This window comes from Triturus cristatus, chromosome 3_1 (assembly GCF_964204655.1).
Source record: "Triturus cristatus chromosome 3_1, aTriCri1.1, whole genome shotgun sequence".
NCBI classification, from domain to species: domain Eukaryota; kingdom Metazoa; phylum Chordata; class Amphibia; order Caudata; family Salamandridae; genus Triturus; species Triturus cristatus.
Genome location: NC_140583.1, coordinates 1,020,981,612 through 1,021,053,700, shown reverse-complemented (window position 1 = coordinate 1,021,053,700; position 72,089 = coordinate 1,020,981,612). Strand labels below are relative to the sequence as shown.

At 44.9% G+C, this 72,089-nt stretch overlaps 1 long non-coding RNA gene across 1 annotated transcript; it reads left to right on the top strand.

Annotated features, from left to right (window-relative positions):
- Positions 1–28,642: 28,642 nt before the first annotated feature.
- On the top strand, positions 28,643–58,057 carry LOC146861434 (uncharacterized). Its single transcript, XR_014979262.1, has 3 exons — positions 28,643–28,751; positions 55,173–55,298; positions 55,866–58,057. It is a non-coding gene; the product is annotated as an uncharacterized LOC146861434 (long non-coding RNA).
- Positions 58,058–72,089: the final 14,032 nt, after the last annotated feature.

The window sequence follows — 72,089 nt, the reverse complement described above, 5'->3', positions numbered from 1 at the left end:
AGGTCTCGGGCTGCATGAAGCACACACACATAGCATCACTGAGACTCACTTGGACTTTGGGTGCACATGATCACATGGCAATCCTAACGAAGGTCTCAGGCTGCACAACGCACACGCACACAGCGTCGCTGAGACCTACTTGGACTCCCGATGCCCACTATCATGAGGCACTTCTTACGAAGATCTCAGGCTGCATGAAGCACACGCACACAGCGTTGCTGAGACCCACTTGGAAACTTTTATGTTCCTGAGTTTCCACAACAGGGAGCCAGCTCTCCTCGGGGCCTTGGAGACACGTTACTTCGGGACACAGCACACAGCAAAGTCCTTTCAAGCAAGGGGACACAGCACACAGCAAAGTCTCTCCTTAGTTAAATCAGCAAACTGCAGGCCAGCCCCAGAACATACAGCAAGGGTCAACCCTTCTCTTCAGTCTCTTCAGCTGTTCTTCCTTGGTAGAGGTTCCTCTTGACCACTAAGTAGTTTCAATCATTTTCAGTCTTGATCAGTCCAACATTCAGGGGTTTCAGCCCTCATAGTTATACCCCTAATTGTCTTTGAAGTCTTTCTCTTCAGGGGGGCACTGACCCCTGTCCAAACCAGTTCTGGGTGTCTCCCTGCCAGTGACACCTTCTTCCTTTGATAGTGGGGTCTGGGTCCTCAATCACTCAGCAGGAGTTGGAGCCATTGTTTTATGGCAGCAGCCCAGGCATCTTCAACCTCCAGGGGCAACTTCTCTCCCCTACACTCCAGATGCAGGTCAGCCGTGGCTGTCTCACCTACTCCTCCCCTGGGTCAAGACATTCCCCAGATCCTATCACATTCAAATCCAGACAGTCAACCCACAACCAGGCAGAGACACTCAGAATTGTTAGAACAAAAAAACGGCCTCTTCTAAAAGCGTGGTTTTTAAACTCCCAGGGCCAACTAAGCCACCCCTGGAAACCCTCCAGGCTCAACTCAGTGCTCCAGTTAGCCCACAGTGTCTGACTCCTGTCCTCACCCCCGGGCAACCCTGGTTCACCGGTACATAACCCAGCCAAGGGCACTGACAGCCTTCAGTGTCCAGAACCAGGTTTCTGTCCACCCCAAGCCCTCCGTCTAGGGTGGATTCCCTGAGGGGTGTTGATAGACCCGAGTGCACCACACCCATTATCCGCTCCCTCTCTCACTAGCTCAGGGATGGTCTCCTGAGCTTGGTCCTGCTCCTGCAGCGGAGTGTAGATACCCTGAAGCTGGATAGGGGATGGGGGTGAGCTCTTTTGCCCCTGCTCCCTTTTTGGACATTCCACATCCCCATTGAGGAGGGGTACCCCCACATCCTGAATGGGAGGAACACATGTGTCAGCTGCCCCACCTCGTTCTCCCTCCACTCAGGAAAACCCCCCTCAGTTGATGATGTTCTGGTGCTGCCCTGGCTCCTCTCTGGGTGCTCCCACCAGGAATACACCACACCGTGGTACTGAGTAGGATGCATCCTTAACCTCGGTCCACCACTACCTTCCCTCCTCCTTTGAGAAGAGATAGGGGACCCCCCAACTCCATAGGGCATTACCCACACTCATCTGTACCTCCACCACCCTTGGTAAGGGACCACCAGAGCCTCTCACATGAGATTCCTTCCCGAGTGCCTGCCCAGCCACCACGCTGGACCCAGATGACATGACATGTGAAACCGGTCCTGGGATGCTTGTTTCTGGTCCAGGGAGGACCTGGCTTGGCAGTTCGGGGTGGACTGTTCCCATGAGGCACAGGGTCAAGACTGATTTGCATATGGCCAGGTCTAAACTGGGGTGGTATGGTGAGCAAAAGAATGATGGATTTAACCCAGATCACTGGGGTGAATGTTTAGATTTGTTCTGCATTCCGTCCATCAATTATGTGTCTTTTGCTCCCAGATGACATGCGGCCACTACCTGGGCCAGACCTAGTGTTGGACTTAATGCATCCTCCCCAGTCTTCCAAGTCCCTGCTTCTCAGCCAGTATGAAAGGGGTGTAGTTGAATTATGGAGTGCTCTGTGATGTAATGGAATGCTTGAGTATCTGAAAGGTTGAGAGTGTTATTTGAAGATATGGTTTGAGCAGCACAAAGACTGCTCCTGGTGGGAATATCTGCAATACTTGACTTTACTTAAAAGCTTACCTATCTACTTACTTACCTGTAACTAAAGATCTAATAGACCTTCTTCTTCTGCAACCTACACTACAGCTACTGGACTTCCTATTACGACACTGGCAGCGATTTAGAAGAGAAAATATGTGTGAGGAAATCTACTGAAGAAATGATGAAAATGGCAACTCAAGCTTTAAGAAAACAGAAATGCCCCACCAGTGTCCTGTATACCGGACAACCCACATAGTCTGGTGTTTCATGTCAACAGGCAGTACATTGTAAAGGAATAGGCAGTGTTTATGTTAAAGAAAAGGGCATCATTTAGTTGAAAGAAACTAGCATGTCCTGTTGACTGTGTACTTTTCAACCGGATTGCAGTGTTTGCGTTAAAGGAACCGGTAGCATTGTGAACCTACGGCATTTTGTTTGAATAACTGGCTGCACGATCACTGTGCTACCAACTGCGAAGGTAGCGTTTACAGCACTGTGTTGTACCTGCTGCTAAAAGTGGTGTGAAGTGGGCTGTCTTTTAGGGGTTTAACCCCTTTGGTCTTCCACATTTAGGTGGGCATGCTTTGTTGTGAATTGGTCACTCTGTTGGTGGTGTGTGTGAGTGACTTTTGGGAGTTTTGGACACTCTGTTACCACCTGTGAATGTGTTGCTGAGCTGATTTTTACGCATGAAGTCACGCTGGTATATCCTCTAGTCGTTGTTCTGAGAGTGTGTGTATCTCTTTGTTGGGGGTGTGTGTATGAGTTGGCTCTTAGGTTCTGAGCCTCTCTAGCCCACCACTATTTTCGTGGTTGTGGGTGACATTGGTGTGTTACCTTTGTGGGTAATGTTTGTTGGCTCTTAGGTTCTGAGCCTCTCTAGCCCACCACTATTTTCGTGGTTGTGGGTGACATTGTTGTGTTAACTTTGTGGGAAATGTTTTGTAATTTACCCCTTGTGGTTGTTGTGGGAGTGTGTGTATCTCTCACTGTTGGGGGATGTGTATGTGAGAAGGCTCTATGTTGTGGAGCCTCTCTGGCCTACCACTATTTTTGTGGTTGTGGGTTGGCTTAGGTTTGTCTCCCTTGTGGGCCTTGGGTGGAGTCGATTATGTTTTTGAGTTACTGGTGTCTACCACCTTTGTGTGGTTGGTTGGTGAAGTTCACTTCACCTGTAGCTTTGCGTTTTCGCTGAGCATTTTCTTTGTGCTTGTCCTCTCTTCCTTCCCTCCATTTAAGCTCGGGCATTTTTGTCCTGGTTGAGCATGTGTGTCCTTTGGTGTGTTTTCTTCTGCACTGTTGCGGTATGTTGCCCTTTGTGTTCACGTTCATTTTCGGCCTTGCCAGCTGGTATGTTTGTGACTCAGGGGTTGGTTGGTTGTGCCTGGTGTAGTAGTTTGCAGGTTTGTTTGGTTTTGTGTTGTAAGGTGGGAGTTTTGTGTGGAAAGGATGTGGATGTGTGTAAAGCTTGTCTTTCTGTCTATAGATTGATTTACCTGTCCTGTTTGTTCTTTTCTCCTTTTTAGGTACGTGGGTAGGCATTGTCGTTTTACTGTTGCTTTGCCTTATGTTGACATTCATGCATGTTGCTATTTTGTCCTGCAATTTTGGATGTTAACTTCTAAGCCCATTGTACTGTTTTCCTTGCTTTTCGTTCTCTTGGTTTGCCCTCAACCTTTCTCATGTCTTTGCTGTGGTACCGTTCCAGATTTTTGTGCATGTTTTTTTCTCTTTGATGTGCTTTTCACTTGGTTCATTGCATTGTGTTTTGTTTAATATGAGGAAGGGAGAAGTGTTGTACCTGCTGCTCAGCCAGTGTGAGTGTGGTGTGGGATGTTGGTGTGGATGATGCTGTGGAATGTTGGGTGAGTGAGGTTGGCAGTTGGAGGATGGGCTGAGCAGCAGGAGGGCTGCTCCTGGTGGGGCTCACTGTATCTTTATCTTGAACCTACTATCTTAATAAATACCATCTTAAGTTCACCATGGAACCGGAACCTGTCTTCATTACAACTCACTGCATCTAGAATGATGATTACAACACTGAAATACTGGCACTGGGAAGCGTATTGCATTGATAATGAAACAACACTGGTGAGCTGTGGGATGCTGTGGCCATGCTTTTACTTAAACTTTAGCATTTTTTCAGTGGTGCGGTGTGTGTGCACTGTGCCATTGAGTTTCTGCGTTATTTAAATGGCAGGCAAGGTTATCATGGATGCAGAGCTTTGCGCGGCAATCGAATGGGCCGCAAGGCTGTAACGGATGCAGAGCTCATGCCCACTTACTAAGAGATGATGCAGCATTTAAAAATGTCCGCGTGGGCAGCCATGCATCACTGAAGTGTTGTCACCTCTTCTGCCATTCCGAGTTTTCACTGCAAACGCTGTGATGCCCCCACAGGACGGAGCAACAAGCGCCACTTAGCAACAGGCCTTGCATGCCTTGGAATCATGGAATTGCAGGACATTGAAGTACTGCTAGGAGGCCAAAAACAAGACCGCTGATCAGTGCTAAGGCCAGTGTTATTCACGTATAACCTTATCTGAGAGGTTATCTGCTTGAGGCAATAGTGTTCTCCGCCCCTCATGCTTTTGAATGTGTCATTCTCCTTGCACACGTTGATTTTATGCATGTAAGCTATATGGTTACAAGCATGCCAGCAGTGGGGGGGGCTGCAATCTTGCCTCATGTAAGCGCTTTTGGAAACTGGTAAGTACGCGATTTTCCACAGCGGACCTGCATATTGGTGATCTGAGGATTGGCAGATGGTGTTGTGACCCCAGCACTGACTTTGCTGGTAAGGCCTCTGCAGAATGGATGGGGAAAAATATGGGGAGCAAAATGATCGAGGGGTACCGGTGTGACTGTATCAGGAGATAACGTGCACACAGTATCCGGCCAAATGCACGGAACACAGGAACGTCAACCATTACATCCCTTCTCAACTTGGATCTTTAAACTCAGTTCCAGAAAAAGTCAAATAGAAGACATGAAGCGCACAGGCATCAGTCTTTGGTATCTCAACACGCAAAATCCTTGGGTCGTAGGCTGTAGATATGTTGTTGACCTCGGATGGATAATTTCCCTGGCGACAGCAAGTTTGGCGGTGGCTCGGGAGGCTGGTCCCCTGAAGAAGTAATGTCCGGGTGTGGACCTTCTCCTCCACTCGGCATGAGGTAATCTGTCCAGGTTCAGTGGGTTCTGTAAGTCCGGTTCTAAGGGCACTGACGAGACCTCTTTGAACCAGGAAATGTTTCAAGATATTTCCATGCTCCCTTTTTGGGCTGTCACCATAGTGCCATTGCTGGTGACGACCATCTAGGGGCCCGGTTAATGGGCGGTGCGGAACTTTCCTCTAGGCTGGTGATGTTTGAGTAGGACTGTAGGCCCTGGCTGGAGTGATTGGGGTGCAGCATGGCGCCGGACTCTTCAGTGATTCTGCTGTTCTCGCCTCGCCTGGCCTGTTTCTCAGATGTCGGGGGTGGGGATGTCCACCCTGGACACATCAGAATCAGGTCTCTCCAAGGCACTCTGAACATAAGGGCCCAGGGACTCTGCAGTGTGGTGCAGTGTGGTGCAGTGTGGGGTGCTCCTGCACTCCATTAGGAACTTATGAAGGCGTCGCTCAGGCTCCACTTGTTCCACATTGGCTATGCGTTACATTTTGTTTAGTGTCCTCATGAACCGCTGGCTTTGGGGTATTGGGGAGTGACACAGCGGTGATGGATCCCTCACTGATTGAGAAAAGTGGCAAACCCAGTCCCTTGAAACGGTGGCCATTGTCGCTTCCGGTCTCGGAGGGAAAACCAAATGTGGCAAACACCTTTTCCAGGACGGGTGCTACATGAGTAAAAGCAGTCGACGTGATTGGCTCCACTATGGGATTCTTGCAGTATGCATCTACGAGGACGAGCGTGTGTTTCCCCCCCGGAAAGCTTCTAAAGTCTATGATCACCTTCGACCACGGGATGGTGCAGGGCTCTTCTGTGATGATAGGTGTTGGCCGCTGAGGTGCGCTGGTCATCTGGCAGACTGGGCAGTGGCATACTAAGGCCTCGTCCATTGTATCAAGCTCTGGGAACCAGACCTTCTCTCTCATTCTTGCCTTAATTTTGGTCGCTCGGTGGTGACCCCAATGGGCCAGTTGAGTTGCCCTTTGCTTCAGAGCTTGCAGTATTACTAGCCTCGTGCCTCGCAGGAGTATCTTGTCCGACATGGCGCTCAGTTCGCTCCGCACCCTCCACATTTTTGTCAGTTCTCCATGGTTCTCCGGTGCCCACGGGTTCGTTTGCTGGAGGTATGACTTCCATGACCCTTCTTTTTTTTTTAAATTCGTTTTATTGACATTTTCAATAACAAACTTAAAACATTGCTTCACACTGCTATGGACGCATCGCAGACAGTGACGACAAGCTCCCCTCCCAACAAGGCACAGGGTACGGAATGTAAAGGACATCAAGTCAGTATTACATGGCAATCTACTCTTCAACCAACCGGCAATCCGCCACATCTGCCCATCCAGGTATCCCGCCTCGACAGCCACCAGCCCGCCCCACGAGTAGCAGCAAATATTAACGTTCCCCTCCCATCCGAGGGGAGAGCAACGTGTTACAGCATTTGTAGCGGGGTTTTCTCCAGCCAGTGTACGAAGGGCTCCCAGATGTCCCTGGGCCTGGACCGCATCGGCATAAGCTCCCAGTACAGGGCTAACTGGGTTTGGCAGTAAACAACGCTTTGAACCCATACCTTAATGCTAGGTGACGTGCCCGCCCCCCAATGCATAGCAACCTGTCTCTTAGCCAATAATAATAGCATTGCTGGCAGTTTACGGTGTTTGGGCTCAATCATGTGCAAAATCCCCAGCAATGCAACCTGGGGTGTGCAGGGGATCAGTAGGCCCGTGATAGTACATATTATCTCCAGCACCCTTGTCCAGAACAACGCTATTGCAGTACATCCCCACGCCATGTGTATAAAGGTGGCCCCCGGTGCATGACAGCGCCAGCAATCATCGGTATCCCTTAGTCCCATGCGGTGCAACCGCCTTGGTGTGCGGTAAAGCATGTGTATGTACTTGAAGTGGATCAGGCGCAGCCTGTAGTTAGGGGATAGAAGCTCAAGCTGCCTACAGCACAGATCCCAGTGTATATCAGAAATTTCCGCTCCCAATTCCGCCGTCCACATGCCCCGCGCCGCCGGAAGCATCACGGGGTGGTTAGCCTGCATTCGCACATACAATCTGGAGACCAGCTTGCGGCCAGAATCCACAGACAACACATTCTCCAAAGCAAGCAGATCCGGCGGTGGCGTCGGGAAAGTGGGTAACAGCCTCCGGCTTGAATGGCGGAGCTGGTAATACAGAAGCGTGTCTAGTATCGTCGGTGCCTCCGATCCACACATCTGCTCCAGCGTTAGGAAGGTGTCACCCGGAAATAGATCGCCTCCAGTGTGGAGGCCCAGCTCCGCGGCCCGCCTCCCGGTTCGCATAGCCCGCAGCGACGGCCACATCGGGTTCCCGCGCAGGGGCACCGAGCGGGTATAAAGCATATCTAATCCGGCCCTGCATCTCAAACCATTCCAGGCCCACCTGAGCGCGTGTACCGGGTCGATTTCTGTGCACCTTCGGACGTGCGGCGCATATAGGGCAACAGTCAGCGGCAGCGGTGCCGCCCTGTCGGTCTCGATCGCCACGTGTGGTTGAAACGGTGTGGGGTGTGCCCAGTAGTGCAAGAACTGTGCCTGTGCGCAGTATGCATATAAGGAGAAGTCCGGCGCAGCCAGGCCACCCTGTCTCTGTGGGAGAGTGAGGGTCTCCCAGGACACCCTCGGCTGCTTACCCCCCCAGGCCAGCTCCACCATCAATGAGCGCAGTCGTCGCAGGAAGTGTGCGGTCAGGGGCAGCGGGATATTCACAAATAAGTAGAGGAGTTTAGGCAGGATCACCATTTTAGCCACAGCAATCCTGCCAGCCAGCGAAAGGGGCAAATGCTTCCAGCGACCAACCCTCTCCTCCACCCAGCCGGTCACCCGCCCATAGTTTTCTGTCCATATCTGCTGCATATCTGTGCTCACCCAGATCCCCAGGTATCGCACCGGCCCAGTCGCCCATTTCAGCGGGCAGTCCGGGGTAAAGCGGGGAGTCCCGGTGGTCAAGGGCAGAATGACTGATTTCTCCCAATTGATATTGACACCTGACAACCGTCCATAATCCAGTAGTTCTTGTGTCAAAGGGGAGAGGTTGACCTGAGGATCAGAAACATACAGTGTAACATCATCAGCATATAGCGATATGGTCAGAGCCCTTGAGGAGAAGCCAATGCCCCTGGCCGCATGATGTTGTCGAATGCGGGCAGCCAGAGGTTCAGTGGCGATGGCAAAAAGCAGAGGTGACAGGGGGCAGCCCTGTCTCGTGCCTCTCCGAATGGCAAAAGGCTCAGAGATCAACCCATTGACCCTCACCCTGGCAGTAATGTCTTTATAAAGTAGTCGTATGTAGCCGATAAAGGCCTCGCTTACCCCCATGCGCTGCAGCAGAGGGAACAGGAATCCCCATTCCAGGGAGTCAAACGCTTTGGTGGCGTCCAGTAGCACAGCCGCAGCCTTAACATGCGGGGCCAAATAGTGCAGTACTCCGAAGAGGGTGCGGAGGTTATGGGACGTTGAACGGCCCGGTATAAAGCCCGACTGATCCGGGCGGATCATCAGGGGTAACACCGGCTGCAGGCGAGTTGCAAGCATTTTCGCAAAGATCTTGGCGTCAGTGTTGATTAATGATAGTGGCCTATAAGAGTCGCACTGCTGGGCATCTTTATCTGGTTTCAGGAGGGTGATGATGACAGCCTCCCTCATGGAGTCCGGGAGCATACCCGTCTCAACCGCTCCATGACCCTTCTTAGACTGCGTGAAGAGTCCGAGTGTATATGGGGTCTTGCTCAGCAGCCTTCTTGATATCTTCAAGCCTCATCGCCTGGGGGCATGCTGCCACCAAGATCATTTGTATGTACTGTTCTGACCCTTTAAGGTCATCCGTCTTTTCCGTGGGGGGTGGGTGTCGGGATAGAAAGTCTGCGGGGTTCTTCGCCCCGGGTCAGTAAACTACCTCCATCTGGTAGGGCTGGAGATGTACTACCCATCGCTCGATTTGGGGAGGTAGATGAGTGGCTGACCCTTTGAAAAGGGGCACTAACGGCTGGTGGTCCATTACTAAGGTGAATGGCTGGCCTGTCAGGTACAAATGGAAGTGGTTGCAGGCCCATTTTATCACAAGCGCCTTTAGCTTGATTTGGGCATATCTTGCTTCAGTGTGGGTCAGAGCCTTTCTGGCAAATGACAAGGCTGCCCATCAGCCTGGCTCCTGTTCCTGGGTGAGCACTGCTCCCAGCCCTACCAGACTGGTGTCTACCAGTAGTTCTGTTTGCTTCTCTGGGTCAAAATGTGCAAGGGTGGCTTCTCCCTATAGGGCGTCTTTGATGCTCTTGAACGCCTCCTCTTCCCACTGTCCCCAGTTCCATTTAGCCTAAACCTTTGTGAGATCCCTCAGTGGCTCGGCGCGGGTTGTGAGATCAGGGTTGAACCTCCTGTAGTAGGTGGCCATACCAAGGAAACTCCTCACTTCGGTGGGCGTGGTCAGAGTTGGGCCGTTCCGGATGGCTTGCGATTTCTTCGGGTCCACCTGGATGCCCTCCTCATTGAATACGTATAAGAAGAATTCCAGTGATGGTTGGAAAAACAGGCACTTTTCTAGGTGTAGTGTTTCTCCATGGTCACTGAGGCGGAGCAGGGTGTTCTTCAGATGTTTGTGATGGTCAGACTTGAACTTGGTGAGATGGGAGTCTCTTGAGCTCCAGGGCTAGTGATTTTGCATGCCAATTCATGTGAGATCACGCTCACTGCGAACTTTAAGTGTTTTGCTGGATGTAGTCCTGTTCCTCGTGGTCGTGTTGGCTGCCTGGCATTTCTTTTTATGCCATGCTGGGTTTGCTGCCCAATTGTATGTTTTTTTTGTGTGCCATGCTGATCTTTCCATGCTTTATTTTATGCCTGGGTGTGTTTTATTTTTTGCATGTCTGATGGTGGTGTGTGGGTGTTATGACATGTGTATCATGCTGTCTGAGTGCTGTAATTTTCTGCCTGTGTGTTATATCATGCTTATGTGGAGGTCTTGAGTTCCTCCTAGCTTTGTTACATGGGTGGAGTTTGTTTTGTAGAATGCTGTTGTATTGTAAGGGTCGTGTACCCTGGTGTTATGATTGTAAGGGCGTGCACTCTTGTTTTATAATTTTGAGCTAAGTACTCTGGCATGGGGTCGTGTACCCTTGAGTCTTTTGCATGAGAACTTCGGTCCTGTCAGATGCGCCAGTTGTGTGTGCGTTGTGTGGTTGTATGGTTGTGTACCCTGTGCTTTTTTACCTGAGACCTTCAGTCTGATCAGGTGTCTAAGTTGTGTGCGTTGTGGGGTTGTGTACCATATGCGCTTTTACCAGGGACTTTCATTCCCATAAGATGTGCAAGTTGTGTGCATTATGGGGTTGTGAACCCTATGCTGTTTCACCTGAGACCTTCGGTCCCGTCAGGTGTGCAAGTTGTGTGCATTGTGGGGTTGTGTACCTTATGCTGTTTTACCTCAGACCTTCGTTCCCATCAGATGGGCAAAATGTGTGCTTGTGGGGTCATGAACACTGTGCTGTTTTACCTGAGACCTTGGGTCCGGTCAGGTGTGCAAGTTGTGTGTGCTGTGGGTTCGTGGACCCTAGGGTTAAGTGTAGGGGCTTATATTATATTTAGTGCGGATGTGGCGTTTTCATTTCCTGTGGTGTGCTGAAGGAGGGGAGTGAGGGTGTTGCATGTCAGTGGTGTCCTTTGTTCCCCAAAGCCTACACAGGATTATATTGTTGTGATGTTAATTGCAGGATTATATGGTATAGTGATTTTTAAGTGCTGTGATTTTTATTGTATCCAATGTCATAAGACTGTTTTATCTTTTAGCATGATACGTCCTATGTTATTTTCAATTGTAATTTGTATTGTATATATATATATATATATATATTCACTGAAAAAACCATAGGTTTCATGCACGTTATAGTTAGGAATTGGCATTTAAAAAACCTTTGAAATTCACTAAAAAAAACAAAGGTTTCAGGGGTGTTATAGTTAAGAATTGGCATTTAAAAAACCTTAGAAATTCACTGAAAAAACCATAGGTTTCAGGGGCGTTATAGTTAGCTGGACATTTCCCTCGTATAAAACCCTAGAAATTCCCCTGTTATAGTTAGTTTAGCTAACTATAACTCGCGCCCCCGCAATGCACTGCTGATGACGTCACATATAACATCACTCATGACATGGTCAGTGACAACACTGATGACATCTTAAATGACATCACTGATGACATCACTGATGCTATCATCCATTGTGTATGTGTTTCTGAACAGTTTTATTATGTTTATTATATATAGGGAAAGGCCTGTTGAAAAATAAGTGGGTGTACAAGTGTGTGAATGGATGATTTTCTAGGTGCGTAACTGACTCTATAAGTGAGTCATTAAATGTATCTTACTGCAGACTAGTGACTAAACTGTGTGAATGTCTGTATGTGTCTGTGTGTTGGTGTATAAGTGGCTGCATGTTTTTTTGAATAGCTATATCAGTGTCTATATGGGTTATTGATTGGTTGTCTGAGTATCTGTATGGCTGCCTGAGTGTTTGTGTGGGTAGGGTGTGTGTGACTCTGTGACTAGATGTGTGAGTGGGTGATTCAGTGGGTGCATGTTTTTAAGAATGTATCTGTGATGGACTGTATGGTTGGGTGAGTGTATGTATAGGTGTTAGTGATTGAATGTATATCTCAGTGGTACATGTGTGAGTAACTACATATGTGAAAGGCAGTATATATGTGCGTAAGAGTACATAAGTGGGTATATGTGAGAGTGTGTGATTGTGAGAGTGGCTGTGTGGATGAGTGTGTGCTTGTATCAGTGATTGTATAAGAGCGTAAGAATGTGGTACTATTTTTATGAGTAAGTGAACTTGTGTGTGTATAACTGCATAGGTGAGTAAATGGGAGTGTGATTAATTATTTCCATTGCTGACTAGGTGTGTGAGTATGTCTATGGATGATTGGCGGTGTCTGAGTGTCTATATAGGTATATAAATGCATATGATAGTCCTGTACTGAGTGACTGTAAGTATGAGTGACTCTACAGGTGAGTGAGTAGAGGTGTGTGTAGACCTAAGAGTCAATGAGTGTGTATGTAGTTATTGGTATTGGAGTATCTATGGTTTTGAGAATGGAAGTCTGAAATTTTTAGTCGGTGTCTCAAAGGCTATATTAGGGTGTGAGAAGATGCACATGGATGATGTCATCAGTGATGTCATCAGTGATGTCATTTGAGATGTCATGAGTGATGTCACTGACCATGTCATGAGTGATTTAATATGTGACGTCATCATCAGTGCATTGCGGGGGCGCGAGTTATAGTTAGCTGAACTAACTATAACAGGGGAATTTCTAGGGTTTTGTACGAGGGAAATGTCCAGCTAACTATAACGCCCCTGAAACCTATGGTTTTTTCAGTGAATTTCTAAGGTTTTTTAAGTGCCAATTCCTAACTATAATGCCCCTGAAACCTTTGGTTTTTTCAGTGAATTTCAAAGGTTTTTTAAATGCCAATTGCTAACTATAACGTGCATGAAACCTATGGTTTTTTCAGTGAATTTCAAAGGTTTTTTAAATGCTAATTCCTAGCTATATCAGGCCTGAAACATATGGTTTTTTTCAGTGAATTTCAAAGGTTTTTTAAATGCTAATTCCTATCTATAACTTATCTCTGAAGATATCATGTTTAATGATTTTGATTGGATTTCTATATTTTTCAAAATCAGTGTGTCATTTCATTAATTACATTTTTGTTAAAATACTTTTTCATCACCATTTTTAAATGTATTTTTTCAATTAATTCTTTTAAAAATTAAAAAATATTATTTGAACTTAATGGGTTTTTCAAACATATTTTTTTATATTTTTCAAAATATTTTTAACTATATGTGCAAAAATTTATTTTATATATATTTTTCAATGTTTTTGGATCCGCGCACCCTATGCGCACCGTTCTCGATCCCTCGCGATAGCATCCGCGCATGGTATGCGCCGGGTACGTGGTTAGTGCGCGATTTCAATGCGACCGGTACGCGACTCCTAGCCTATACGAGACACGTTCGATGAACGTAACGCGACGTTTACGTGCTTCCGCGATGCGTCATCTGCGTCTATGACGCGGTGGGTGCGCGGATCCCGCAAAGTATTTAACATTTAAAAAAACATATTTATGTATTGCATGTGAATATTAATTGAAGACAAACTCTAAACTAGTCTTAAAACTAATATATTTTGATATCTAATCCTATATTTCTTTTTAATTCAATTTCACGGATGCGCGCTGGGTGCGTGCTGCGTAAGCGCACGGTGCGCGGATCCCATGTGACCTGCAAAAAAAGAGATTTGATTGGTTCATTACACTTCCTGTTCTAACTACTGAAAGACCCCACCCATTTCAATCATTCTTCTTTGAGCTTCTTTGGAGAACCACCTCTTTGGAGAGAAGTACATTTTTTAGACTAAGTTTACACTTAGCTCTAATTTTTTTCAACCATAAATGGCTTCAGGGCAGCAGGCATCACCTGCATCAGCTCAAACCTCTGAGGATGAATTTTTGCCGGAGTTACCACGCAATGAACATTTCTCTTCAGTGGTATGGAAATTTGTTACTTTTCCCGAGGGGCAGAATAAAAACAATGCCACCTTGGTCACATGCTAGATTTGCAAAAGAGTCCTATTGAGAGGGGATCCTAACAAGAAATACTCTTGCGGCACGGCAAGTATGATGAAGCACATGAGGACCCTTCATCCAAACAATCTTGCAAAAGAAGAGTGCCGACGTATGAGAAACACTCCTGCTCCTGCGCCATCCACCTCATCGCAGCCGAGCACATCAAGAGTGCATCCGTCAGACCAAACCTTGGACATCCGTCCTCAATTTCAACTTTTAAAAGGGCTCTGCACTAAGTGCAATAAGACTTTGTGCTATGGCGAGCAGTCGATCGATCTGATCTGCCGCCGCCAAGAAAGTCATATTTGCTAGTTTTTTTAAATTTTTATTATTGTTCCCTGAAGTTCATTCTTTGGTTTCTCCTATTTTTTTTTTGTTTTTTTTCAGACAAACCAAAAAAATCACAAGATTGTTCAGAAAACCCCCCAAAAATATAAAAGAAGAAAGAAGAAAAAAAAAGTTCTTGTAAGAACTAACTTTCCTGGTTTAAGAAAAGAGCTAAATTTCTTTGTTACTGTGTGAAAGTTTACATGAATGTATGTGTATACGTAATTGACTGAATGAATGCATTAGTAGCGTATGGTGAATGTATAAGTGCAGAACTATAAGGAAGTACTGCAGCATCACACAGTAACCTCTTTAGCTGCAGTGTACTGTAGTACTTCCGAAGCACAAGGATGCAACATATGTACATAAATATGTTGCAAGTCTATGCAGAACCGATTTCACTTTTCCCTAAAACTGCCTTTGTGTACTCTAACATATGCCAAAGGCAGAAATGGAACTGGTCCGATCATTTTTGTCCGCAGATTGAGAAAGCTAGGAAACATGTGAATAAATCTGTTTCTGCTTTTCTCCGAGACTACAGAATGGGGTCCATTTACAATAACAATCTGCGCTTTCATATGCAAGAGATGTATAGGAGAGATGGAGTACACTTTACTGATGAAGGATACAGAGTCTTCCTCAACAACTTTAGACTCTGTATAGGTACTTACTTATAAGTACCAAAAACTCTCAATAAACACAACGGCTCTTTTTAGAGCCACTCAAGAACAAAAAACTTAAGCTTAATCTTTATCTCCCAACAATTTCATTTTTTTTCCCCTTGGATCCGCGAACCCACCGCGAGAGCATCCGTGCATCCAACGCAATAGGATGCACGCACCATGCGCACATTTTGCAGAATTTTTAAAAAAGGGGGGCCCCAGGGGGTCCTTCTGGGACCCCCTAAGCACCTCTAGAGGGTCAGAGTATTTCCACTCTGCCCCCTTTATATGTTTTACACACTTATTCCCCTTGCTTCTTCAGCCTCGCTTCTACCGAGGCAGAAAATGGCCGCCAACAGTTCCTGGTTTCAAATGTAGAGAGACACTCGACAGCCAATTAGCATTCAGCGCGCGATCGGGAGGGTGCGCGCTCGGTTCGGGGAGGGTGCGCTTACGGTGCGGGTACGGTCAGCGGATCCTCCGCGGCCATAGATATCACTAACTTTTTTACCTTAATTTTCTCAGGAACTACTGAACAGATTCACACCATATATGCAAAAGACACGAGTCCGAACTGAGGACTACGCTTTGCCAAATTTGGTGTCATTCCGTTCAGCGGTTCGGGCTGTAGCTGCGACAACATATCCTAAGGGAAATTGCATGGGGAAAACGTGTTTTGGGACCCCCCTTTTTTCTCGGCCCCTGCTTGACGGATCTCTGCAAAACTTTCAGGGTAGGAGCGGAGCGGAGGTGGCCAAAAGTTTCGAAAATTTCGCTAGGATTCGTCAACCGGCGCCAACGTTATTCCTAATCGAATGTTGCGGGGTCCTAACTATAACTATCTACTGGCGACCGCCAGTAGATAATATATATATATATATATATATATATATATATATATATATATATATATATATATATATATATATATATATATATATATATATAGAGAGAGAGAGAGAGAGAGAGATATATATATATATATATATATATATATATATATATATATATATATATATATATATATATATAGAGAGAGAGAGAGAGAGAGAGAGAGAGAGAAGGGAGATGCATCCCCCCAGTATTTCATGTCCCTGCTTCTCAGCCATTATGAATGTGGTGTAGTGGAATGCTGGAGTGCCTGGTAATGGAATGGAATGCTTGAGTATCTGACAGGTTGTGAGCATAATTTAAAGATATGGGCTGAGCAGCAAGGAGGCTGCTCCTGGTGGGGCTATTTGCTGTATTTGATCTTGGTTAACAGCTTACCTGTAATCTAAATAAACATTTCCTCTTCTACAATCTGCACTACGACTACTGGACTCCCTTTTAAAACACCTAGCCTCCTTGGCTTGAGAATCCAACTCTGCTGCACTCGACCCCAGAGCCAACATCCATTTCCGCGCCTTCAGACCACATCTTCTCTCTGTCCTTGCCCTTCTAAGTTCCCATTGGAATCTACTGGGCTCCACCTCCAGCCTCCTTTCTCCCTATCTGTCCCCAGTTCACTGGAGGACCGACAGCTAAAGGCGACAATGCTTCCTCCCCGGGGGAGGGAGGCAAACCCCATCCCTGCAGATTCTAATTCTGGAAAGCCTCTAGAGGCAGACCATGTCCTTCATTATCCACAACCTCGCTCTCCTCTGAATCCCCATTGGAACTCCTGGCCCCCAGCCAGGCCTTTCATGACTTATGAAACTCCCCCTTTCTCTGTAGGCCTTTAAAAGAACATTTGAGGTCTGTGTGGAGTCTCCTGAGTTGGTTCACCTGCCCTGCTTCCCATTCCTGCCCAAACTCCCCCACAGCAAATTCCCCTGCTGGCTCTCCAGACATAGACATGACTGTTGTGAACCCAGAAATGTTTCCAAACTTAAATGGCAGGCCACAGAAAAAAACAAAACCCATGGCAAGAAAAAAATATTGCACACCAGAGTCGTAGCAAACTACTGTGTTGCAAGGGCTTCTGTCAACACACGTCCTATCCACACCGCTGATCACCAAATGTAAGACCCAGCGGTTTCTGGCTAGCTGGGTCTCATAGAAGCCAGTCAGAATCCACCCTCCTAGATAGGATGAGTATGATACATGTGTCCAATAACCTGTGCTCACCTTTGGATAACTTGTCACGGAGCACTCAGACTTATCCTCAGTATAAAGTATTGGCACAACACGACCCTCGCAACACACTGCGTACGTCACAAAAGGACTCCACACAGTGTGTATAAAACACTGGTATTTGTATTGCACACACATTAAAATGAAAATTAGATATGCATTTTATTTACACCTTACAGTTATATGCAATTGTCAATCTTTCCCATTAGCAACATAATGGCATGAACATACATGCCCTAATCAGAGGTATTCAGCCAGCACGACATTCTGCATTATTGCATACACCCAACACTTTCAATGGTAAAGCAATCAGAGATCTTTGACTATGCCTCATGACCCAGCCCCATAGTCACTGAAATACACCAGCCAATGATACACGTTGCCCCTACTGACGCCACGCTAATTAGATTGTTGGAACCACCTAAAACAGAAAGAAACAGTTACTGAGTTTTGTCCATCTGGATTAGACCTCCAGGCGCCTAGTGGTACATTCATGAATGTGTGATTGCTATCCCCCTGTAGACAAAAGATTGTGATCCAGGGAGCTGGCATGCTTCCAAATCTGGAGAAATGTTTTCCCTCAAGCGAATGTGTGAGCTGCTGTAGCTCCCAACAGCCAGCCGTACGTGCCCACAAGGCACAACAAAATCATTCTGGCCCCGTCACGATGTTCTCCATAACAAAGTACCTTGTGGCATGGATCTAGGGGGAGGGATCCAGTGACCTCGGACAGAGGCCCCAATGACAGGCACTGTTGTCCTTCCGATGTGGAGGTAGAAGTCAGTCTTAGCTCGCAGTTCAGGTCCCACAATGCCCCTCCGACACCGCATCCTCCGGAGTGCAAGCTAGCACAGGTCCACTGGTTGCAAGCATGGATCCCTCTTCAAGATTCCACTGCACTCCTCAAACTTCTCACATTCTGGCACCTCAGGTGGGGTGCTGATCTTTACGAGCATACTCTTCTGCACAGTGTGATGACAGTGTACGTCAGGACGGCCCTTATCCCAACTGACGATCACTTCCACCCGTTTACACCGCACCCTGCGCAGTCCTTTTGATCTAGTGGGAATGGAGAGTTCCTTTGTGTCCCTGGGATCTAGTGGACAGAAGTCCAGCCAACAGCCCTTGAAGAGTACTTAGGGACTTATGCCCCAGTAATTATACCCACAATGGCCTTTGAAGATGTAATCAGGAGGTTTGATCACTATCTTTAATTGGGCCCTGCACTTTGGAATACAGATCCCAATTCCACCCCCATGTAAGCATCCCATAGAGGCCCCTCAGAGTCAGAAGTCTGCAGTTTCCCTTGAGCCCCTAGATTATGGCCTTCTATCAGGAATGCACAGTTTTAGCTATCCCCCAGGCACCCAGATGTGAATTGGAGACAGGCCGACAGGCACAAAAAGCCACGAGCATCAAAATGCCTCCTTTCCCAAAGTGACATTACCACATAAGTAATGTCGGATACACTCGCACTACCGTAGAGGATTCACCATTACTAACTCATCAATATCAAACACTTTACTGCTACTACTATGCACCTAGGATATACTGCTCAATAGCCTTTCCCTAAATTCCCTGTCCTAATCCAATGTGAAAAGCAGGCTTGTGTCATTCACAGCCCTTGCATGTGACGCACACACGAACATTCCCTACAACTTCCCAAAACCGCATACTTTCCCCTGGGAGAACTCTGATATAGCAAGAAACATTCAGAACCTTGACAAGTAGCTTTTTAAATGACAAGCCAAATAACAGTAACCTGCACACACAGGCCGTACCAGGGAAAACCTATGGTACAATCGATAGGTTACCTCTGTAAATGGCACAACCACAGGTGCAAGCCCACAGAGGAGCATTTGAGATACATGCCCTGGGTATATGCCTTACCCCTAGACAAGGAACTTACAGCTAAATCGAATCAGTCAATCATATATACACCAATCACCAGGATGTGTATGATAAGCACAGCACTTTGGCACTGAGTGACAGTGTCAGACATGAAGTAGAAAAGCAAAAGTCGAGGGAGAGCACCCTAGAAAGGATCATTTTCCACAATGAGGCCCAGGAATGCATGCTCGTCTTGGTCCACTGGTCCTGCCTATTGGGCTAGTCATCTTGGTTCTGCACCTCCTGGCCATTGTAGTCCATGCCCATAGCTACTCCTGGTTCCTTAACCTGGATGTACCTCCACATAGTACTTAAATTATGATCCTTTTGGTCCTTCTCCCACCAGCCCTGATCCTTCTAGTCCAGCCAGTCTTCCTTACTCTGATCATGGTCTTCTTTGCCCTGGTTCTACTGGTACTCTTGGTCCCCTGGTCTACCAGGTCCCTGTCCAGCTGCTCTTGGTCCCCTGACACTACTGGCCTACTTCCTCCTGCTCCTACTATTCCAAGTCGACATAATCTTCCTCAATCTTGTTCTGATTCTCCTGGCCTTGATCCTACTAGACCTCCTGCTCTTTGTGTTCCTGATTTGATGTCAACTATTCTTGCTCCTTTTTGTATGGGGCTTTTGTGTTCTGCTCTTCCTGGGACTGGCCATCCAGTTTCTTTTCTGCTACCCATCCTGGTGTTTGCCCACCCTTTCCTGATCCTTCTGAATGTAGTCATTCTGGTCCAGACACCTCAGTTTTAAGTTCTTCTGGTTCCCTTTGATCTTTTGTGGCCTAGCATTCCTAGTCCCACTCTCCTGTTTTTCCTAGCTTTTGTCCTCACTCACTTAGCCTGGTACCCTCGTCTTCCAGTGCTCATTAATCCCTGTCTTGGTCCTCCAAGCAAGCAATCAACAACCTGCAAAAGGTCAAAGTTGAGTACATGGAGTCAATGGTTCAGTTGGACAAGCTGTGTTTGGCAAGATGACTGCGTCCAGCATCCAGGTGTATGATATGAGGTGAGACCACATATCATACACCTGGAGGTTGGATGCGGTCATCTTGCCAAACACAGCTGGACTCAATTTTACTCGATTTTGACCTTACATAGGTCACTGATTCCTTGCTTCATGACTTAAGACAGTTTACATAAATTAAGTCTACCCCAGATGTTGGCTGATTTTGCAGATACTGTTAATTAGTTTGATTTTGTGCATCTTCTCTTTTAACTTTGCCCTGAGGAAGCCCGCAATAGGGCAAAGCGCGTTGCTTGCGCTTGCTGTGTACACTGATGAAGAGCAAAATAAAAAAGACACAAAATATAAAGGACCTACTTGTCTTGTATTGATTTTCGAGCTACTTTTGTTTGTATATTCCTTATTTATCTTGCCTCTCTACTATAATCAAATAAGGAAAATATAATGTTGGCAAGAATACCCGTTAAAATTGAATTAATACTTGGAAAGCTCCTGAGCCCCCAACGGTGTCTCAGTGGCACAGTGACGTGGACTGGTGCGCCCAGCAGAAGAAGCCAATCTATGAGGCCAGAGGATGCCCTTCCAAACATTCTCGGGTTTAATGTAAATAGTGGGACCACTTTTGGCTGGGTCCTCCACTGTCACTGTAACTGTAAATGCATGATGGATGTCTATGTTGTCTGCTGGTTTAATTGTGAATTTGTTGCAGTGGCTACACTCAATTTTTTTATATGTATATTTTTATTTAGCCAATAGCCATTTGCAAAAAATAAATACATAAACAAACAAGCATTGGCATAGCCAAATGGTCTCGCCTTTGGGACCTTATAAGTGTTTAGTTATCCAGCACAATATCCTTGGTGCAACAACATCAAGTGTTGCATGGGTAAACACTTATAAGGTCCCAAAGGTGAGACCTATTGGCTATGCCAATGCTTGTTTTGAGTGAGTGGCTTGTGCAGGTATGCCACTGTGAGGTAGAGATGCTGCGTGTGCTTTTACAGGAGCCCCTGTGACACTGCGCCTCTTCAAAATTTATCTTGGGTCTGGTGTAATACTTCTAGCCCCTATTCCTGTCTTCTCGCACCCAATGCATCCTTAAATGTCCTATGTACCGCCGGGGTTGACACTCCGATTACCCCTGCCCTCCAGTGACACTTTACCTGTCGCGGGTGGTGGTGGTGGTGGTAGTGGTGGTGGACATGGTGGTGGACGTGGTGGTGGTGGACATGGTGGTGGTGGACATGGTGGTTGTGGAAGTGGTGGTGTTGGTGGACATGGTGTTGGTGGTGGGGTGGTGGTGGACGTGGTGGTGGACGTGGTGGTGGATGTGGTGGTGGACATGGTGGTGGTGGTGGTGGACATGTTGGTGGTGGACATGGTGGTGGTGGATGTGGTGGACGTAGTGGTGGTGGATGGGGTGGTGGACATGGTGGTGGTGGTGGTGGACGACTATTGGGTAGGAGGGTGCTGGCTAAGCCTGGGCAAAGCACTATGCTACGCTCGTGTAGTTTGCGAAGTTTGCACTACTTTGCACTACGCGAATTGCACGTAGTACAGTGCAAACACGCGTAGCGTAGTGTAGAGATCATTTTTTACTTGCTCATGGTCCTCAACGTCAAGTGAGCAACCGTGAGCAAGCAAAATGACATCCCGGCGAGACTTTTTCCTCGTTCGCGATCAGCAACATCAAGTTGCCGATCGCGAGCGTGGAAAACAAACCTCCTGGCGAGATTCTCAACGTGGGGAGGTCAGGTTTCTCATTGCGTATGCTCGTGACCGCTCACGATGAGAAACTACCAGTCTGCGTTGAGAAAGCTGCCGCTCAAGTAAAAATCTACTTGAGCACCAGAAATCTACAGTTCGCACTGTGCAAGATGCCGTTTTCAATGATTGCACAGTGCTGGATGCTTGTCCGCACTGTGCAATCATTGAAAACGGCATCTTGCACAGTGCGATCAGGGAACTACGCAGTTCACGAAGTGCTACGTGTAGCTCGCGTAGTGCGAAGTGCACTTTGCGTAGTTACGCGTAGCACTACTTCGCGAACTACGCCGAGGGTTAGTGCTGGCAGAATGCGGAAGGAGAGGAGGTTCTCAAAAGGGGGCACATGGGAGAGCAGAAAGAGGCCGAATATTATCCAGGTTCTCAGTTCTAACATATTTATTCAAAGTATTGGTTTCTAAAGGCATTTAATTCTTGCTGAGAAAAGAAACTTAATCGGCCTTTCAAACACTGAAATTAATTTCTGTTTGCAGGCTCATATACTCATTCGTCCCAGTCAAGCGTGTCCATGCACTATAAAATATAATGCTTTGGAATTTGCATCGTATTATTGCTTCCAGGGAGCTATCAGAGGAGGAAAGGGTAACCTCCGCCATTTATCGATATCTCTTTTAGCCAGCTGAAAATATAAGTTGATATAGTGCGGAAGAGAACAAAACAAAATAAATCATAAAAAATATACAGAGACAATTACAGCATGGGAGGGGCAAAGACCAAAACGGCAGAAGGGGGTAGAGGAGCGGCATGCGGCGTGCCATCGAATTGAAAAGCAACTGACACGGCCTGCATCCCAGAAACACACAGCGTTTCCCTTGTGGGAGCGAGCAGGGGCACCATCTGTTTTCTCCATAATTACAAACAGATGGCGCCAAAGCTCACTTCTGCAAGGGAAATGCTAAACGTGCACGTGTTGCAATAGAAAGCAATGCAAAACGTGCACATTTTTGGCCAAAATGCTGATCGATTCCAAACATCCCCTCCTATGCAACGCATGCTCGCTGTGTAGGCGAGACCTAAAAAATGCAAGAAAGTAGAACATAGGCCAGTTTGATCAATCCAAACATATAAATATCAATATCAAAGTAATTAAAACATGAAGGTCAGATGCTTCCTCCACTCTCTATTGAAAATAAGTACAAATAGCTTGTTTCACAAGGGGAGTAGATATGTTAGTAGTATCACATACCTGCATCCCGGAGATCATCTTTAATCTATTACTGGTGCTAGATGCTCTATAAGAGCCTCCCAAATCCTGATGCCCAGTCTCTGTTTCTGTAGCCCTTTAATAGCATATAGACTCGTTTCCAGATTGCATTGGGCATATAGCTTCCTCTCCACATTTCAAAGGTAGGGGATGGATTCTTTCTGCCGCCACAATGATGCTATACATAATCTAGTCACTGCAACAGCAATATAAATTAAATACCTAAATGCATACATTTCCTCTGCTGGCATGCCATCTTCTAAAACTCCCAACAACATAACTGTAGGGGTTATCACAATCTGTGCCCATGTAACTTCCGACAAAAAGGTCTGCATCATATTAATTAATTGTTTAAATTCTGGACATGTTGAAAACATATGGACTATATCTGCCTGATCCATCCCACACCGAGTACATTTATCTTCATTTAATCCATCCCAGCGTGTAATTTTTGCAAGAGTATAATATAAATTGAACATGGTCTTATATTGTTGTGCTCTCAGGCTGGAGGAGATTAAAAGTTTATCGGCAAATGCGATAGACTCTTGTAAGATATTTCCTCGAAGGGATAGCCTGGTGTTCCATTTAGCATTCTGTGCCTCTAGATCATCATTTCGTATTCCGGTAAATGTTTGATATAAGTTACCAATCCTTCCCCAAACCCTCACTACTTCTAGCAAGTTATTTTTTTGTGCCAGGCATGGAATATCCCCTCTTTTTAGCAAATATTCACAAATCTGCAGGTAATTAAAAAAATCAGCTTTAGGAAGATCGTACTTAGACATTAACGAAGAGTATGCCCTGACACCACTACTGTCTACTAAGTCTCCTAGAGTCTGAATGCCCTTACGTCTCCATCTGTCCATAATAACATCAGAAAAAATAGTGGGGAGTAGTGCTGGAGCATTAGTGGGAGTATAAAAATTGACCCTACCAATCTGCAGATATCTCCGAATTTGAAGCCAAGCCTTATGGACAGCCAGGACCACCTTGAAGCGAGTCTTTTTATAGTAGCTGGGCTCAAGAATCTTAAAGAAACTCCTCTCTGCTTTGGAGCCCAATGATATCTGCAAAAATATGCGGGATTTCATCTGCACTATCCTCGCCTTCCCCAACTCATAAAATTCCCATACGTTGTAGCAGACATGCCCAGTAATAGATTTGGAAATTGGGACCTGCCCAGCCCCCTCGTGATCGTGCAAGGGTTATAAATTTCATAGCTTGGCGGGTTTGGCCTGGGCCCACAGAAAACTGCTACATATAGATTGTAATTTCTGGATCTGTTTCCCTGCAATTTCTAATCTAACTGCCCTATAGAAATATAGCACCCTTGGCGAAATATTCATTTTTAGGACCTTATATCTTCCCAGCATTGACAAGTGTAGGCCTTCCATTCTGTCGAATTCCTTTTTAATCTTACGTAGCATGGGGTCCCAGTTGGACAGAACCATAGTATCTAGGCTACATTTAGACGCACCCCCAGGTACGTTGCCTCCTTCGTAACTCTAGGATCAATAAAAAGTGCTTGCTCTGTGCATGTAACCTGTGTCTTGGCCAGGTTGAACTTATAGCCTGCACTCCTCCCATATATTGATGCTAGTTGTTCTGTCTCTACCAGAGTCATAGCTGGATCCAACGTGACTATCGCTATATCATCTGCATATGCTAAAATATCAACCCGTTTCCGCCCGGGACTCGGGGATGTATGTTTAAGCTGTATTCCAGCAGGTTCAGGAACGGGTTAATATATAAAGCAAATAACAAAGGGGAACAGGGACAACCCTGTCGGGTACCCCTTGATATAGGTACGGGGTTCGATTCAAGCCCTAGTGCACAGACTCGAGCAGTTGGGGATCTATACATGGTTCTAACTGCCTGGATAAAACAAGGTCTAAAGCCTTGCCACCGCATTGTTGCCCATAAAAATTTCCAGGAGACACGGTCAAACGCTTTCTCTGCATCCAATAAAGTCACTACATATGGAGCTTTCCGTACATTAGCAGAGTCTAACAATGCAGTAACTCTGCCTATATGATTTACCGTGCCTCTCCCTGGTATAAATCGATGCTGGTGGACCGAGACTAAGGGCGTAGTTACTCGAGAGAGTCGTGTGGCCAGTAGTTTTGCGTAGATTTTCCCATCGCAATTTATGAGTGAAATTGGACTAAACGACCCTGGTAGCATGGGTGGTTTGTCTTTTTTTAGAAAGAAGATGATACTGGCTACATCCCATGATGCCAGATCGTCCCCATTCTGTGCTTCCTGGAATACAGTCAGCATATCTGATTCTATCTCTGCTAATAAGATTTTGTATAATTCCAGCGGGAGCCTATCGGGGCCAGCTGCCTTCCCTGTTGCTAATGAACCCACAGCTTCAACAAGCTCTTCCATTGTAATCGGTTCCTCTAGAGCTCTCTGATCCTCTTCATTTAACATTTTCCAATAAGGATCTTTATAGAGGTCTTCCATTCTCTCCTGGGTATTAATATATAGCCTCCCATAGAAAGCCTGAAAAACCTCCATGATCTCCTCTGGTGTTTCTATTATTTTACCTGTCGAGTCTTCAATTGCCGTAACAGTATTTTTAACCTCCTTACATCTAATTTTCTTGTCCAAAATCTACCAGTTGCCTCCCCAAAATCATAGCACTCTCTCCTGAAAAGATGGTATTTCTTTGTTATATCTTTAGCCCACTCCTCATTTATCCTGGCTTTACAGCAAGCAACCTCCGTCTGTGCCTGTGAGGTATCTAGTTTTCCATTGAACCGCCTCTATCAGGGCATATTCAGCATGTTGCAGATTATCATATAATCCCAGTAAACGCTGCCTAAATTGTTTTTGGACATGCAGCCCGAAGCTCAATATCTCTCCCCTAAACCCTGCTTACATGGCATCCCAAACTATGTCACATTTAGTGGAATTCCGATTTATGGCCATGAATTGAGTTACCCATTGTCGTATATGACAAATAAACTCTTCATTTAATAGTAGCTTCCTATCAAAAGAAAATGTCCCTCGAGATTCTACCAGACCATGCATTGTTTAAAAGAACAAGGTTATGATTCGAGGTAATTTGGGGGAAAATCTGTATATGTGCATCTACTAAATAAGTTTTAGTGACAAAAAAGTAATCAAATCTGGCTAACTTTTGATGTGGACAAGAATAGTGTGTATATCCTGGATCTGGATGTTTCTACCTAGGCCATACATCAACTAAACCATGTTCATAAAAAAGCTGTTGTATGTAGAGCCTTATATACATTAGGTTTCCTGCCATAATATTTATCTCCCTCCAACCCCTGTGTCACTTCTCCCAGTTGGATATTAACATCCCCCAACAGTATCAAGGACAACGCCCAAGTAGCCAGTTCTGTATTCAGGTAGTCAATAATCTGAGTTTCACCATTATTAGATCCATATACGGAGCATATTGTAAATTTCTCGTTTGCAGCTACGCACTCGATCATAGCCCAACGGCTATACTTATCTGCGAGACTTTTAGTATAGTGTGTTTACTCCATGGAACATGTGTCTCTTGGAGACAGACCACATCAGGGGACATGTTTCTTATTTCTCATGCCACTCTTTGCCGTTTTAACCCTTTCATTAAGTCCCCGCACATTAAACGTACATACAGATAGAACTGTCATTTTTAACCTGGTTCAACACTGCAGCAAACGCTCCCTCTCTCCCGTAACATCATCTCCTTTCCTTTTATTAGTGCTACAATAGCAATTGGCTTATTTACAATTTTCACCCTTCCTGCCCCACCCTTCGTGGTAGCCGCCCCCTCCCCAACCCCAAATCCCACCACTCCTCCCCTCGATGGCCTCCTCTACCAGCGGAAGCCCCCCCTGTCCTCCCACGCATGGAGGCTGATAGACCCAATTCACCAAGCCCCCAAACCGTGTTGTATTTAGAAAGGAAGGTAGAAAGAAAACAATTAACCATGGGGAATAGACTAGGAGAGAAAATTTAAAGCTCGGCTTAGCTTAGATATGTGCAGCTAATACCCTATCTAAAGAAAAACATTAATTTTCTATAAGCAGTAGTAAAATTACCAGCCATTTATACTATTTTTCCCTGGGGTTTAATTTCTAGTAGATACTCCTTTGCCTTTAACTCAGATGTAAAAAATCTCATCTTGTCTTTATGCATTATTTTTAGTTTAGCTGGATTTAAAATAAATGCTTGTGTGCCTTTGCCCTAAAAAGGATTAATGAGCTGCCTGAGCTGCCACCTTTTTTCCACAGTATCATGACAGTAATCGGGGCGAACGAAAAACTCAAATCCTGCCCCCCTTCTCTGTCTATCTTGCCTAGCCATGTCATATAGAGCCTGTCTAGATAGGAAATTTGATAGACATATCAATATAGCTCTAGGTCTTATAGTGGATTGATTTGATCCCGCCTGATTCTTTAGCCGAAAGGGGAACCGGTGGGCACGTTGTATCTCTGTATCCCATATCCATTGTGTCAGTTCACAAAGGCTTCTGTAAAAAGTTTCACAACAAACTTCCGGGGGTTTGAGCCTTCAACCCCTTCAGGCACACCAAGAATTCTTAAATGATTGCGGTGGAGGCTATTTTCCACGTCCTCGAGCTTCCAGGAGATATCACTCTTCTGCGTCATCAGTGCATCCGTAGATGCTTTCTGCACAGTCATCTCCTCTTCGAGAGTGGATATTCTATTTTCGGCTTCAGAGATCCTTTCTGTGATCTCTGAACAGGATTTGGCTACGCGCCGGATTGAATTTTGCAGTTTTCAACATGCGCCTTGTTTTTTTTTACTTTATGCCCAGCTTTCTTCTCTATGCGACATCATTGTCTCGTATATAACTGCCAGCGAAATATCACATGGGCATTCTAATGAAGTGCTCTGGTCTTGTCTCAAGCCCCCCCCACGTCCTGATGCACTCCCAGAATTGGCAATATTAACCTGCTCTCCCCATGGAGATCGAACAGTCAGCAGGCCTTCCAGGTACTTGTGGTATGGATGATATTGAAGGTAATACTTTTTTACGTACTGTCCCGGAGCCAGATACCCTATTATACCTTCCCGGGGTCTCCTCTTCCTGGCATATACTGCTAGTTTCACTCCATCGCCTGCTTGTAGAGCCGAGAGGGTCATCAGATACCTGTAGTGATTCCTCCCCTGACGAATTAGAATGATCCGAGAGTGAGAAGAAGGGATCACTGATATCACCGATATCCATCTCTGGTGGGTTTAAACCAATATTACCATCTGTTATTGGCAACTTGTCTCCTGGTATAATTGTAGCCACTAATTCTTGCCTTTTGCATGCCGAGGCTATAGACACCGCATATGACATATTCCCACTCATTATATCTTGTACCAGAGCCTGCGAGTCTTGCCCCCTCAGCCCATCTTTCACTGAAGTATTTGGCGAGGGGTTGCCCAAAACGTCATCCTGTCCCACTTGCTCCACATTCTCTATACCCAGTCCCGGAGCACCTGTATTCCCCTGGCTCACCTGTTCTGGACTTGCCTAAGGAGCTACCTTCTCTATAGAGTCTCTTTCCTGGTCCACGTTCCTGCCCGTTCTGGCCACCAAGAAGATTGCGGGAGTAACTCTTTTCCCGATGCCGACAGCGCTTGACGGACTGCAACTGTCCCCAGCCGCTCCACGTTGTTTTTTTTTCTGGGTGATTTCCGGGGGCTTGATCGGAGCGGGATTGTTTCCTGTACCGCGCGTCTTTCCGTTCCTGGTGTTCTTCGGCGGCATCCTTTCCTGGGCTGTAATCCGATCCTGACCCCCAGCCAATCGCTGCAAGGTTCCTCGAGCCGGGCGCCAGATCAGACAGGAATATAAATGCGTGAGTCGGGAGCGGCAGGCCGCAAAGCACTGGATCGTGAGTAGATCCCACAGCATTTCCCGCTATCTGTTTTTCTATTTTTCCCTGTTTTCCATGCTCAACCGCGCTCCTCTTTTGGAAGGTGCAGGGGGGATAAGCTTACAAGAACTCACTCGACCAAATGATCAGCCGCCATCTTGACTCAAATCCTCAGCGTTGGCTACACTCTAAATGTCATATACTGCTGTTGCATTATACATATTAAAACTGCTGTGACTGCTGCTGTTAAAACCAATAAAAATTGTTCATGAAAAAAAAATTTGAATTAATACAGCAAGCATGTTCCATAAAGGAATTGTTTTAATCTACGTTTTAGAAGGGAATGGGATTAGGTGTCAGTTCAGAAAACTCAAAAAAGAGTCCTAATGAAAGAATAAATGCATAAGCCTAAAGCCTTTGCACATTAAATAGAGAACATGTCAAGCTGGTAAGTATTCTCAGCTATAAATCAGCAGTTATATAATGAAGCAGAGAATAAGTTCAAAAGCAATCTCTCTTGAAGAGACATATGGTCTTAAGAAGCCCAGAGATGGTTCCTAATGAGAGCAAGAGAAACCCCCCTCTACTCTAGGAACATGCACTAATGTAGACACACAATACTGTTGATGGAACAAGTATCACTTTCTTCATTCACATCATCCAATAGGATTTCAATATATCCTTGGGAATAGATAAACTCCCCCGTTTCTTATGTCTTTACAATGAGCCACAGACACAAGGCCTTGAAAAGATACTTTGTCCACTTTTTGCATTTCAGACAGCTCTTCCCATGAATCATCCTTCCTGCTGCCTCTTTTCCTGCCGGTGAAAAGCTCCCTATCAATTTTCTAATGCATGGCAAATGCCTATTCACTAACTAACAGCCAGCTTATGGAAAATGATAGCATCTATATTGAAGAGAAAACATCTAGTGTAAAACAGCAGTTGAATATTAAAAACGAATCCTTTCAATGCTAACATGAAACTACTATTATATGGCATCAATAGTTAGGCTAACTTAAGTTAGTACAATATTATTTCTTTTATATATTTTTTATACTTAAGTATGGTTCCTTACTTCAAAACTTATAAAAACATAATGCATGCACATTTTAGCATAGATTCTTGCATTTTTCAGTTAAATACGTTTTCATTTGTAATATGAAGACATCCACTGTTTCAGTACCCACTCCGATGGTTGAATAACTATCACCATATTTCACAAATTGATCTTTAGAGTGCACCTTCTTTTCTTGCAGTGTTATCAATTGTTATTTTTCAGAATTTCAGTTTTCTTCAGTTTCTTGTATTTCATATTCTTTCTTCCTTTCTTTCTTTCTTTCTTTCTTTCTTTCTTTCTTTCTTTCTTTCTTTCTTTCTTTCTTTCTTTCTTTCTTTCTTTCTTTCTTTCTTTCTTTCTTCTCTGCCTTTCCATTTCTTTTCTTTTTCTTTCTTGTTAAATAATATCTAAATCCTTCATATAAAGCCTAAAAGCATATTAAACAAAAGCCAATTATTAATACATATTTTAATATGAGTCCTAAAAATCCACTTCCCATATTTGTAAGCCAATTACCAATAGCAGAAGATCCTTTGCCTAAAGTTCCTCACATACTAGTGGTTTCTGAAATTTCTTATTCAGGTTACAAGTCAGAAATGTTCTTTGCAAGTTATTTTATCGTTATACTCACTCTCACTGCCTGGTTGTGCGAAGCATGCACCCAATTAGCTATCCCAGCCTATTTCACAGTAGTGTTGGTAATCAAGTTTGCCTGGTAGGGGTGCTTTCATCTCAGCTTCAGGCAGGATTTTCCAATATGATTCTTGATCAAAACCCAAACTCCAGGGTTAAGATCGTGACACTGTTCCTGATTCAGGCAGCATTATCGGCCCCAACCTACTGTAAAACAGAACGCACCACATAAGCCAACCCTTTTCAGTAGTCAAGTATCATGCCATCTGTGATGTTCACAAGCAAATTAGCAAGCACAGCAGGCTGTCACATGGCACATCCCATGAGTATCTTTTGGATTGATGTTCCTGTCCTCCTGTCAGGAGTGCTTTAGATACTCATCAACAGAAACAGTAAAGCATGTGGCCATTTCAATGAAGCAGAGGCACAGACTTTGGCCAAACGTTATTTCAGTGTCCCATTTAGATGTTCAACTATATGCAACGTTTCTGGGTGATATCTACAATACAGTCTCTGTTCTACTTAAGGTGCCACACACATCATTATTAAAATGGGTCCCTTGGTCTGACTCCAGAAAAAACGGAAAAACAAACCGTGGAATGAGTTCTTGCAACAGCAGATCGGCTACAGTCGGGATGTGATTTCTCCATATTGGGTAGACTTCCACCTATTGGGAGAAAATGCACACTATATCTAGGATATATCCCAGGCCGTTACATACAAGCATCTTGATAAAATCCAACTGCATCTGATTAAAGGGTTCTCCTGATCTTTCTATATGGCTTAATGTTACATGCGGTTCTCCTACCGACATTCATCTGGTGACATGGCACACACCTCTTACATAGCTCTTCAGCTTGAACTCGGAATCAAGGATTAAACCAGCTCTGCCTAAACAATTTAACCATTACATGCCTCCCAATGTGTGTAGGACCACGAAAATATTGTGTCATGGGGAACAGCAGGCTGTCTGCCAACACAGGTCTTCTATCCGTTGAAACCCAAATATAATTAGCATTTTAACACATCCTGATCTGACCCTTCCTTGTTGTTCTGCCTCTCAAACTGTCGACACATGGGGAACAACAGGCTGTCTATCAACACAGGTCTTCTATCCGTTCAAACCCAAATATCATTTGCATTTTTAATACATCCTGATCTGACCCATCCTTGTTCTGCCTCTCAAACTTCTTCTTGCCATCTTTTGATTTCTTCCCATGTATCAGCTATTGACAACAACATTAAAAGGGATCATCAGAATCATTTGCAAATTCTTGTTCAAATTTGCATGCCATAATGGCTCAATACTCTTCAACTTCATTGGCATATCTGTTTCCAACTGTGAGATAGTCATCGCCACTTCTATGAGCTGCAAATTTAACTACAGCACCTTCTTGTGGCAATTGTAAAGCCTAAAAACTGTTTAATCACATGTTTTCCATTTTGGATCGGTGATCCAGAAGATGTCATGAATCCTCTCTGTGACCACAACTGCCCAAAGTCATGAACCACACCAAAGTCATACTTGCTATCTGTAAATATAGTCCCTCGCAATTGAGCTGAAAGATTAGAAGCTCGTGTAAGAGCAATTCATTCTGCCACTTGTGCAGGGATAACACTTCAAAGCCAGGAGGCTTCCACTACTGATTAGTACACACAGCATAAGTTGCTCTCAAAGTCCCCTCATTGTCCCTTAAACATGAGCCATCCAGAAAAATGACATAGTCAGGCTCATTGAGCTGATCATCTTCAAAGTCTGGTCTTGGCTTGGTGGACAAATCCGTAACATCAAAGCAATCATGTTCAACCTTGCCTACATCAAATTCATTTCCAGGCACTGGTTCCACTGTAGCTGGATTGAGAGTTTGACATCTTTTTAGTACTATATTATCTGCCACAAGAATCAATTGTTCATACTTTCTAAGTCTGCTGTTTGTCAAATTTTGGGTTTTGGTATCAGGGGGGAAAATCTCCACAGCATGAGTGACCATCACTGTAAGATTGTGTCCCATCACTATGCTCTCACGTCTCTCAATACTGAAACCAACTGTTACACCCTACTTTAAGGCACCCAGACAGTCCTGTCGCTATACTGACTGTCAAGAGTCATTGACAAATATGCCACAGGTCTTTTAGAGTCTCCATGTATTTGAGTAAGCACTGGGAGAGTGCAGCCCTCCCTCTCACTGCAAAACAACATGAACATATTACTGTAATCAGGCATTCACAGTGCCAGGGCACAACAGAGACTTTTGCTCAGCTCTAGGAACACGTTTGCTTTTCTGGGACAACGATTGCTTAAATCAGGCACATCCTTGTGCGTCAGCCTCAGTCAAGGCTTTGTTACTAGGAAAAAGCTATTTATCCTATGTATCCCACCATTCAAAGGAACATCCTGATTTCTGGATGGATCCATTTTTAAAATGTTTGTGGTTCTCTCTTGTACCACCGTTCTCATCCCTTCTCAATGAGATGTCCCAAACATAGGGCCTCTTTCTGACAGTCATGTAATTTGTTTGGGGACTGTTCTCAGCCACATAATTCAGAAGAGCAAGTGTTTCTTGATTACAAGATTGTGTCTTGTTTACAATCTTCTTGTGTACTTGATGCAACAAGTAAGTCATCAATATTTTGCACAAGAACTGAATTGCAAGACATTTGTAAAGTCTCAAGATTCTTTTTGAAGATCTGATTAAAGAACAAAGGACTCTACGAATACCCCTGTGGAACTCTGCACCATTCTCAAACTCTATTTTTAATACAAATGAGAACAAGAATTGACTGTCCTAATGCTATGAGATAGAGAAAAAGGCCTGGCAGAGATTCACAACAGTAAACCACTCTGCACTGCAGGGAATCTCAAATAGTTATGTAGCTGGATCTATACCACTGGACAACATGGAACTACTATGAACATTTTTGGAAGATCTTGTACAATTGGATACTTGCTGTCGGGTTTCTGTCAAGCCATAATCGGCTAATTGCAAGGACTTTCATCAACTTCTCTTAAAATCCCTTGTTTTAACATGTTTTCAATCACTGGAGTAATTCCAGCTATCGTTTGAGACATAGGATCATATGGTGTATTCTCGGAAGGACTGTTGTTTCTTTTATTGTGATTCGGACTGGTTTTACACCTTTGATTAGTCTGATGCCTTTCCCTGAAAAATTCCAACTTCTGATTTTACAGTATCTCATAAATCTGGAGGTAAATCCTCTACCATTGTGATAGGGTACAATCCTATAGCTGTTTCTTTTCAGGCCATTTTAAATTCAACTTCTTTATCATATGTTTCAAATTCAGCACATCCAGTGTGCAATAAATTGTACAATTTAACTTGCACAAAAGATCCCCTCCTAACAGATTCACAAGACTCGAATCACACGCAACAAATTGTCGATCTTCCTCAAATGAGCCTATATTTACAGGCACTTTGTTTGAAAAAGGGTTTGTTATTTTCTTATCTATCACTCCTGCAACCAAGAGGGCTAGGTATGGGACTGACACTGTTGTAGCAGTGGAACGGGTAGCAACTGTGTCGATGAGAAATAACACTTGATGGCTGTTGGACCAGGCTCTTTCTGCAGAGTCATCCCCAAATGTTTGCTTTCCTTCTCGCTTTATTCTGAACCTCATTTTGTTGGCTTTAGGACTCTGGGCAATTTACCACTGCTAACCGGTTCTAAAGTGCATATGCTCTCTTCCATAAACACGGTATGATTGGTTTACACCTATTTGGCATATTTGACTTACTTGTAAGTCCCTTGTAAAGTGGTATGCCATGTACCCAGGACCTGTAAATTAAATGCTTAAGTTGGCCTGCAGCACTAATTGTGTCACCCACAGAAATAGCCTTTCAAACCTGTGTCATGCTTGTCACTGCAGGGTCTGTGTGTGCAGTTTACTGCCACTTCAACTTGGCATTTGAAATTTCTTGCCAAGCCTTAAACTCCCTTTTTATCACAAACAGCGCACCCCTAAGGTAGAACCCTAGGTAGCCATATCGACAAGGCACTATGGAAATATTAGATAGGACAGGTACCTTTATGTTTTGCATGTCCTGGTGGTAACAAACAACGTATTTAGTTTTTCACTGCTGTGAGGCATACTCCTCTTATAGGCTAGCATTTAGGCGGAAATTCTTTGTTACAAAGGAGTAGCTTTGCCACATTTGGTATGTTTATAATGGTAGTGATAAATCCAATTTACTGGTGAAAATGGATTTCACAATGCTATTCTAGAAATGCCACTTTTAGAAAGTGAAAGACACTCAATTAATGGCCGGAACGCAGAACAAATCAAAACATTCGCCCCCAGTCAAGAGATCTGGGTTAAATCCATCATTCTTTTGCTCACCATGCCACCCCAGTTTAGACCTGGCCATATGCAAATCAGTCTTTACCCTGTTCCTCATGGGAACAGTCCAGCCCAAACTGCCAAGCCAGGTCCTACCTGGACTGGAAACAAGCATCCTAGGACTGGTTTCGGGGTTTCACACCTCATCAGCCAGGATAGCTTGATTCCAGTGGCACAGTGAGCCCGGGACCCACATCTGGGCATACCCGGCGCACTTAGGGTGAAGAGGCAAAAGACATACAATTGATAGACGGAATGCAGAACAAATTAAAACATTTGCCCCCAGTCAAGCGATCAGGGTTAAATCCATCATTCTTTTGCTCACAATGCTACCCCAGTTTAGACCTGGCCATATGCAAATCAGTCTTGACCCTGTGCCTCATGGGAACAGTCCAGCCCAAACTGCCAAGCCAGGTCCTCTCTGGACCAGAAACAAGCATCCTAGGACCGTTTTCGGCTTTTCACCCCTCAAAGAAACTTTTCTTCTCCACTAAAACTGATCAGGCGGGAAATAAAAGCAGAGAACTTTTTACCATTGTAAAAAGTTTCGCTTCTCCCATGGCAATCGGCTGCCCGTTTGCTCCCACGAGTGACTGAACTAGTCGTATGGCCTGTTTCTTCCATGGCAAAATTAAGACTATCCAGGATTCTTTTGAAGCTCAGTCGTCTGGGCTAGGGGGAGAAATGAGTTCGCCCCCAGAGGCCTGCTCCAAGATGGCTCCCTCCATTATGAAGTTTCCTGTCATCTCTTATGAAATCCATCAAGTCTGGCTCAACATCTGATCCTTGTCCAGCAAAAGTCCTGGCCTCTATTGCAGAAATGATTAATCCCGCAGTACACTCGATTTTGAACCTCGCCCTTGGGGGGGAGGTGGGGGCAGATGCCGCATACCTGGAAACACGCAAAAATTCTCCTGCTCCTAATGAAACCCACGGCTGATCCTGAGGTTGCCAACAATTATAGGCCTATTTCCCTCCTGCCTTTCTTCTCCAAGGTTTTGGAGATGTATGTCAATTCAGCTACCACAAAGTATGTTGAGGATAACCATCTGTTGCACTCAAGCCAGTCAGGCTTTAGAGCAAACTTCAGCACCGAAACAGCCTTGTTAGAGGTTGCTGAAACTATTAAAACTATGCTGGATAGAGGAGGCAATGCGGTTTTAGTGCTGCTGGACCTTTCCGCGGCCTTCGATACCGTACCCCACAATAGATTACTGCGAAGACTTGGGGAGGGCGGTGTCGGAGCCGCGGTACTGAGCTGGTTTACCTCTTTTTTAAACAACCGTTCACAAACAATTTGGTCTCTGGCTTTTTCTGCAGAAATTGCCCCCATAAATGTTGGGGTTCTGCAGGGCTCAATCCTGAGCCAACGTTGTTTAATCTACACCTGGCCCCTCTTGCTACCCTTGCCGAGAAACACGGTGCAAAGATAGTGTTGTACGCAGACGACACTCAATTGTTGTTCACGTGCGAGAAGGGTGCAGAGTTTAAAGGTGATGTGATTAACACATGCCTCTCTGAGGTATTCTCTTGGCTTATATTAAACCAATTGAAATGCAACTCTGAGGAGTCAGAGATTATTTTCTTCGGTTCATGCCCATGCGAAGGCTGGCATTCTTGGTGACCGTCAGACATTCCCCCCCCCCCTCGTCTTCTGTGACCACTGTGAAAAATGTTGGGGTCAAATTGGATTCAGCACTCTCCATGAAGGCTCAAGTCCAATCGGTTGCAGGGACTTGTTTCGGGGTATTGAGAATATTGAGGAACTTTCTTCCCCTGCTCCCCGTCGCATATAGGAAAACAGTGGTCCAGGCCCTGGTGGTCTCAAGACTGGACTATGTTAACTCCCTGTACTTGGGCCTCCCTGACTACCTTCTTGGCCGATTGCAGGTGATCTAGAATGTGGCCGCCAGGGCTATCTTTTTGACATGACCTAGGACTCACACAACCCTCCTTGTGTCTTCCCTCCATTGGCTTCCGGTGCGGAAAAGAATTCATTTTAAGGCACTGGTCCTGGTCTTCAAAGCTTTTCACAAGATTGTAGGCCCCAACCTTAGGAGTAAGATCTTTTCAAGTTGTGGCCTCACTGCTCTGAAACAGCCTACCTCTCTCTTTGAGACAGGTACCGGACCTCCTTATTTTCAGGAGGAAGCTTAAGACCTGGCTTTTCCGACAGTAGGATTTGCTCGATTCTGTGGTGGAGTGAAGTTTCTGTGTGCCGTTATGTTGTCTTTTCTCTTAGCGCCGGGACACTCTTGGGAGTAGCCGTGCGCTTTATAAATACCAGATAACATAACATCAGCCAGGATAGCTTGATTCCAGTGGCACAGTGAGCCCGGGACCAACGTCTGGGCATACCCTGCGCACTTAGGGCGAGGAAGCAAAAGACACACAACTGGGGTGGCATGGTGAGCAAAAGAATGATGGATTTAACCCAGATCTCTTGACTGGGGGTGAATGTTTTGATTTGTTCTGCATTCACTCCATCAACTGTGGGTCTTTTGCTTTCTTGCTCTAAGTGCGCCAGGTATGCCCAGACGTGGGTCCTGGGCTCCCTGTGCCACTGGATTCTAGCTATCCTGGATGATGAGGGGTGAAACCCCAAAACCATTCCTAGGATGCTTGTTTCCGGTCCAGGGAGGACCTGCTTTGGTAGTTCGGGCTGGACTGTTCCCATGAGGCACAGGGTCAAGACTGATCTGCATATGGCCAGGTCTAAACTGGGGTGGCATGGGGAGGAAAAGAATGATGGATTTAACCCAGATCTCTTGACTGCGGGTTAATGTTTTGATTTATTTTGCGTCCCGTCCATCAACTGTGTGTCTTTTGCTTTCTCGCCCTAAGTGCACTGGGATTCCCAGACGTGGGTCCCGGGCCCACTGTGCCACTGGATTCAAGCTATCCTGGCTGATGAGGGGTGAAACACCCAAACCGGTCCTAGGATACTTGTTTCCGGTCCAGGGAGGACCTGGCTTGGCAGTTCAGGCTGGACTGTTCCCATGAGGCACAGGGTCAAGACTGATTTCCATATGGCCAGGTCTAAACTGGGGTGGCATGGTGAGCAAAAGAATGATGGATCTAACCCAGATCTCTTGACTGGGGGTGAATGCTTTGATTTGTTCTGCATTCCGTCCATCAACTGTGTGTCTTTTGCTTTATTGCCCTAAGTGCGCTGGGTATGCCCAGACATAGGTCCCTGGCTCACTGTGCCACTGGATTCAAGCTATCCTGGCTGATGAGGGGTCTGAAACCAGTCCTAGGATGCTTGTTTCCAGTTCAGGGAGGACCTCGCTTGGCAGTTCGGGTTGGTCTGTTCCCATGAGGCACAGGGTCAAGACTGATTTGTATATGGCCAGGTCTAAACTAGGGTGGCATGGTAAACAAAAGAATGATGGATTTAACCAAGATCTCTTGACTGGGGTGAATGTTTTGATTTGTTCTGCATTCCGTCCATCAGCTGTGTGTGTTTTACTTTTAGAAAGTGGGCATTTCTCTGTGGTTTTAACTATGTCTGCTTTGCAGCCTGTCTCCGATACACATCTGGGCTGGGTGACAGCTACACTTTGTGCGTTCCTTCTAGACAGCCACAACACAGGGAGGTCTGTGTGTGACAAGGAGTACATCTGCATTCATCTGCATACTGATAGTTTTGCTGGGTAGGAAGAAGGAGAGGTGGTTCACACTTACAGTTTAATAGGATGTGTACAGCCTTCACACTTAGGGCTGATTTATGCACTACTGGTAGTCTTGAGCCAGGGCTGGCTTCAGAGAGTTCCTTTGAATTCACCCCCTACATCACAACATCATAGGCACCTTTATGGATAAGTACCATCAATCTGGCCCTATCAAATCAGATCTCTACTGGAACCAAGGACATTCTGCCTGGAAGAAGAGCTGCTGTGCCGCAGGAGGCACTGCACTTTGCTACTTGCTCTGCTGTGCTGGCCTGAACCTGCTGATTGCTGTGCTGCAGGAGGGATTGCCACTTTGAAATTTGCTCTGCAATGTTGGCCTGTTACCTGCTGCTTCTTGACTTGGAGTGAGAGAGACTGGGCCTCCTCTCTACTTCCTTGAACCCAAGATCTCCAAGGGCTATTTGGCTTGCCTTCTGATCTCTGAAGTCTCAGCATCACAAAAGACTTTCTGCAATTCTGCTGTTGCTGCTGGACTCTGCTATCTGTGAGTCCTATCCTTGCCTCAGTTGCCCCCTCCAGTCCTGGACCTCAGAAGTGGGTTTCCGCAGCTTTTTCCTACATCAAAGTTGACACATAGGTGACTTTGTGCCAATCGGCACCGGCACATCACCTTCAACGCCAAAGCAGCGGGCGCTCAAGGACAGCAATTCTACAGCCGTCTTAGCGCCAATGGACAGTGTGGCTCCACTGCATAGAGGTTCTACACTGAAGCTGCCATTGACGGCATGGATTGGCGCTAACGCTCGCCGCAATCCATGGATTGACAACGCCGAAATGTCTCCTCTCCTCTAGTCTTTGACGTCAACATTTGGCCCAATACAAAGAACTTTGCTAGCAGCAACGATCTGAGTCCTGTAGCCAGAGTGCCTTGATCGCAGTCAGCCTGAACTTTAGATTGGCACTAGTCCCTTGTGACTTCAAGTAACTTTTTAGCGCTGCTTTCTTCTAAGCGCTTTACTGCATTCATTTATTTAAAATCCAATATCTCGACTTCTACTTATTGGATTTTTGTTGTTTGGGTCTTGCTTTTTTTATAATATAGTAATCTCTTTTTGTAAACCTATGTGGAGTAATTTTTAGGTGTATTCATTGTTTTTCTGTGTGTGTGTGTGTGTGTTTGTGTGTGTGTGTGCTGCACACATGATTTACGCATTGCCTCTGCAGATAAGTCTGCCTGGTCTGCACCAAGCTACCAGAGGGTGAATATTAGACCTGGCATCCTTGGTGTGGTTTTCCCTCACTTTTTGCCTCTACCTCCTGTGTTTTTGATGCTGTGCTGGATTTAGTTTTTGCTGGCATAGATGCTTTGGGCACTTTGCCACTGCTGATTAGTGTCAAATAGCAAGTGCTCCCTGTATACATTGATATTGTTATTTTTTCTCCCTGATTGGCATATTTGTTTTGCCAGTAGGTCCCTAGTAGAGTGCACTACCTGTGCCAGGGCTGGTAAATGAAAGGCTACTAGTGGGCCTGCAGCACTGATTGTGCCACCCACATGAGTATCCCTAAAAAGATGTCTCAGGCCTGCCACCGAATTGCCTGCATGCAGTTTGCTAACTGCCATGTTGACTTGGCAAGTGCACCCACTTGCCAGGCCCTACCCTTCCCTTTCATAGGACACCCCTATGGAAGGCCCAAGGTACCCCCCTGGGCAGGGTGCAGTGTATGTGAAAGGTAGGACATGTACTGGTGTGTGTACCATGCCCTGATAGTGAAATGCTGCCAATTTAGTTTTCCACTATTGAAAGGCTATCTTGCCCATAGGACAGAATGGGGAATGCTTTGTAACATTTTACAAGCATATCTTCCCATAGGAGTAAGATTGAAAATTGGAGTCTGGTATCCCTGAACTCAGAATTTAATAACACATCTTTTAGTAAGGATGATTTTCAGATTCTGTGTTTGAAAATAGCACTTTTAGAAGGTAGCTATTTTCTTGTTCAACCTTTCTGTGTGCCTCTGCCTGGTTGCGGATTGACTGTCAGGCGTTGGAGTGACGGGGGCTGGGGTGGCTCCAGGAGCCCGGGTGAGTCAGCTCTAGGCTGAATAGGCCAATCTGTATTTGGAGTGGTGGGAAATACCTGCTTCTCCCTCAGACTGTTGCAGATCGCGTTAGTACCTCATCCAACTTCATCTTGCTAGGTGACCTTAACCTTCACTTTGACTCTGTATCGGATCAGGTAGTCACCACATTGGTAGACGACCTAGCCGCGATACAACTTACCCAACACGTCAAAATCCACACCCACGTCAAGGGTCACCTACTGGACCCGGTCTTTAGCAACTGCTTAAATTTCACAGTCGACCTACCCTCCCCGCTCCCCTGGACAGATCACTTTTTGGTGCCCTTCACATGGACCACATCTAAGCCGTTGTCAGGAGGACTAACAACTAAATCCATCCGAGCTTGGTCCCGCCTCTCAATCACCGACTGGTCCTTGGAGCTCGCCTCCAATCAACCTCTTCATAATAAGGACCCAGGCCTAGCCAACCAGGCCTATGCTGACTGGATCTCGCAAACTCTCGATAAAACCCTCCCTAAAAACAAAATCACGCTAAAACGCTCCCTCAAAACGGCTCCTTGGTATACAGAGTCTCTCAGGGACAAGAAACGCCAGTGTAGGAAAAACGAAAGACGCTGGCGTTTAGACTATTCATCAGGTAGCAAAATCAGTTATCGAGAGTCAATCAACGAATACAAAGCGGAAGTCAAACTTGCCCAGGCCACTTATCTCTCCAATAAAATCCTCTTAGCTAAATCCAAACCCAGAGAAATCTACCAGATTGTAAAAATACTAACCAAACCCCCTTCTAGTCTGCATGATACACAATCTTCAACCCACTGTAATGATGTAGCTGAGTTCTTTCATCAAAAAATCAATAACATCTATTCCACTTTTCTTCCCAGTAATACCCCCTCCCCAACTCAGTCTAAAGCAGTCTTAACCACTTCCCTCCTTCAGGCTCATTTTATTTTGGATCACTTCCCTCCCCTGGACCTTCTCACTCTGGAAGCCATAGCCCGGAAAATAAAAACTGGTTCCCCAGAAGATCCAGCCCCTCCAGACATCCTCCTGTCTGCACCTTCAATCACACTGCCAATCATCGGAGATGTACTGAACGCTACGATCATATCTGGCGTAGTTCCCCTGGCATGGAAACAAGCCATGGTTCGTGCACTTTTAAAAAAGCCTAATCTCGATCCGTCAGATCTCAGCAATTATCGGCCCATCTCCTTGCTCCCGTGGGTGAGCAAAATCTTAGAAAAACACGTCAACTGTCACTTGGTAAATTTTTTGGAAAATGCCCAATTGTTAGACGCCACCCAGACGGGCTTCAGACCTAAACATGGGACTGAGACCGCCCTCCTCATGGTCACGGAGGAATCCAGAAAAATCCTGGACCGGGGAGGATCAGTGGCAGTGATCCTCCTCGACCTCAGTGCAGCCTTCGACACAGTCAGCCATGACACCTTGTTACATCATCTGTCCAGCGTCGGAATTAAGAACAAAGCCTGGCTGTGGTTCAAATCCTTTCTGGAGGACAGATCCTTCCGAGTCTTTGACGGCGAGGCCGTCTCTACCAGCAGGCCTCTGGGGTGTGGAGTCCCTCAGGGCTCCTCCCTAAGTCCCGCCCTTTTCAACATCTATATGAGGCCACTGGCTGATGTCGTCCGCCCATTTGGGATTAAGATCATCTCCTACGCGGACGACACACAGCTGGTGGTCTCACTGGCACAGGGAGTCAATCCCCCGGTGTCAGGCAGACTTAGAGATTGCCTAACTGAAGTAAAAAACTGGATGTCCTCATCTTCCCTTAAACTGAATGGGGACAAAACAGCTGATGCTCCTGGGCCCCTCCGACCCCCTTCTTTTCAATTGCCTGTGGCCCTCCGACCTAGGCCCCCCTCCAGCACCTAAAGACAACATCAAAAGCCTTGGGGTATGGTTGGACAGTTCCCTTTCATTTAAGACCGAAGCCACCAAGCTCTCGGCAACCTGTTTTGGCCTCCTCAAAATGCTTAAAAAAATCCTGCCTCTCCTCTCAATGGAAGCCAAACAGGTAGTCATTCAGGGTCTGATACAGTCCCGCCTGGATTTTAACAATGTGTTATACCTTGGCGCCCCAGATTACACCCTACGCAGACTTCAGATAGTGAAGAACTGCGCGGCCCGTCTACTACTTGAACTCCCTCGCAGTCATCCCGTGAGGGCCGGTCTGGTCAAACTGCACTGGCTGCCAATTCGGCAAATAATTCATTTTAAAGCCATGTGCATTGCTCATCAGTCCTTCTGGGATACAGGCCCCATGATCACTCGCGATCTAGTTACCCACTACATGCCCACCAGAAACCTCCGCTCCAGTCAAACCTTTCTGGCGACACCCTTTAGAATAAAAAAGACCAGGTCAGGCGGCAGGTCGTTCACATATAACGCTGTTAAATTCTGGAATGCTCTTCCTTTGCATCTCAGAGCTAACTCTAACCTTTCGTCTTTCCGTAAAAAGCTAAAAACCTTCCTTTTCAACCTTTCCTACTAGTCTTTCCCAGCCACCTTATTAGGTTCCTTTTAATATCCTCTAGCGCTTGGACGCCCCTGGGCAGCAATTCGCGCTCTATAAATGCACATCCATTTCCATTTCCATTTCCAGTAGCACCTCTACCTGACTGGGGCTGGGCCTGCCTTCCACAAAAGACTGTCTCCACCTCCTGCGGTGTGTCTGAAGGCCCTGGCCCACACTGACAAAGAAAGAAGTTGTGCTCTGGCAGAGTGCATCCAGAACTGGTTTGGACTGGGTTCAGGACCCCTTACAAAAAGAGAACAAAGACATTTTGGGGTATAAATATCAGAACTGAAACCCCTGAATTTTAGATCATCCTGGAATTAAGAAGAACCTTTACCAAGGAGAAGAGGGCGAGAAACTGAGAAGAAGGACTGCCCTTGCTGTGTGTTCTGGGGCTGACCTGCAGTTGCTATTCTGCCAAGGGAAGAAGAAGGACTTTGCTGTGTGCTGTGTCCTCCACTTAAAGGAAATCTCCAAGGGCCTGAGGAGAGCTGGCCTCCTTTTGTGGAAACTCAGGAACACCAAAGTTTCCAAAATCCTCGCTAGGACACTGTGTGCGTGTGTCTGGGCACAGCGTGTAACCTTCGTGAAGCCTGCATTACTCGAGAGTGATTTGTTCCCCAAGATCACTCCTTCGACGCTGTGGACATGTGACTGCACCAGCTGTGACCTCCAAGAACTTGCACATCTTGAAAGTGCTTAGTTTCCCAAAAGCGGCTCTGCGACGCTGTGCGTCTGTGTCAGTGCACAGCTGATGGCTGTTTGGAAATATGCCGAAGTCGCGATCAACTAGGGGCCATCACCACCGCTGGCCCGAGTTGTCAGCAAGAACGTGATCGCCAGAAGAGGGAGCCGGCCGAGAGCAGGATCAGCTGCGAGGTGACGCTTAGCAACCGGGACACCTCCGACGTTCAGCCGCCCAGCCATGCATCAATGTCACCACCGAGTGAACGAGGCTGCGCTCAAAGCAGGAAGCGCTGCGCCCGCTCTCCCCATGCAGCGTAGGGAGGATCGGGAAGCCGGAGTCCTGAGGAGCCTCGAGCCGGTGTCCATCTCATCGCCCAGGTAACGCTCAGAGATGCGCACTCGAGCCGCCACATGGGGTGCTGCCAGGGAACTGTTGTGAGACCTTATCTTGATTACGGCCTGTACCGGCATAATGGAGAGTTGTGGCACCGAGGGCCATTTTTCCTGACACTGTTATTTGAGCACCTGGGGGGGCATATTTTTTGGGTAACTGACCTCAGAGTCGGCACAAACCGTTCAATAAACAGAGGAGGCACCGCAGCGTTGCAAGGGAGATCGGTGCCTATGAGATTACAAATTGCATAAAGAAATACAGAACCTTCAACGTCTATTTTTCTGTAGTAACAACCTTTTGAAAGCCATATTTCCTGAACTATGTATGTTGGATTTTTGTCGTTTTGGTCTTGTCAAGTTTAGATAAAGAGAGTCTATTTTTCCAAACCGGTGTGGTGTCCATTTGTGTTCTTTCACGGTATTACTGTGAGTGTTGGTACCAATAATTTACACATTGCCTTGAGCATAAGCCTGTCTGTCTGCACATGCCAAGCTACCAAGGAGGTGAGCAGGGGTTATCTAGAGTGTTTTTCCCCCCTACCCTGAATATAAGCAAGGGTCCCTATTTGGACAAAGGTACCTACCTCTGCCAACTAGAGACCCCCATTTTTAACAGTGAGCACAGCCTATCTTTATTGTATATCTGACTTACCCTGACTAGAGTGGTTTGTTCTGCCTGGCTCGGGCGCTTAGCTTAGCCAACCAGAAACCCCATTTCTAACAGTGTGCATTTACCTCTCCTTGAACAAATGGTCCACTTTGGTCTATCTCCAAGACTGCAGCAAGGAAGCAGTCTTCCTCTCCCCCTCAGGCGCAATCATTGTACATTTTCAGAATCAAAGCTCTCATTCTCCAATACGGTAACTATTGAAATGGGTTCTGATATTAAAATCGATTTGAATTTGATATTGATATTTGATTCATTGTTACTTTGGGACTACCCATATTTTGCAGAGACATTGGTGCTTGTGGGATCAGCATCAAAAGGATTTGTGGCTGAATTGACATCAGCATTGGCTGAACTAGGACCTGAACTGGAACATTTTGCATTTGCGTTTGGTTAACACTTTGCATTTACTCATCCCCACTAACTCAATTTGGATTCTGTCTACAATCTATCTTCCTATGCCCAACACTATTACAATGGTGACAAGGAGTCGATTTCTTCAACGTTGCAATATCTACCTCTGAATTTGGATCATTCAGAACACTTTGAACCTTACCCGGTTAGTCACCTACTCCACTTTGGGCCATCAATCCTCCATTCTGGAAGCCAACAGCCTGCATTCCACCAACATTCCCTGCATATGACTGGTTTTGAAACCCCTTCTGAGCCAGCTTTGTCTGGGACATCATGGATTTTTCTCTACACCTTTTATGCTTCAACTCTTGCTCATGACTACAGTATTTTGCATATCTCAAGATCTCAATTAAAGGCTTTATCTGCCAACAAATCACATTCTGTGCATGCTGATTTCTGGTCCCGACCCAAGAACGAACTGTGACACAAAACTCCCCATATCTCCCTTTACCGGATATTCTTGTCCACTGTGCTGTTTAAACACCTGCAACAATTGTTCATGGTAAGCATGCACTGATACTTTGCCTTCCTGAGTGGTTCTATTGATCTTCAACCAATCAATGTCCCTCACTGGAAATTTTCCTTTCAAAAAGGAAATCCCCTCATTGAACTTTGTCATTAACACAGGTGAGGGTGTATGGGTATGCACATTTCTTGGAGGTTCTGTACGTGGCTGTTGCACAGCTATCTAACACTCATTCCACAGATTACGTGGTACCACAATATTAAAGAAGGTATTCATGTCAGTCCAAAAAAACTGATTTTTATACCCATAGGCAAATTTTTCTTAATTTTGGAATGTTGTTCATGAATATCGCAAAGTCACCTCTACTCCATGGTACATGTGCCTCCCCACCACCTGGTATCTCTCTGGTGTCTCCCTCAAAGGAGAGCCTAATCCTGGTGGTGGTTTCCCATTTACTTCTTTACAAGCTGATTGTTTCTTTTCCTTTCCTTTCATCGTCACCCACTTGCTCTCTAACCTGTCAAAATTGCTCTATTTACAAATGCACTACACCAATTCAGCAATGTGCAATTGCTTTATCATCTGATTGTGCCCTAAAGCTGTTCTGTAAATAAACACTCTTAGAGAGATCTATCTATTACTTCCTAGCCTACTTTCTTGTGTGGTAACTGCATGTCTCATGTTCTCCTTGTTCAGATATTTCAATTCATTCTCCTGATATTGATTCAGATGTGAAATGTATAAACATCCCCTAATAGTTTCTTCCAATTCAACCTTCAGTTTTGCGACATCTAAGCGGCTCACCCTTTCCTGACTAGTAGTTGGTCTCTCTGTATCTCCTGTTCTTTTATTTTCAGGAGTTTCCTCAATTCATGGGGGAAAAATCCCATCATCAAATGGTTCTGTCTCTCCCTGTGCAATTGTTATTGTAAAAATAATCCTTTCCCCTTCTTTCAATGATTAAACCTTTTTGGGTGGGGTCCAAGCAACAATCTGTGAGTTTTGCGACGTTGGGATAAACCCTGTTGAGGGTACTCCTCCTACAGCACCTAGAACAACAGGATTCAGTATGATTTTAATTGGTGCAGTTGCAGCAGTTGTTGCTAATGTCTGAGCTGATACAATCTGTAGCACTTGTGAGGGGACAGTTGCAATAGAAGCAAAATCACCTGTAGCAAATATAGTAGGAGCTGCTCCGACAGGTGCATTTGCAATCGAAAATTCTGGAAGTGGTCTCTCAATTTGAACTGTACTCGGGTTGGAGCTGTAGCCACTGTGCCACTAGTGGCTGTAACACCTTCTGTACCTGATGCTGGAGTTATATATGATGGTGGACATGAGGATAACAAAGCTCTAAAATGTCATGTCTTGAAACATTCAGTATCATGCCTGATCATCCTTACCCTGCTTGTGATGCCTTTTAGGCTTTTCTGCTGCTATTGTGGGATACATTCTACCTTTCTCAACTATGTATTTCCTCCATCCATGTTGACCTTCATCCTATTGAGCATCCAAGTGATTCCACACTACCCTCTTTCCTCTATTCTGATACATTTTTTTCTCTTTGGCATGAGCTGCTCGCTCCCAGGCATTTAGGGCCAGATGTACGATGGCCAAAATAGTGCCTTGCAAATTGTGAGCCATTTGTGAGGCACTATTTAGGATGTACAACAGTGTGTAACACACTGTTAGCGTTTCCCAATAGGGTCGCAAATAGAGAGGCTCATGAATATTAATGAGCCACACCCAATTTGCGACCCCATTGGGAATGGGAGGCCCTCCCAGGTATGGTGCCCTGCTGGGCTCAGCAGACCACCATTTCTGGGACTGCTTTTAAATAGAGCAGCTTTTTTTTTCAAATGCAGCCTGTTTTCCTTAAAGGAAAAGGGAATTAAAAAAAAAACAAAAAACGTTTTTGTTTCATTTTTTAAGGGCAGGCAGTGGTCCCTTGGACCACTGTCTGCCTTTAAAAAATATTTTCCCCTGCGTTTGCAAAGGGGAAGGGGTCCCCTGCGGACCCCTTTCCTTTTGTCACCCAATTACCACCCTCTTGAAGAGGGTGGTAATTTGCAAGTGTTTTGTGGCCGCAATTGCAGACACAAAACATCTGTATATAGGGTTGCGTATGCTATTAGGAAGGAAATGCCCCCTTCCTAATAACGAGTTGCAAAACCTTATTTTGGGAGTCGCAAAATAGGGTTTGTACATACCCCATGCCATTTTTGCATGCGCAAATGGGTTTGCAAACCCGTTTGCGCATGCAAAAATGGTTGTACATCTGGCCCTTACTGCTTCCCACTGTTTGGGTCTAGGAGGTGGTTTCATTTCATATAACTTTTCCCTCAAATGTTCAATAATTTTTAAATCAAAAGTACCATATTGTGGAAATCTGAATGCTCCTTCATATTCAGTGATCGTTTGCCATAATGAAGCCACAAACATGTATGAAGCCCTGCGTTTGTTCCCATATAATGAACTGGTGGACCTTTTGGTGGAGCACTTCATCCTCTTGAACAGGGACTCACCCATCTCCTCTCATTAAATCTCTAAGAGCTTTAAAACATTTCATTATTGCAAAAATTCAGCAATTAATGAGCAATTGTCATACCAGTGAATATCAATGTTTATGTTAAATTTATAATTTTGTAAACAACAATATTTGCTGTTACTCCAAATACAATCCTCTTTCTTGTAAGCCTATCGTAATTTAGCACTTGATGATTCACCAAACAATTCCAGCGCAGCACTTAGTTCAAACTATCTGATGTAGTTCTTAATCGGTGAAGCGGTTCACCCTCCTTTATAATTTTCTCATACACAAATTCTACAACTGTAAGAAAGCACAATAGATAAATAACTTTTGTCTCTTCTGCTAAAGAATTCAAAATAATTCATTCACACAAGAAACAAATCAATAAATAACACCTTAACATCTCCCTACTTCCTTACACACAGATGAAATCTCTGCCAGCAGGAAATCAAACTGACTGCTACAGTTTCCCCTTTGCACTACAGGTTCCACTTATACCGAACAATACTAGCACAGTCACAACAAATTGTTAAAATCCATATCTGAGATGTGCATTCGATTGTACCTCATCAACCTGCACCACAAAACCTTAGCAGAAAAATAATATCACAACGTATTCTTTCTTAACTATTCAGGGAAATTGGACTGCTCCGAGTCCAGTCACAACTTTGACTGCTCAACATAAAAGCTTGGACACATAAACTCAGCACAAAGACAAACTTAGGAAAGATATTTACAATGCATAACCATATCAATACACACACCTCCACCACTGCAACGGCCTTCAAAACTGCAAACTCCTTCAATTTGACAGAGTGGGGATTTCTATATCTTAATTTTTGAGTGTAATCATTAAATATCCCCGCCATTGGTTTTATGGACCGCTGTTCATCGACAGGGAGAAGTTAAAAGGAGCAATCATCTGCATTAAATCATTTAATTGATGAAATAATTAAATATTTAAGCACAGTCAATAAAGAGAATTTGTGTGAGTTAAAGGGTTTTATTAAGAAATGTTTCTTTTAGTTTAGTACTTATTCAATAAGCATCAGTCTTTTAAGCATTATCATCAGAAATGAATGAAAACCAATAGTCAATATTTCAGTAAAAGGAAAAATCCAATGTTGATAAGAATAACTGTTGAAAGTAAATTAATACAGCAAGCATGTTCCATACAGCAACTGCCTTCATCAAAGTGTTAGAATGGAATAGGATGAGGTGTCAGATGAGAAAACCCAATAAAAGGTTCTGATGAGAGAATAAATGCACAAGCATAAACCCTTTGCACATCAAATAGAGAAAATGTCAAGCTGGTAAGTATTTTCAGCTATACATCGGCAGACATCTGATGAAGCAGAGAATAAGTCAAAAGTGATCTCTCTTGAAAAGACATATGGTCTCAAAAAATCCAGAGATGGTTCCCCAGAAAGTGTGAGCAAGAAAAGCCCTCCTCTACTCTAGGAACACGCACTAATATAAACACAAAATATTTGTCGATGGAAATAAGTATCACTTAACTTGTTCACATCTTCCAATAGGATTTCAGTAAACCATTGGGAATAGCTAAACGTTCTAGTTTCTCACAATGGGCCACAGACATAAGTCTTTGAAAAGATAATTTGTCCTCATTTTGTGACTCACACAGTTCTTCCCATGAATCATCCTTCCTGTTTTCTCCTCTCCTCTGGGGGAGAACCTCACTATCGGTTGTCTACTACATAACAAATGCCTATTCACTACATAAAAGGCAGCTTCTGGAAAATGACAGACTCTGCATTGAAGAGAAAATATCCCCTGCAAAGCTGCAGCTCAATGTGGAAAACAAGCCTTTTAATGCTAATGTGAAACTTCTGTTAATAAGGTATCAGTGTTGGAATTATTATATCTTTTGTATACTTATAATACTTAAGTATGGTTGCTTACTGCAAAATGTATAAAACACAGCGCGTGTACTATTTAGCATAGATTCTTGCACTTTTTAGTAGGGGTGGGTGGAATTTTGAATTCCACCAGCAAAATTGGAGGAATTTATTAATTCTGCATTACTCTTGTAACGCGGAATTACTAATACATTCTGCCATTCCGCTCTGCCACCAGAATTAATCATTTAGCACTGGTTAAAATACAGATTTTCAGATAGGGCTACTTGGCTGATTTATCCATACAGTTCAAGGGAGGAGAGCAAGAAACTGATCGAAGAGCCCTAGGGAGATATTTCCAGTGGGCTGATTGCACAGACACAAGGTTGCTGTTGCGTGCCATTCAACTGCTCCTAGAGGGACTGCTTGAGGACAGCAAAGAAAAGCATTGTTTTGTTTACAGGAAGAGTGCAGTTGTGCAGAGTGCAGTGGTGCAGAGTGGAGTGGTGCAGAGTCGAGTCATGCAGTGTGGATTGGCGCAGAGCGGTTTGGCGCAGAGTAGAGTAGTGTAGAGTGCAGTGGCATTGAGTGCAGTGGCATAGACTACAGTGGCGGTTCCTGCATATGAACGTTTGGGCGTCACCCCATTGATTTATTTTGCCGTGTTTTGCTGAGTGTACTTACTTACTTTTTACTCTTAAATACAAATTTCAGCCCAAGGAGGCAGTCTGAGTCAGCTGTCTCAGCCGCGGGTCCTGATTGTGATGTCACTTTTGTCTGCCTGGCTCTACAGCAGGCTTTGGGGGTGGGTGGGGCTAGGAGCAAGGAGTAGCAGCAATGCGCATGTCAGGTCATCTGGGTGCCTTTCCCTGGCCAACCCGACATGCGCAAGGTTAACAGCCTCTGCTGTAAAATGAGTGAGCCGGGGGAATCGAAGCCGCAGCCCCCCGGTCTCCGAAGGAGCGGCGAGTTGCCCTGCCCCAGGCCAATCCAAAAGCTGCTTTAGCAGCACCTGGATTTGATTGGCTGCTTCAGTTCAGCGTCTCTCAGCCGTCTCTAGGCAAAGAACGCAGTTGCGGAGCCAGTGACTGGGGGGCACCATTGGCCATGGTCTGGAGCATGGTGGAGCATATTCACCAATCACTGCATGGCTTTATTGTAAAGCCCTGCAGCGATTGGTCATCTGCTTTGCTCCCCTAGCTCAGCCTCTCTCTCCCCCACCCCTCTGCGTGCACACGCCAGTGCCTGATTCTTAATGCACACACAAAGAAGTGGTCCGTGGAGAGAGAGAGTCACGAGTCACGACTCGAGAGCTCCGCTGCAGCTTGACCTGTGTTGCCCCTGTAGGCCAGAGGCCTCGGCTTGAGCACAAACATTATACAGTGAGCCTCAGCCTGCTGCCGGTCTGTCACCTTGAACCCTATCCGGCTGAGCACTGCTGAGCCAGACCTGATGGTGGATTCTTAATAGTCGTCACATGGTGAGTTTAGTTTAAATTTTGCAGGCACTGAAGCACAGCACCAATTAGTCTCCATTCGACGATAAAATGTTGCGCCAGCCCAGAGCCATTGATGCCGAGACTCAGGCCTGGACTGGTTCACCTGAAGGGAACCAGGCTGGTTCCCCTCAGGTGAACCAGTCCAGGACTGAGTCACCAGGTTCGATCAGGTCGGTATGGCGTCGTTGGCTCAACATCCTTTGATACTGGGGATTGGGGGGAAAAAAAAATTAATCTCCATGGGGCAGATTTATGAGGTTTTGCCGTAGGGAAGCGCAGCATGCCTTCCTGTTGCGCTTCCCTACGGCAAAAGAAAAGGGCAGGGATGCGCCGTATCTATAAAATGTGGCGCATTCCTGTCCTTTTCCCCTGCGCCGGCGCACAATGGGCTGCCTGCGCCAACGCATGCACCTCTGCACCATGGTGCAAGGGTGCCTGAGTTGCGGAGATTAATATTTTTGTACAGGAAGGGAAACCTTTCTGTGCAAAAATAATCACAAGAGGTTTTTCCTCTTTGTATGGGTGCTGCAGAATGCAGCACACATAGAAAAAGGAAAAACGAGGAGAAATAAAGATATTTCTCCCCGTTGCGCCTCCCTTACGCCTCCCCTGGGGAGGCGTAAGCTTTTGGCGCTGCCTCAGATTTACCATTTCTCGTAAATCTGGGGCAGTGTCAAAAGCCCATGGATGTTGCTGGGAACGCCCCCAGCAACACCCGTTGCACACCCCTTTAACGCAGAACACTGCGTTAAAGGGACTGTTATTTATGAGGCAGCATTAAGCCAAAAAAAGTGGCTCAGTGCTGCCTGATAAATATCACGCAGGCTTCTGCGCCACGGAACGTCACAAAAAGTGACGTTCCGATGGCGCAACGGGCCTCATAAATCTGCCCCCATGTGCCTAACAAAAAAGTATGTAGTTGAGTTCTTCTTTCCAGTCCCTGTGTAGTTCGTTCCATCCTGGACTTTGCAAACTCACTATTAACACTGTGAGTGAGTTCCCAAAGTCCATGATGGAACGAACTACACAGTACTGGAACACACTCTTTGAAGTGCTAAAAGCGTTAATAATGTTCTTTATATAGCGTGAACGCGACCCGGCCGAAAGTATGTTTTAACGCGGCTGGCTGGCTTTACATGAGCGCGCCAGTCAGTGCTTGACTTTTTGTGTATGACTGAGGACTGGTCCTGGAGGGGTGACAGAGTTTGCACCTGATGTCACTGCACACCATAGGCTACTACTAGTCTCACTCCAGACTCCACCCATAGACGGCCGCGGAGCCGTAGCTGTGCTACTCTGGCCATTACACAGTCCATTACGGCCATAAACCCTGCTGCTGCACACTTTGTGACGTCGAAGTAATGCCAAGCTCAAATAAATTCATTTTAACTTCATACACCGGACCTACGTGACTCCTGTGGCCCTGAATAAAATTAGTCCTGGCCGTGCCTCGACATATGCCCGGTGTACAGCGGGGAGGCGGGGATTTTATGCATCTAGCGTGGGGTTGTGGCCAGGTAGGGGCCTTTTGGGAAAGGGTGCTTGTAAGGTTGAACTGTGCCACCGCCCTAACTTGTCAGCTCGTGCCTTGACTGTGCCTGCTGGACCTTCTGTTCCTCCCCAAGAAGCGTAAAAGTACGATTCGGTTCATGCGACAGACAAGTCGCCATCACGTGTATGGGGGTTAGGGCTCCATCGGAGGAGCTCTGGATTGGAGATGTCTTGGAATGCGCGGTGGCAGAGGAGGCGCAAATGTGTCACGTTGCGTTAGAACTGACACCAAACTTCCATTTGACTTGGAGGACTGGGGTTTGCTAGGCACAATTGTCTGGAACCAGGAGGGAGGTGAGGGGGGACAATCCTATGGGCAGTGATGACTCCACAATGTGTTGGGGGGTAATCCTGTGTCGGGGTGTAATAAACTGAATCGATCTGATTTGTGATATTTACCAGGATGGTGAGCTATGTCTGTGTTTCCCTTACAGTATCTCTGGCAATTGATGTTGGCCAGGAGTGGCTCTGCCGTGTTTGCACTCCACCTTGCTGAGTTGCTGCTTTGTTGTTCATTGTCATGTGCTCATAAACTGACAAATAAAGGATAAAAAAAACACATCAAGGACGTTGTTGTTAACAAAAAAAAAGGACACAAAAAAAGGAGAAGTGTGCAGAGAGAGAGAGACATTTTCCCGCTCTGTTCTGCAGTCTTGCCCTGATGACCTTCATCAACAGAATTTTATGAATACCGTTTCCCTGACATTTATTTTTAATGTGGGTGATCTGGGAGACTAGTGTATTACATTTTGCAGAGAAATGTTAGCTAACGTTTCATGCAAAATCCTCAAAAAAAGTTACTTTTAGATCAAAACAGCACCTCACACATTTGAGAAATGGGAGGGCATCAGAGATTATTTGCATTAATATTAGTGAGCTGCTGTTGTGCTGCTGCTGTTGTGCTGCAATATTGAAAACACGTCAGACACACAACTGTCCATGAATATTATTGATGTAAACACATTTAGAATTTTGGAGGAGTGCCTGTGCACTGTCCGTGACCTGTTCAAAGAGATCATGAAACAGCTGAATCTGGACCTTATATTCAAAGCTGTTCCTAACAGGGGCCAGGGTCCCCTAAATACGTTTGGCCCAGGGCCCCCAAAATCCTTAAGATGTTCCAGGTGGTAGGTGCCAGCAGGGGCTAGCTTCAGAAACATACATTTCTATCTTGTAAATAGAACTCTTTCTGAAGCGAAGAGCATTTGCAGGCAGCATGTATGCTTCAGGTTCTCAGAGATGCATGCCAGCCTAGTTTCAGAAATGTTTTTTTTTGTACCACAGGAATTTACAAGAGTGCTTGTGTTTTGTAGGCCTGGGTGGTAAATTCTGTTCCGCTCGCGGAATTTGCGGTATTTGCAGAATTTGGATAATTTCGCGGTCCGCGGAGAACGCGGAATCGCCCAAAATTCTGCATTCTTCAGCTTCGGGGAATTTTTTGCCTGTTCGCGTTCTCAAAATGCGTGTTTGCAAGATATTTCCCCCCGAGCACGCAAACAGCGTCCGCGAACAGGAAAAAAGCACCGTGAACAAGCAATTCTGCGCACTTTCTGCGTGCTCGCGGAGATTTTTTACCATTTTGATGAGCTTTGCATAGTGCGACTACGCAAATTCCGCCCACCCCTAGTGTTTTGTGTGTTCCACTTACATAATAGCAACAGCAATATCTCAAGCCTTAGGCTTTAAATGATGCAGTAACACATGGTGCCACTGCCAACTGCTGTTCAGATTCCTGTGCTGGTTACAACAATAAACATTCTATGACCAGCTGCCATTCTGGGCCTGAAGTGAGGATGCTTAAACTGGTACTTACCATCAGCACCCTAGGCCCACTTCCAGCATGTGAAAGTGTGTGCGCAGCCATTGGGTGAAGGTCTTACGAACTGCGATGTGGTCCGCCTGGCATGATTGAAGGCTGAAGTGCTGCTGCAACAATTTTAAGAATGATACCAATGTTGCATGACTGACTAAAATCATAGGGTTTGTGAAATTATAAAGAAGTGTTTCTAATTTATGCATTTCGTTGCCACTACTACTAAGTAATTATGTTATATTTTTCTTTTCAGCATCTGGTAAAGGCAGTGTGACACGATCTATATAATTTTTGGGCAAAGAACAAGAGGGTTCTGTACAGAACCCAACCTACTTTGTTGCTCTTGCACCCTTACAACACAAAAACATCAGTGTTTAAGGTAAGGATACTGCTGCTATGTTTTCTAAATGGTAGTTAAAGTCTATATATGTGGTCTGCATGCTGGGTCGGGTGGGTGCACTGCACAGCAATATAAATTTGAGGCATGGAACTGTGTAATCAGTATTAAAAGATGGATTGGAATGTTGCGAGTTCCATTTAAAACAATGAAGTGGTGCAGGGATTGTAATGGAAGGTGTAAGCTTTCAGCTCCAACTTCCCATTGTTTCTTTTTCTATTCCTCCCTTTTTAATGTAGAACCCTGAGTGGATGGACTGTAATGATAGCTTTATAGCTCAGCTGCCTCGGGCTATACCAGTTGTTAAAGGCCCTCTCCCATGCCTTGTTATAGGCCCTCACCTGTCACACGAGATATGTCTGCTTCAGGGCCTTGAGCAACTAGTATGGCAGACAGAGGCAGCATTCTATAAGGCTGTATTTTTAAAAATCATGTTGTGCAAAGGGGAGCTGTTGGAGATATATTATGATAATGCACAAGATATGTATTTATAGAGAAATGTGATGTTTTTGCACCAAACCCTATACATTGTACTTTGATTCTTAACAGGTAACTTTAATATTGGTAAGACACCATGGATACAGTAGAACAGATACTTGCAAGGCCATTCATTCGACTGAGTCTTGAAGACAAACTAACTGTAAAACGATTAGGACCTGACCGGCCCGACCTACAATTACAACAAATTTCTCAAGACAGAGGGAAGACTTAAAAACATACATTCTCAAACACCTGGTACACAAACGTTGATTGGCTTACAGGGTGTACTTTAACATATTCTCTGTTCTGCTTCCCCTGCTTGCTGTTTGGTGGTGACATTCATTGGACAAAAAACATGAGTAATAGACTTGAAGCATTTGTCAGACAAAACAAAGAAGCAAGTACACACAAGAATCCATATGAAAAACCTGACGAGACTCGGAATGTTCGGGAGACACACAGATTGAAGCCCACATAAGGGACGCGTACCGCATAACAATACAGAAGCACAATAAAGCAGTTGATAGAAATAGACACATACTGTCATAATTAATTGATTGCATTAGTTTCTGTGGTGCTTTTGAACTGGCATTGCAAGGCCATGATGAATCTGAAAGTTCATCATATCCTGGAATATTCAGAGGCTTTCCGGATTTATTAGCAAGCATAGACCATGAAATGGAAGCACATTTAGAAAGTGCTACAGTCTTTACGGGTACCTCTAAAATGATATTAAATGAACTCCTTGAGTGTATGCTCAAAATTTTGAGAAGCCATATTGTCCAACAGATGAAAACACAGACTTTGTGGCTATTCAGGCTGATGACACCACTGATGTGGCCACAAAAACACAGTCCATATTAGTCTTTCTGTACCTTGACAACAACAGTAAAGTTGTGGAGAGATTCTATGGTTTTACACATTTAAGAGACTCTAGTGCAGAAACCATTACTTCAGCTATACTGTGTGAACTGAACTTGATTTTTCCAGAGCAGCCTCAAAAACAAAAACTTATTTCACAAAGCAGTGATGGTGCGTCAGTAATGAGTGGAAGCCTTGGAGGAGTACAGAAAAGAATTAGAGATGTGTACCCTAATGCCCATTATGTGCACTGTTACGACCACCAACTTAATCTTATTATGCAACAGACAGTATCAAAGATCTCTGAGGCACAAATTTTCTTTTTCGATGTAGGTGGCATGGCAGCATTCTTCTCACGTTCCCCCAAAAGAACGGAAGTACTTCAGGAAATTGTGGCCAAAAGGCTTCCCAGGCGACCCACAGCTCGTTGGAACTTTCACAATTGTACAATCAAGCTAATATTCCAATATAAGTAGGATCTGGAGAAATGTTTTGACGCCATAAAAGCCAATCCTGACTTTGAATACAAAAGTCGGAATGAAGCCCGTGGCTGTCCTAGAACACTACAAGACAGAGAGTTTCAGTTCTTTCTCTTTTTATTTCATAAAATAATGCTTCATGTCGACATATTATACAACCAGTTACAAACACGAGCCATAGATACTGTCTCTGTGCAAAGAGATACCAGTATGTTTGTGACTGGCGTGAGCAAAGTGAGAGATGGGGTTGACAATTTAGACAGCAGACTGCCAAAGGATTCTACTTTCTCAAACCGCAGGAAAAACATCAGCAGTCTGGTCCGAACTGCAAAGGAGGTACGTGACATTATAATTGTGCATGCATGGGAACGTTTTGCTTTTACAAAACATTTGGTGAGTGCCTCATTACTGCAAAGGGATCAGTTTGAAAATTATGATCATTCCTTCCCTGAGCAAACTGAGTTGACTGTACTGTACGGAATGCATGTATACCAGCAGGCCACTGGTGCCATTTCTTTGCTGGCTTTAATTCAGATGCTTAATATGAAACAGTCACTTACAGAGAAAGTGACTTTACTAAAAATAGTCATTACCACTCCTATGACAACAGCAGAGTTGGAACGATGTTTTTCCACTTTAAACAGAATTAAGACATTCCTGAGGAACACCATGCTTGAGGAAAGACTGAATGCCTTGGCAATGCTCTCTATAGAGAGAGATCTTGTCAAAACAATCCCAGACTTTAACGTTCAAGTTATTGAGAAGGTCGGTGCTATTAAAGACAGACGTGCTGATTTTGTCTACAGAAAGTGAACAATACATTAACCATAACATTTCATCTTAAATGCTGCTAGATTGTGACCTGTTTAGTTGTTTGTTTAGTTGTTTGCAGTTTAAATAAAAAAAATCTGTGAGGTTCTCAGCATTGTATCTTGAATTCTGTTATGAAGCTCTGTGATTATACTGAATAAGCAGCTACCATGTTGTTGTTATATGACATCCTTTTATTAATTAATTGCTTTATTAACCTTCTTGCTTCTCAAATTTGCTTGAAAATGCACCCTTTACCCACTCTTTTTTCAAAAATTTCTCGGGGGAGACTCCCCCGAATCCCCCTTTAGGTGTTCCGGCTCACTCGAAGCGCTCGCACGCTCGCCACGCTGCTCTCCCACAAATTTTATGCTACGCCACTTTCAAATGTCAGCAGCCACCACTCGTAGAGTAGAGTGATGTAGAGAGGTACAGAGTGGAGTGGCTTAGCGTTGAGTGATGCAGGGGGTAGTGGTGCAGAGTAGAGACCATTGGCATAGAGTGCAGTGGAATAGAGTGCAGAGTAGACTTTACAGGCAGTGGAGCAAAGACTGGAAGGGATGCCACTCAGATCAGCGGGCACTTCTGCAGTCTGGGCTAGTGTCATTGCAGCCCAAGGGCATCTGCTCAAGTCTAGCACCCTGGCTCGGATCACAAGCGTACAGGGCTCAGACACACTTGTGAGGCTGTCACAAGGATACCTGCTCCTCATCCACACCCTAATAGAGCCCCAGCTTTTTCCCAGGAGACCCTAGGATGTCTCTCTGCTACTCACTGTCGCCTGGCATCACCTAGGCTGTTTTTATGAATTTCAGAGGTTGTCTACCATCAATGGCGGATGCACACCCATTGTGGATTCTTTTTTTATTATGTGAAGAATGCGCCCACAAGTGTAAACAGAAGAAGGAAAGCACTGTGACGTAGTGCATCTTCTTGACGATGGAGTGGTTGCCGTCATCGCAGGAAGGGCTCACAATTAACACTAATGCCATTTATGCAAGTTGAAAGAGGCGGGCCTGTTCATAAAGCATAGGATTACCCTTACAGTTTTTTTTTGTCTTTCTGTCTTCCCTGTGCCTTCCAACCATTGGGTCAAGAGCAGGACTATTCCTGCAGGGTTACTTAGGAGCATTTCACTTAATTGCCTCCTCAGCAAACTAATTAACACTCCTGTCCCAACAATTGTACGCAGTGACACCTTGCTTTGCTTTCAGATGCAAGCTGTGAGGTGGACAGTGTTTTGGTGACCTCAGTCTCTGTGCCACCCAGCAGCTCACGGCTCCCAAATGGGTGGTTGTTGCCACAGCATCGCAAAGAAGAATGAAACATATTGCTGTTTGTTGCACTTCTTATTAATTTGAGCAAATAACATTTACACACACGGGTCTTAGCGCATTGCCTTTCTGTGCCACACTGTTCTAAATTACTATTGTTGTTTGCTTTAATTACTGAAGAAGTTAACGTAATATAGCATAAATAAATGTATTTGTTTTCCGCAGCTAAAAAACCCCAAGTTTAGAAAAAGCAGGAGAGTGCAGTAAATACCATCACTGATATTACTACACACTAGAGTACAGGCATCAGCTCTGAAAGAGGCAAGAAATAAACTTGCAGCTGCACGCCTGTGTTGTGTAAACCTGTGGGCTTGAATTGTGGGCAATGGGCTTGTCTCATCTTGTAATAGTAACATGCTCCCCGAGACGGTGTCACTATGCTTTTCTGCACGAAGATACTTCTTTGTTGCACAGCTGAAGTAGGTAGAGCAACTAGCTCACATTTCTGCAAGGAGCTATATGTGTCTCCCAGAAGCAGTACTCACATGCCTCTGTGGTGCGTGTGCGCATGAGCCACTCATCTTTTGCCCTATGCTCCTGATTTCTGACTGACCTTGGAGGTGCCTCCATTGCAGAGTGTCATGGTAGTGGTGGCTGGTGTGACCTGATGGACTTGTGAGTGGCAGGAAGCTCATGCTGTGGCTAGAATGGGTCTTTTGGCAGAGGAGATAAACTGCGGTTGGGCAGAACACTACGGAATCTCAATGAGATTTTATGTAACTCTGCTGAATTCTGTGGGGTGAAACTCTGTGAGTTCCACCCACCCCTACTTTTCAGTTAAATGTTGTTTCATTTACATGAAGAAATTTGCTGCTTCACCTCCCCCCCCGCGCTGCAGATGAAAACCTTGGCCTCATGGGAAGCACCTCTCCATCCCTCCCCCCACCTCTACATGACTCCACTCCATGTTGCCTTTATGTACATGCCTCCTCCATATCTGATCAAGATACCCACTGTGGGTCTCATTTACAAAGTAAAGACGCAGTGCTGTGCCACAAGCCGTTTTGCTGCACTGAGCTGCATCATTCGAAAAGCACAGGGATGCGTCGTATTAACGATAATACAATGCATCTGTGTGCTTTCCCGGCGCTGGCACACAATTGGCTGTCATGCACCAGCGCATTTTGCAAGGGTGCCTGCATTGTGGGGACCTTCCTGCACAAAAAACAGTCATTGATGGCATTTCCCTCTTTCTGTGCATGCTGCAGAATTCAGCACATATTAAAAGAGGAAAAAAACAAGAAGACACACAAGTATTTCTCCTTGTTGCGCCACTCCTACACCTTCCCTGAGGAGGTGTAGGATTGTGATGCACTCCCAGCTTTATCAAACTTCGTAAATGTGGGAATGTGTCAGGTTCCATGGATGTTGAGTAAGAACACCTGCAGCAACACTCATGGAATGCCTCTTTCATGCAGAGTAATGCATGAAAAGGGCCCATATTTAAAAGGTCATTAAAAATCATGCAGGTTGAATTCACGTGGCCTTGTAAATATGGGCAGGCACACTGGACCGCTGGTGTGTCAAAAAATGTGATGCACGAGCGGTGCAATGGCCTTGTAAAGGAGGCACTCTGCATCTGTGTTTCTTGTTTACTGCTGTTTAAATGCTAATGTTGTCAAGCCTGAAATCTAAAATAAGCACAATTGACTATGAAAAGAAGCCCAAAACAAGCACAGATCATACCAGAACCATCTAGCACAAACTGGGCCTAGATATAAAGCACAATAGAGTTGTGTGGCATAGAGTGCAGGGTCGTAGAGTGGTGCAGAGTAGAGTAGCATAAAGTGGTGCAGAGTAAAGTATAGTGGTGTAGAGTGCAGTGGCATAGAGAAGCGTAGTGCAGTGAAGAGTGGCGGAGAGTTCAGCGGTGGAGAGTACAGAGTTGTAGAGTAGAGTGTCAGAGTGCAGTGGTGTAAAGTAGAGTAGAGTGGCGAAGAGAGCCTTGGCATAAAGAACAGTGATGCAGAGTAGATGGCAGTGACACAGAGTGCAGTGATAGAGTGCAGATGTGTAGAGTGTATTGGCGTAGAGTGCAGTGCTTAAAAAAAAAAGTAGATTGTATTAGAGTAGAGTCAAGTGGAGTAGAGTGGAGTGGTGTATAGTAGAGTGTAGTTGCATAGAGTGGGATAGAATGAATAACATAGAGTAAAGTGGTGTAGAGTGCAGTGATGCAGTGTAGACTAGAGTGGCGTACAGTGGATTGGCATAGAATGCAGGGGCATAGAGTTGAGTGTTACAGAGTAAAGTGCATTGGCGTAGAGTGTATTGGCATAGAGTGCAATGGAGTAGAGTGCAGTATTGCAGAGTGGGATAGAGTACAGTTGAATAGAGTGCAGAATGGATTGGCATGGCCTAGACTGGAGTAGTGTAGAGTGCAGTGGCGTAGAGTGCAGTGGTGTAGAGTAGAGTGGCAAAGAGTCCATTGACATAGAGTAGGGTGTTACAGGGTAGAGTATAGAGGGGTAGAGTGCAGTGACGTAGAGCGCAGCGGCATAGAATGGAGAGGTGCAGAGTGCAGTGGTATGGAGTGCTGTAAAGTGGAGTAATGAAGAGTAGAGTGCACCGTTGTGGAGTGGTGCAGAGTAGAATGGAGTGGCGTAGAGTGGAGTATTCATGGTGTGGTAGCACACTGTCATTACAAACAACACATTTTCAATTGAAATGACCATTACGGTTGCACAGACAGTTTTACTGATAAAATTATGTAATGCACAGTTGAAAATGTGTTGAAATTGTATCACCTAATGTAATGATGTGTTATGATCATATTGAAGTATTTGTGTTCAACACACTTCAGAAATAACAAATGAATGTGCTCAATTTGTGTTCCTAATGCTGACATATTATGAGATACTTACACAGTTCATTTAAATGTTGCTGTTTGCTAATAAAACTAGTTCCTACCCCCAGTATCCCTCGAGATTGACACAATTCCCATTACTTTGAAGTCAGAGAAAGAAAAGTAAACAAGCACCCTAGGAATACAGCACCTGACATTTGGCCTCAGTCTTTTAATAAACAGCAAAGGTGAGGAGATAACAAGATTAACAGGCCTATTTACAGAATGGGAGCATTTGTAAGGATACTGTAAATAAGGCTTGGGCAAGGGAGGGTAGGAACTCAAGTTGGACAGCCTAAAACAAACAAAGCCAGTAAATGGAAAGCAAGAAAATGTGAGTTACAAACCACAAAGCCAATTGCAAGCAACGGCAAGAATGCATTCCTTGGTCAACTTTCTGAATGTCCCAAAAGATGTCTTTAGCAGCTGTCTGGTAGGTTACGACCTAAAAATGTGCTCCGCATTACATTTGGGCTCATGAAGCAGCAGATGGCAGACAATGATTTCTAAATTTTCCCTGAAGCAGCACTTTGCAGCCCCTGCTTTTTGTATATCTAATTTAGTTCTATACAGTTATAAATATATTTATTGATTTTTTTTACAATGTTTATTCAGTGCTCTCAAGTTTTGAAAATTCTTTTGAGTGAGAACTAATTAGCATATCAGAAGTGTTGTCGCACAGTCTTAGACTTAAATTACCACTCATGAAGTGATATCCCTTCAACAGAAAATATCGAAATAAATGCAAACTGAATCTAATTAACACACATCCTCACAAAAGTATACTTGTGTTTCCAAGGGAGATCCTTCCATCAACCGAATGTGTCTGTAGTGAGGATGCCCCTGCTATGTTGTTAATTTCTGAATAATCTACAGCTTCTATGAGCTGTTGTGCCCACCATAAAGCTGTGAACCGAGCCACTTTCAGGGTTCAGGTTTCAGTCTTTATGTATGAAAAACTTAGCTTAATTCATGGAATTACTTTTATACATGCACTTACTTTCGTTTCTTAGACACACCTTCCACAACCCCCATTCTAAGATGTTCACCACTATGCCATCCATCTCTTGGAGTCTATTTTTTGTTTTACCGATGTTTATGCAAAACACCCATCCAGGCCAATATCTATTTATCTAGCCTCTGGGCAAATATTATAACATTTCTACTATTGAGTCAGCAGCCAGCTAAAATTAGGGCCGGACTGGCCGTAGCGGGCACCGGGCATTTCCCCTGTGAGCCGCCAGGGTTAGGAGCCCGTTTTGGGCCCCGGGGGGCAGATTTTGTTACAGGGCCGTTTTTGCAGCATAGCTGCAATACCGGCCGCTGTAACGAAATCGTCTGAGACCGCCTTGGCAAACAGCTCGGCTGCACCCCCAACCCCCCGAGGAGCCGGCCAAGCACTTTGCCAGGGCCGGTTTTGGTTCCCAGTCCAGCCCTGGCTAAAAATTGAAGTTTTCAGCTACTTAAATGGCTCTGGGCAAAATAGCAGAGATTTTGGAATCTTTAGCTGGTACCTGGATAAATACAGATAGATGATACTATTGGGGCCAGATGTACTTAAAAAACTTTATTCGCAAATGGCCTGATTCGCAGAATCGAGCCATTTGTGAAAGAAAAAAGTTGTTTTCCAATGTACAAAGGCCCACTTTGCGATTATGTAACCTATGACCAAATCTCAAATTGGGTTTGCGATTCAGTAATAGGAAGAAGCATGTTTAGGGCACTCTTTCCAAAAACCGAATGTGTGTGTTAATGTTTTAAAACCCAAATGCAGTCGCAAAACATTTGCATTTTATCACAGACTTCAAGTAGGTGATAACCTATTCGCACATAGGAAGGGGTCCTTAGGGACCCCTTCCCCTTTGTGAATGTAAAAAAATCTTTCAAGAACAGGCAGTATTCTCACATATCACTGCCTACTCCTAAAAAAAGAAAAGAAAACTTTTTGTTTTTATTTTTGAAATGCATCTCATTTTCCTTAAAGGAAAATGGGCTGCATTTTTTTTAAGTGCATTATTGACAAGCAATCACATATATGGTGATCTGCTGATCCGAGCAGGCCACCATACCTGCGATTTTTGCAATTCCCAATGGGTCGCAAAGCGAAGCCGACCTCATTAGTAATCACTGGGCAATGATCTCTCATTCATTCATGAGGTCATTCATTTGACAAACCGGCAATCATCCATAATTCCTGTTTAGATTTATTGTAGGGAAACTCATGCCAAAAACATCTTTCTTTCAAGTTTCAATTCCTCCAAAATGTATTCAACAACAGCTTTTATCGCCATATCCATTTATCAAACATGTGCCTGGCACCATCTGTGATTCATTGATCCATTCGATTGTAACAATCATCCGCCACTCATCTAATGCTTCTTACTGCATTCATCAAAACATTAATCAAGTATCATCTCTCATATCTATATCAATTGATCAAAATTGTTTCTGAATCTGCTTCCTTACTTTGTTTTTCTGTTTGCCAGTACTTGTGCAAAAACAAAAAGGTGATGGATCGAATGGTTGAATTAATTTCAGCCTCTGTCAATCGCCCTGGCCGCATCCCAATCCACTGGTTTTTGCCCACTATGCCAACTCAGTTTGGACCAAGCCACATACAAAGGAGTCTTGACCCTGCCCCTCATTGGAATAGTCCAGCCCGAACAGGAGCCTGAACTAGAACACAAGCAACCTGGGACCGGCTGGGCACCTTGAGCATCAGTAATCAGATTTAGAAATACTGTCAGACTACAAGAAGGGATAAATAATATTCGGTTAACTGAAGACAGTCCTGAATGGACAATAAGAGCAGATTATAATTATTACAGTCATCATCATTATTAGAGATCAGGAAAAGACTGATTGAATTGATTGTTTTTTATGCTGTCTCAACTTTTTTTTTATTATAATGCACTTCAGATTTTAAATTGCAATAAAACTTTATAGATGTTAGGACTATCCACAGTGTGAGAAAGAAGAGAGAAACATTAAAACCACATTATTTTCATGGATATATCTCAAGGTAAATATCGATTGATTGATTTGAATTTAAACACCTCAGTACTTAGGGTGAACCTTAGACACAGATGAGGAATTTACACAGACCACCAGCTACAGCCCACAATGGCGTATATTTCGGATGTCCAGATACAGTAAGGCAACAAACGCTAACTATCTCAAAATGAAAAGCACAGTCTTGTGCCTGAACTGAGTCAGCTAGGGCAGAAGTCCAGATTCCAGCAGAACCCACTGAACGTTGTCAGAGCTCTACCAATGTATTAGTTGCGGCAAAGGTCTTGGTTAAATGGTGGTGACAACAACCTCAACAGCGTAAATGCCACATGCTCCTTGAAAGCAGCTCATCCTGGCTAGTACTTTGCTCCTCCATTTGTGAATCCAGTATCCAGTTAAGCTGTCCCTGCCACTGATCCTTGGCATTCGAGTCTGTAGTGCCCCTTTTATTCCTTCTCCATCCTACAGTGAGGACCTTTGAATCACCTGAAGTCTTGCAACGCTTTGTCAGGATGCGATCAAAGTTTCAACAGACCTAAGACAACATATCTCCGAAAATCAAGATACTTTCAGAAGCCCTAAGAAAAACCTACCTTAATCCTCAATTCAAAGCACACTGCTGTCAATGTTTTCTGAGTCAGATAACAATAAAGGACAAAACAACAAATCTTTTTCATAGCTCTCATGATAATACACTCCTTCAAGCAGAGAGAGGCAGTGGCACAACGCTAGCCCTGAAGCCCACTCCATGTAGCGGGGCCCGAGCTTCAGGGGGCCCCCTCCGGCAATGTGCATGGGTGGCGGGACCTTGGCCTGAGAGCTCCTGACTGGGTCCGAGGAGTGGATCCACCGTGTACTTTATGGGGGGGGCTCAAGTTTCATCTAGCCACTGGAGAGAGGAGAAGTCACTTTTCCCAAATGGCTTAATGAGGAATGGTACCTAGACTCAGTTAAGCAAATCAACAATCTGTGAAACACTTGAGCGATGCTGGAAGGCTGGCTAGATCGTTTGACCTTCAAAAAGATGTAAGATATTCAGACAGAGCAGGTGGATTCTGATTATCTCAGGAAGGATCACTCATTCAAACTGATGGTGTGTCACCCAGGATGGCTAATGTAGTTGTCCTAATCACAGTAGAGCTTGAACAGTTAGCTAGTTCTTGATCCTGTAGACTATATAGTGCTATTGCAGATACTTCAAGCTGGGTTGGTGTGCAGGAAGCAAGATGCTGGTTTTGGAATCAAAGTGCCTGAATTCTATACAATCTGCAATCTCCAGGTTCTCTGGCCTAGATTTATTATGATTTTGAGACATGGATGCACCAATTGTGTTGTGCAGCCCGACGCAAAATCCATGTTTGGATTCGCAAAACCAAGCAAACCAAGATTTGTGTCTTGACTTGAGTCTCTTTCTGAAGTCTACCAGTTAGTGCATAGATCTGCCTTGTGTTAACTTGCATTAGTGAGGGGTTACATGGGTGGAGCGTGGACGCTCCTAGACCATTTGCTGCTCATCCGCTAAAGCAGAGGAGCATCGTCCCCCTGGAAAAAAGGAAAAATAAAATGATAATACCTATTGCTATTATCATGTTATTTTTCCTATATACTTCAGTGGCTCTCGGGCTGGGCTGGTGGAGTAGGGAGTGGTTTTCACTCCTGAAGTGTGCAGGACTTCTTGGTCGGCCCTCTCGAGCCGCCCCAAGCAGTCCTGCACACTTTGTATGTCCCCCACCAGGCTGCATTATATGAGGAACATGCAAACCCTCCCAGTCCCCCCCTGGGCACTGATCCACAGGGCTTAGACTAATCACAATGCTGCACTGCGGCGTTGAGATTGGCTATGGGGAGGCTGGGAGGGAAGGTGCTTTCTGCTGCTGGCTGGAAGTGCAGGAAGATGTCGAAGGGACGGATGATGAAGGAGAGGCGGCCACGTTTCAGCTAAGTGTTTTTTTAGGTTATTTTTTTGTTCCCCCCGCCTCTCACCTACAACTCGGGTCTGGTAGCAGCCACTACTGTCCTAGACATCCAACTATATATTTTGACACAAACCCATACTTACTAAAATCAGTAAACATGGATTTATTGCAAAATGGTACGACTACCTAAGGCTGGAGTAATGACTTTCTCTTTGCATGTGTTCTGCTTTCACATACATAGAGGAATGAGCCCCTAAGGATAATTTTTATGCAGAAAAATATTGCTTCCTGCACACAAAAAAATCTGACCACAACGCAGACACTCTTGTGTCATTGCACAAAGGTTCCTATATTGGCGCTATGCATTCAGAAGTGCTTCAGTCCTACAAGAGAGCAGAACTGTGCCATATCTTAGTAGATATCTCATATGTGTACTCATTCCTTTTGACACAATGCAGCACAGTAACTTCACTTGCTCTGTTGTGTTGTCTCAGTTTATTAAATCTGGCCCTCAGTATTGCCACACATATATATTCGCCTGACTCATAATTAGGGCAGGTAATTTTCATTATTGAGAGCCCACCCTAAGTCAATCACATGGAATGTGAGGCACTGGGTGTACATGCACGTGGACTGTCTTACAAGCTGAATTTAAAGCATTCCTGTTTCAAAGTAATTTAATGTAGTAGAAACGCAAGCTAAGAAACCAGAGCATCAGTACAACTTTGAGGGGAAAGAAGGCCACTCTAGACCAGTATCGAACGGGAAATGCAGGTTCAACTACAAATGTTTGGGCCTATCTTCCAAAACACAAAATAAGAAATGGACACAGGGGAGTGTAAAATACCAGAGTTTAAAGCACCTGAGTTTAAACAGTGTCTCAGTGTTGTGCCTGTCTTACAATAAATTATTCGGGCTAAAGCTTTTTATAGTGCTATAACTTATAGGGACAACTGAGCTCTACGTTCGAACTAATTTCATCTCGACCAACAGCCGCGGCCTGTGCAGGTAAATGCGGTGAGGCAAGCGAGGGGGGGGGGGAGTGGGGGGGATGATTTCGACAAACGACGAGGAGGGGAAAATAATAATTTATTTAATTTTCCCTCATGCTCCTCTGTCTAATCCCCCCCCCCCCCAACTCGGCCCCACCGCTCTTCCCTGCACGGGCCGCAGCTGTAGATGAATACATGTAGGTTTTCCTAACAAACATTTAGCAAGTCATCCGGAACAGTGCCGTCTTAACGCATGGGCACGCTGGGTAGTTGCCCAGGGCCCCACAACCTTAGGGGCCCCATGCACACTAGAATTTAACACTCATTTCCCCTTACACATTAAACGGAGGCCTATAATGCTGCTAAGAGGGCCCTGATCCGGAAGTATATTTCATAGGGTGAAGGCAATGTTTAGAGACACATGTGATGGTTGGCTGATTGGACAGCACACATTTCCCATCCAAAGAGCTCAATCTGTGTTGCATGCTGGGCATCCTGCGTGAGTAAATAGGAGGAATTCAACGTGCGGTCTTCAGCAGAATGCCCTGGAGATAAGAGGCTGCTAAGGAGACCAGATTCCAGCAGCACTTTTTGCTCAGTCGCTGCAGTCAAAACAATGTAAAATATTTATTGTTTGCTAATCATCCCTAATTGCCAATTAAGGATGTGGAGTTGCCGTCCATCGAGAAGAGAGAACTGAAAATGACAAGTCCAAATTAAGGGGAATTAATTATCCCATCAGACGAGGGCTTCAGGCTCAGCAGACATCGGAGGAGGTCCTGCTGTTCACTGCTCTGTCTGGAGAAGCAGTTGAACATGCATACTCTGGGAGAGATGGCAACAGAAGAACATGCGCCAATCCAGTGCAATGTGCTCGACGGGTTGGCAGCTCTCTGCTGGGTGGTGGTGTCATTTTATAGGTCGTTGAATAGTTTATATAGAAAGTATGGTATATTAATGGATGGAGTGCCTGCTACACAGATGTCAGTGCAATTTACAGTTCACTAATATAACCCCCCTAGAGCAGACAGAGACTTTCCTTTGTCAAAGGTCCCTAAAAGGGGCATTATTTAGTTAGTTTAGTATATAACTTCATTAAAAATGAATGCCTTTTCAGTTTGAGTTGCGACATATTCAAAACTTTTCTGTTCTAAATTATTGCACAATGTGACACTGAACCACAAACCTTTTTTCTGTACAACATAGATGCTAGGTACTGTAGAAGGAAAAGGTTGCACTTATAAAACAGGAGACCAATTTCCAAAAGTTGGTCCATGTGAATCTGCTCTCTCAACACTTTGCACTCACTAGGGGACGGAATTTTGACATTTCAGAATATTAGAACTCTTCCAGTAGTGCTCTAATGAATATGTGGAGGGCACATGATTCCAGATGCACTTATGCATTGTCTTTTTGATTTAGCAATTGCGACTGAGCAGAGGCAATTCTGCACGCACAGTTGCGCAAGAAAACCTATGACAGGAGTAAATGTCTGACAATTTCCAGGGAGAGTATTGGTCAGAGAAAGGTCTATGAATTCCCTCAAACTTTCCAGTTTGGTGGTGTTTCCAGATGTTGAAGTTAGTCCCCAGCCTGAAAAGCCTACTCCCCACCCCTGGAATACTACATACCCATTTTGATTGGTTCCAGTGACCCAGTGAGCACGGGACCCAAATCTGGGCATTCCAATGCCACTTAAACAGATGAGCCCATAACTAGGGTGAAACCGGTCCCAGGATGCTTGTTGTCTGGTTCAGGGAGGGCTGAACTGTTTCCATGAGGAGCAGGGTGCAGACTGGTTTGCACGTGACTTGGTCCAAACTGAGGTGGGCGGGTGAGCAAAAGAAAAATAGATTGGACTGCCACTCTATCTGAGATATTGCCAGTGGTTAGACTCATTGCTAGTACCCTACCACCACCTTTTGTATGCTTCATCACATTCCAACACCAACTAAGCCGCTTTGTCTATTTTCCTGCAACAGCATCTCCAACGCCCTTCATAACCAGTCGCTTCGCTCCACTGTAGCTTCTTCTAACAGGTAGTCAAACTTCCTCAGATTCTTGTCACAGACCTGGCAAGGGTACTTTGCAGCATTTACCCCACCTTTTGAGCTCAAAGAGTTTCTTGGGCAACACAAGTGTGGCAACCTCAGGAATCAGTCAAATACATCTTGTCATACTGGCTGGAAGTTTCTGTCCCTTGTTTATATCAGAATTGCAGGCAACACTTGTGAATTCCATCTGTCGCTCCTGAGCCCGGTTCTGGGCAGTTTTGCCCTTTTGCTGATTGCACTCAGACTGGTACTGTAAATTTGTAATTGTCATGAAGTGTTAACATGACAGTTTTCTTTTGTAGGGAATCTACTCCTAATATAGTATAATAAGGGTACGAAGACAAAGGGGCTACCCCACTTAGCCAAACTACCTATTAACCTCTAGGAGTAGAACTTCCAGGCAAAATTGTGCCAGGAAAGGACACAAAAATGTATTATTTTTAAGGGGGCCTTCTCTCTCATTTCCTAATCACGTTTTAGTCTAAAGCCCTACAAGGTATCCCTGGAATGTTCTGGGAGAAAGCCCTGAACTCCATATTTACTCTCTGGATTTTCCTTTCAATCTGCATGTTCACAGCGTCACTGGAACAAAGCTGTACCCAGCTGATGAGCTCATAACTAAGGTGAAACTGGTCCTGGGATGCTTGTGTTTCAGTTCAAGGAGGACCTGGCCTGACATTTCGGGCTGGACTGTTCCCATGAGGAACGGGGTCAAGGCTGATTTGTATATGGGTCCAAACTGAGGTGACATAGTGAACAAAAGAACAATGGGTTGGGATGCTACCCCGAGCAATAGCCAGTGGCTATACAAATTGCAAGCAGTCCTTACATCACAGTTTGTGTGTTTTATATACCCTTGGAGCAACTGCATATACAGTGGTTATTCTGAAGGCGCTGCAATTTTGGTGCCTTGCCGCTGTCTTTTTAGAAAGCCACACACACACCTTTTTTTGTCAAAAACAAACTCCCAAGTAAAGAGTTTGTAATTAAAGATTTTAAAAAAAAAACTTTTGTATTCTGGCATTTAGATAGGTCGTTTAAAATATCTCTTTATATATATACCACAGAAAAAACAAAATCATAATAGATTATGTAAAGCATATCTTGGTGTCTAATAATTCTCTCTAGAACAAGTTGAAGTGAACCAGTAAACTATCCATTAAATGCTTTCTGGTTGCATTGATGTCAGGGCCGGACTGGCCGTAACAGGCACCGGGCATTTCCACCAGGGTGGGGGCCGGTTTTGGACCTGCATAATCGCCCTCCTGTAACAAAAGGGGCAGCGTTGAGACGGGAGTGGTGCTTCTAACTAGCACCCCCCAAAGGCTCCCCTGCCCCCCTCCCCCGGGGGTCGGCCGAGCTGTTTGCCAGGGTTGGTTTCAGTTCCCAGTGATTGATGTCAAGCCTATCGAAATGTACATACATCAACTCCACAATATAGATTTCCAATATATGCTCAAGGTAAGCATAGAGAGGGAAGGATAGATTACTATTATTACCTTCACACCTGGACAATACCGTGGCAGTCGATATTTTGGATTTAAGTGCAGGCTGACATTTAAAATACGATATTGCGATAGAGGAGTGCCCTTTCTCTAGTTAAAAACGGAGAAATGTGCATATACACTGCTGATGGTAATGACGCCTTCCACATTGGACCATAACGAGAACAAACTTGGTCAGACTGATGTTATTGCGACAGATGATGACAATGGCACTTTACTTACAAGGAGCATACCTACTCAATGACAGTATTGCTTTACATGCCAGCAGGCTATGTGGTCAGTGGCAGTCCCATGATGCTTTCCCTATTAAGGGCATTCTGGCATAATTAGCCAATTGTGCTTGCATACTGGGACATATTAGCATTATGGTAATTTATGCTTAGCATACAGAAGACATCTTGTATTGGTGCTTTACATGGTGTAGGGATTTTGGTATGATTCACATTGGTAATTATGCTTAAATCACTGGAGTATATTGTCATGCTGGG